Raw genomic sequence first — 60948 nt, forward strand, 5'->3', positions numbered from 1 at the left:
TACTCGGACTCGATTAAATCAATCGAGATAAACCTTACCTTTTTTGTTACACATGACAATATGACACAACTTTCATGTTCTACTATGACAAAATGATTTGATTGCATTTTTGTTACTAAAATATTCAACCTTTAATTGGTTAGAAAGTAAACTATAATTATATACAGGTTTTATGTGAAAGAGTAAAAGAATTAATTTGGTGTATTTAGTTATCTTTAGTTAAATAAATGTAAAAATTGGAATTAAAAAAACATATCTTAACCCTTGGAAAAGAAAATAAATAGAAAACACAAGTTATGCGAGAAGAGAACATAAGAAAATTGACAAATAAAAAAAAGGAGAAAAGAGATATTCAATAAATAATGAGTGATAAGAATATAAAAATAATATTATAGAAAGTAATATATGAGTAATGTGAGAAAAAAGAAAAAAAATATTTAGAAACACGAGCGATTCTATGAAAATTATGTTGAAACGTAAAAATAATATTATAGAAAGTAATATATGAGTACTGTGTATGTACCATCCACCTGAGGCATCTTGAATATTTTGGAACATCTTCTCCTTTACTAAACATGCTTTTACAATCATACACAATTGCTTTTAAAAATTTGTAAAGGAGGGTGATGGGCGAATGAATCAGGTTTACTGGTGGCTAAATGGGCTAAGGTTCATGGACTAGCCTGCGAGGCCCGCGGTCCGTGCGGGTTACAGATCAATTTTTTTAAATGGTCCATGGTTATGTCATATTTTTGGGTCCGTCCCACTTAACCCGCGGACTATGAGGGTTTGGCCCGCAGCCCGCATTAAGTTTGATTTATGTGACTTTGACTCAATTATATTAGGTTTGATTTTCTCTTTTTCACTTTAAACTCATATTGGATAAGATAAAAATTTAAAGATAAAAATAAAAGATTTAAATTAAAAGATGATAAAGATAAGATAAATAAAAGATAATAGAAATAAAAGATTAAGATAAAAAAAGATAAGTGATAACATGTTAAAAATCTTCCTTTTGATATTTTCTCGATCTTTTTCTCTTTTAATTTATCCTTTTCATATCTTCAAGCCATAAATAATAAAAATATCAATTCTTATCATTTAAGTCAAAAATAATTGTTAAATAAATATTTTTAAAGATATTTCAATATATTTTTATTATAAAAAATAGCTCACATTAGAGATGGAGAAGACTCAAACTACTTCAAATATGGAATCATTTGTTGTTGGAGATGCTTAAATTTCATATTTTAGATTTATTGCTTGGATTTTCTTTTGTTAAGACATTATTTATTTTATTGATGTAATTGATTAATTATTGAGATTTTATTTACATTTGTATTGAACTTAATTTCATTGTATTGTATTTTTATTAAAATTGAAATTCTTTTAAAATTAGGCCCGCGGACCGGCCCGTTTGATCCGCGGGGCGGGGGTAGACCAATTTATTTGGTCCGTGTAAGAAGTGGGGCGGATTGGCCCGGTCCGTTGCCAGTGTGGGCTTATGCGGGCGGGCCTTACGCGGGGCGGGCTGACCCGCTTAGCCATCCCTAATCAGGTTGTTATTAGTTTACTAACACATAACAATATGCTTTTCTATTTGTCTAGAGTCCGAGTCCAACGGGTGGGTCAATGTATTTAGAGTTCTAAAAGGAATTTTAAAATGAGTTTTTTTTCTAGTTTAATAATTTTTTTAAAAAAATTAATAAAAAAATTTTTATTGAAAATTTATTTTTCAAACTTTTAAGGATGTAAAGTTATTTATTAATTTATTATAATTAATTTCCTTTAATATTTTTTTTCAATCGATATAAAGTTAATCCATTCAATTTTTTTTGAGATATTGTTGATCTTAAATAAGATTTAATTAATTTTAGTTTTTAAAAAAAATTGTGAAGCAACACTTATCGGAATTGTTGACATTATTCTATAAGCTATAAAAGCATTTGGAAAAAAATCAATTCTTTTTATATAATTAAGTATATCAATCTGTGTATCATTTTCTATTTGTATAATTTCTTTTACAATTTTTAGTTCTATAAATAAATTTAATCTATCAATATCCAAATGATTATTATGTTTTAATGAATGTTCAAGGTTAAGACAATATTATTTTAAATTATTACACTACTACAAAAAACAGATTTAACATCGCCATATTAACATCAATTTTTGACAAAATCGATGTTAAGATAAACGTGGTGGCATAATTGTAAATAATGTGTATACGTTAACATTGGTTTTCTATAAAACCAATGTTAACGAAGTGACTTTAACATCGGTTCTGGAAAAACCGATGTTAACATTAATTAGTTAACATCGGTTTTTGTAGAACCGATGTTAACGTAAGTTCGTTAACATCGGGTTTGCAGAAAACCGATGTTAAGGTATGATCAGTTAGCATCGGTTTGTTGAATAAAACTGATGTTAACGTTAACATGAATTTGTTAACATCAATTTTTTTATTTATTGAAAATCGATGTTGATCTTACAATTTAAATTATAGACGCGACCTATTTTGCTCGCGCTTTATTCTTCTCCGTGTACCCTCTGCATCTAAGGCTTTCTTCTTCTCCTTGTACCCTTTGCATCTAAGGTTGTTCTCCATCGAAGCTTGTTGTTCTCCATTACGCTGAAGACCGTGACAACTCGCTTTTTGGTTGTCCATCAGCAAGTTACCTAGGTACATTTCATCTACGAGTGTTGTTCTATTGAATACCTAGGTTTGTTTCGGGAGCCCGTGGTTAACCCAAGGAGGTTTTTTGGTTTCTGCTACCAGTGTCGTGGTGACCTGAGGTACGTTTCACTGCCAATGTCGCTGCCATTATCGCTGTTGGGTTCGAGGTAAGCTTCATGTCTTCATTGTATAATTAGTCACTATATTTTTCTCTTAATTAGTCACTGGATGTCTTTATTTGTTCACTTGAAACTCTTACTTAGTCACTGGATTTTTCTGCTTTTGCTTCCTATTAGTTTTTTTCTTTGACAAATGGAACTAACGAGTCATTCATGCTGTTTTGATTGAATGTGATTTGTGAGAGGCAATGACGTATAGTTTCGAGTAAGCAGATAGTCATTGTTGGGCTAATGACGCCATAGTGTCTGGTCCTAGGTGCGTTTTGTCTACCTGTGTTGTTTTATTGAATACCTGGGTTTGTTTCGGGAACCCGTGGTTAACCCAAGGAGGTTTTTTTGGTTTCTATTGCCAGTGTCGTGGTGACTAGTTATACAATGTCCTTTTGCTACTTTGATTTGAAATGCAAAATCCTTGATCATTCATTTTCTATTCAGCAGGTCACAAATTAAGTTGATTACAACTCATACAAACCTTGTTGACTCTCAAACTTTTGTTTCAACTTTCAAATCTCCCCCTATTTTTCAATAAATAAGTTAACAGTAATAAAAATGTGCAGTTCTTCACCCCATAATCAGTCACAGTCCATTTCCTTGTCTCATGTGATATTATTAAAAGTCAGTATCTTAAGGGTTGAGTACTTTAGGTATTTGCAATGAATCTGTCTAAGGTAGAGAGTAGCAATGGTCTTTCAGGAATATCAGGTTCTATTTCAGCTGAGTTGGGTAACTTCACTTCTCTTCAAACACTTGATTTGTCTTCAAATTCTCTTTCTGTCTCCATCCCTTCAGAGCTGGGTCAGCTTCAAAATCTAAGAATATTGCAACTATACTCAAATGATCTCAGTGAGAACATTCATTCAGAGATAGGTTACTTGAGGATGTTGCAAGTTCTTAGAATAGGAGACAACATGCTGACAGGTGAAATTCCACCTAGTGTTGCCAATATAAGTGAATTGAAAGTGTTGGCTCTAGGCTACTGCCACTTAAATGGAAGCATACCCTTTGGAATTGGTAAATTGAAGCATGTAATATCTCTTGATGTACAAATGAACAACATTAATGGCCACATACCTGAAGAGATTGAAGGTTGTGAAGAGCTCCAAAACTTTGCAGCATCAAATAACATGCTTGAACGAGACTTACCTTCCTCTATGGGATCTCTTAAATCTTTGAAAATTGTGAATTTGGCCAATAACATGTTGTCTGGATCAATCCCTACAGCTTTGAGTCATCTTTCTAACTTGACATACCTGAATTTGGTTGGAAACAAACTACATGGAGAAATTCCTTTTGAGCTTAATAGTCTGATAATGCTCTGACAGGTAACATTCCATGTAACTTCTGCCTCAGAGGCTCACCATTCTATTTTGAAAGTTCTCTCCACCTTAACTCAGTGTTTCCAGCCGTAGCCTTATCTGGGTCATTAACAAAGGCTATGGCAAATGGCTGTCAATTGATAAAGGTTCAGAAAACAACATTCTTAGCCTTTTGTGTGCCTCCTAAGTGCTTTGTAGCAAGCTGGTGTGGCCTAGAAATTGTTGGCTAGTGTAAAACAAATTCAAACTCAACCCCATCCTTGCTAGTATAAAAAAACACAACTCCAGCACCCACTAAAGCTTATTCCATGTTTGCCCATATCATAAACAAGCACCATATCTGCTAAAAGTTGATTGATTCCATGAGCCTGGTAAGAAGATGTGTGTGACCATAAGGCAGACCCATCAAGCCAACAACATAATATGCATTAACAGCTTCCCTAGTACTCTACTGATTTCTTCCATCTCCAAACTCAGTTAACCCTTCAACCCTTTATTATTATTACAGATTAATAAAACTCTAGTTCTAAATTTAAAAATAACACTAAAACTGCATGTAAGTTTTGTGAACTATAATTGAAGACAAAAAACTAGCAACAATATAGTTTTGACTAAATGAAATTATCAATTTAAGCATATTTTATACACTACTGAAAACACACTTAATATTAATTTGTCCCAACTATGAACTATTTAGATAAGCTTTGCCATTGTTCCATTTAAGTTCCTATGGTATGACATGTTCAATTTTTATTTCCAAGTCATTGTTGTCTTCTTTGTTCAATTTTTATTTCCAAGTCCATCATAGAAATCATCACAACCATTCCCTGCAATAGCAACAAGTTGTTGTTTTTTCTTGTTTAGTCCATGATCCCAAATCAGGAACTGATTTAAATTATATTAGAGCACACTTTTTTCAAAATGTTGTGGTGAAGTGTTGATATCTTGATGCAATCCTACCCCCCAAGGGTTTTGGATAGAAGACTCCAAGAGGATTGGGCTAGAGCTGCTAAAGAAGGCCCTGGGGTTCTCATGAACCTAAGGGTAGATTTTTTGAGCCCATGGGCCAAGGTTAGGTCTACTCTTCTTTGTAAATATTAGAATAGGTTTTTCCTTCTTTTTGGGCTTGTATTTTGTCCATTATAGTAATATAGGGTTTTAGCCTTGTATTTCAGGGTATTTTGAGTAGTCTTTGTAGTAGGGACTTTTTTTGTATTTTCATGTATTTTGGCATGGGGGTGAGCTTAGCTATTATAGGGGTGTGTAGATAAGCTCTAACTTCTCATCTCAAGGAGGTGAGCTTAGCTATTAGAGAGGTGTGTGTAGCTAAGCTCTAGCTTCTCTAGGAATCTTCTCAAGGAAGCTTCTTAAGGAGGTGAGCTTAGTTATTAGAGAAGTGTGTGTAGTTAAGCTCTAGTTTCTCAAGGAAGCTTCTCAAAGAAGCTTCTCAAGGAAGTTTCTCAAGAAAGCTTCTCAAGGAAGTTTCTCAAGGAAGCTACCTAGGCTATAAATAGAAGCATGTGTAACACTTTTTGTAACTTTGATAAATGAGAGTATTGTGAGACATAACTCAAAGTTCAACTTCTCTCCCCCTTTTCCTCCTCCAATTTTGTGTTCCCCCCTCTCTCTTTCTATCTCTCTTTCTTTTCCTCCATTGAAGCATCCTTTCCAAGCTTCTTATCCAAGGCACATTCTTGGTGGCAAAGCTCCTTCTTCCATGACTTATTCCCTAGTGGATGGCGCCTCCTCTCACCTCATCTCCTTTATCTTCCGCTGCATCTCCATGGTGGAAAATTACCATTGAAGGACCTCATTGAAGCTCAAAGATATATCCTCCATAGAAGCATCACAAGCAAGCTTCCATCAAGTGGTAATCAGAGCACAAGAGCTTTAAGTAGGTGCTCCTTAAACCTCCATTAATTTTTTGCTTTACCTTCTCTTCCATTGTTGTTTCTTCATTTTTCTCCATGTATCTCCTCACATGTCTTGGGCTAAATGTTTTTAACATGATTCTTTAGAGTTTCCACCGATTAAACTTGCTATAGAAGCTAGATTTGATTTTCTATGGTTCAAATTTCTTGTTCTTGTTCTTGAACCATGAATTTTGTTGAGTTTAGGTTCCTTTGAGTTTTGTCTTGTTATTTTCTGTGGCTGAAAACTAAACCATAAAATTCTTACAAAAACATTAAGTAGAACAAAACCTCAAAAATCTAGAGTGACTTGTTTACCTATTGTAGTTTTGTCATAGAAGTCATGTTTAGTCATGAAACTTGTCACATAAGATTTCTTATGTTGTGCTGAATTTTATTTTTCTTGTTTCTTTGTCTAACTCATTTGCTCATGAGTGTATGAAATTCTTTTAGCCTATTATTTGATTTGAGTCAAATCTTTGCATGTTAATTAGTCCTTAACATGTTCATGCAAAATTCTTAGAGAGTCTTTGATTGTGATCCTTTTCTTGAACCTTTAGGTTTCCTTATGATTGTGTCTATTGTGAATTTGAGTTTTGGTGAATGAATTGCTAGTTGAAATTTTTATTCTAAGTGAATATTGAACTCCTAAAACTGTGGTAAACAAGCCTAGTGAGTTCAACATACATAGGAAGGTTGAAAGTAAGCCCAAGGCAATCAATATTCCACGCTAAAAAAAAATTGAAGTTTGAAATCACTGGTACTGGCAGCTTGGACATACAAACTTGTAAAAATTATTGAGAATTGGTTACTTCGAATTTTTAGCTGAAAGTTTTACAGAATTTTCTAGACATCTGGAAAAAAGTTATAAAAAAAGAACCAAGTGATTTGGATAAAAGGAAAAAAATACTAAAAATCAGACAAGTTGGCAGAAAAATCAGTATCCAGGAAAAAAAAAGTGAAAGAGAAGTGTGCTTATTGTTTTGGCTCAAAATTTATTCTATAGCTGGTGCCTATTTTATACCAATCTTAGTTCCTAAATTTCAATTGAAAATTAGTGTGAAAACAAGTGCCAAAGCTAGAGGTTTGTTGAGTCTTTTTTTTCTCCAGTTTTTTTACTCTACTCTAGAGCCATTCTAAGTTTCTCTTTGAGTCCTAGCTTGCTTCTATTTCCATTTCATTGCTTTAATTGTTGAATAATCCTTGAAAATTGTCTTGTTAAAACTCCATTGGTTTAGCTTTCATTTAATTTTTTTTTTGTCTTTGATTATTTCTTGTCTCTTTGTTTCCTTGTTTGTGAGTTGCCATATAGGGGAATTGGAAAGGAGGATTAGTGTCATCCCTTGAAGAATTTGGGTCAAGAAGCAAGGGGCCAACCACCTAAAGAGTTATTGGACTAAGAAACACTCCAAATTGAGTGAATCACCAAAGAGAGAAAAAACACCAAAATTGAGGACCTTTTTTCAATTTTGTAATTGGCAATTTACTTACTTTCATTGCTTTCAAATTTTGTAACAAAAAAGACCTTTCATTGGAAGTAAGTTGGGAGCCTTCAATAGGTCACCCTACTTCCCTTTGTGTGTAATAATTTTAGGCAATTTTCCCTTAGGATTGTGAGTGTTTTGTTGGGAACCTTAAATGTGGTCATCCAAACACTCTTAGGATTCGCCTAGTTTACATTTCTTGCTTACTTTCATAGCTTATTTCCTTTACCTTCCATTGTCAAACCACCTAGATAGTTTACCTTTTACCAATTAGATTTTACCTTATCTTTCACACCTCTTTAAGTGTTTATTTTGGCTAGTTTCAACCATAGTTTCTTTTACCTTTTGTTTTCAAACCCCCAACAAGAAAGAACCACAACTTAGAAACTAACATGAGTCTTCATTCTTCATCTAGTATTAATGGTGAGGGTTCTACTCCTAAGGAACCCTTGTATAAGATATTATATGAGTTGAGATCCCTTAAGTTGTGGAAAGAAAAACAAGAGAGAAAAGAAAAAGGAAAAAAAAGAGTGGAAGAAATAAGTCAAGATGAAAAAGAGAAAATAAGGGAAGAAGAAAGAAGGAAAATACTAAAAGAGTTAAGAAAAGAAAAACATGTCTCCTATAGTAGTCATAACTCTTGCAAGAGCCTAAGTGAAGAACTTTGTGACTATTATGAAGGAAGGCATAGGTCACATCTTAGACCTCACTCCCATAGGAGAGAAAAGGAAAGAAAGCCTTAAGAGGCTAACATTAATCTCCCATACTTCTATGGGAAGGACAATGTAGTGGTAACTTAGATTGGGAAATAAGGGTAGAGCAACAACTCAAAAGGAAGTATACTTTAAAATCTTATGGCTCTCACTCTTATCCAAAGAAAGACCAAGGGCAAGGAATCTTAGGGGTGACACCTTCTACGCCCAAAGATGATAAGGGGAAGACAATAGAAAAACAACCCCTTAAGGCTAGTATGCAAGAGAAGACTAACTCCATAAAGTGCTTTAAATGTCTTGGAAGAGGACACATTACTTCTCAATTCCCCACCAAGAAACCCATGATTATAAGAGGCCAAGACATTTATAGTAGCCAAGATGAGGCTACTACTTCACCTTCCTCAAGTGAAAGTGAAGAAGCAAAAGGGGAAGAATCTAGTGAAGAAATCTACCCCCAAGACGAAGGATGACCATTAATGGTTAAGGAGGAGTGTAAGGAGGTAAGTGTCTCCTCCAAGAGGTTAGCTAAGAAGGAAAGTCCTTTTACAATAAAGACAAACATTAAAGAAACTTTCCCTCTTAGACAACCTCCACATTTTCTCTTTTGTAAAAAGACACTTGTTAGCATTGCCACGACTCTTGGTCTTGAGGTTATTCCTCAAGTAAAGAATTTGTTGGATGAGGGTTTGGTTCATAAGAGCTTAAATCCTTGTGCTTTGGTTGTGCCCAAAATGGGTATTATTAGGCACCAAATCCCTAAAATAAGTGATATGATGAATGTGTTGAGTGTTGCAACCCTCTTTTGTAAAATCACTTATGCACCCAACATCTTCATGATTCATGTACATAAGGACTCATTTGGTAGGTTTGTTCTTATTTTTGGTTTTAATACAAACCTAGGTTTTAGCCTAACAAACCTAGGTTTTAATAAGTTTAGTAATATAGGGTGCTAAAACCTAGGTATGCTAAAACCTATTCCTTCTTCCATGGCTTATTCCCTAGTGGATGACGCCTCCTCTCACCTCTTCTCCTTTATCTTCCGATGCATCTCCATGGTGGAAAATTACCATTGAAGGACCTCATTGAAGCTCAAAGATCCAACCTCCATAGAAGCTTCATAAGCAAGCTTCCATCACATCTTGTATATATATGTATGCTTTGGTGAAGAGGGAAACTTGCAGTTACAACAAACGACTTCAATTGTTGGTGCCTATGGCTACAATGAGTTTAATTGTTGCCATCTACCTAAAATTTACATGGGGTCTCATAATTTTTGTGTACTTGTTGTCTGTATTCATTGAATAAAATTAGAGAGAGCGGCAGACAAGCTTCCATTCAATGCATTGTTAGAAAATCTGGTTTAGTTGCCAACTAGTGGTGTAGCTGTCTAGGAACATGTCTTTGTTGGAAGAATTGGACATGAAGTTTGTGTTATTTTTGGTGTTGTTAATCTTGGAGCTGCAAGAGCCTTCCATCTCATAAGCTTTAGGGGCAAATGATGATGGTCTCTGCTCATAGGACCCTTTATCAGTAGCATTGTCCCTGGGGCTGCAACCTCCCTACCACCCAAATCACTGAATTGATGCCCCCGACAATGAAACAGCAGCATTGCCCCTGGGGCTGCAACTTAAAATGTTGTTTGATAGGTCTGTTAGTTAGTTAGTTAGGGGACAATGAATCAAATACTAGGTTACTTACTAAGTCAATTGGCCCATGAACAAAAAGTAGATTAAGAAGGAATAAACTAACAAATATTAAGTTTAGTAAATAGTAGGAAAATTGGCAAGGAGAGTAATTTACCAAATAATAGAAATAGAAGCTGCTAGATGTAATGTAGTTGGTAAATAACTAACTACTTGGCAATTTCTGAGATAAATCATTAAATTTTGTTGACTTCACATTTTGCCAGGTTATCATTTGCTATTGGTAATTCGCGTTGCTCGGGAAGGTCTTTGATTATAGCAATTCCAGGTACGTACGTACGGACTTGTATGTATGTGTGTGTGTGTGTGTGTATATATATATATATATATATTATCAACCGCTGGTTTTAATTACTTAGCTAGTTTCTCTTTTGAGATATAAGACAACACAATAGTTGGGTAGATTACCCTAACCATACAAGAAAGAAATGGCTGCTGTGTTAGGGCAACAGACGGTGGATCTATCCACCCTCGTCACATGCGCTACTAACGATAAGTCTGCCAATATTTTAGCGACACTAACAAATTGGACGACTTATCATTAGCGGCATGTGTGAAGAGAGTGGATAGCTCCACCGTCTGTTGCCCTAACTCCGCAGCCATTGCTTTCTTGTTTGGTTAAGGTGCTTCCCGATCTGTTGTGTTGTGTTATATCTGACTATATTTAATTTGTATGTCATTAATGTGCTTTGCATTAAATTCAACTTTTGTTCATAATGAGTGAACCTTACATTCCCGTTTGAGATTGAATACAATGATTCTTGCGGAAAGTTTGCATTAATCATTGTATTGAATCTTGAATTTTCCGTTTGGACAGTTTGGGCAGACTCACATTTTTATGGTACATTCATGTGTTAAGGTTAACATTATTTTGTTTAATTTGATGAAATTATGGTACAATGCATTTCTAGTTGTTCTCTGAGTGCATACTTGATTATCGGCGAATTAATGTCAACGATTTCATGTTGTGTACTTGGAGACCAATGCGAAATGCTGCCGAAATTTCATCAAATTAAACAAAATAAGATTAACCTTGATGCATGAATGTACCATAAAAATGTGTCTTCCTGAATGGGATAAGACCACACCTTAAATGAAAAAGTGAGATATCATGCATTGAATGAGTTTCAGAGTATGAAAGAGTTATTTTTTAGATGGATCGAAGTTGGATGAATGAAAGTCGCATGAGCTCTGCATATGAGGAAGGCGTCGAACAGTTCTTGCAATATGCCTCCGAAAGAAGTCGACCGGATGAGGACGGAAAATATTATTGTCCTTGCATCAATTGTTTGAACGGATGATGAAAAATAATGGACGACATACGGGAGTATCTATTGTGTGATGGAATTAAGAAGAATTACACCACATGGATATGGCATGGAGAATTAACAGACATGCAGAGTGGGTCCCAATCCGAACCGCTTGATGTAGAAATGGGAGATCGCTTGGAGGATATGATTCGTGACCTTGGACAAGAGTCTTTTCAGCAAGCACATGCTCCTATGTATGAAGGATTTAGATAAAGTCAAACAAAGTAATCCAAAAATGTCAAAGAACTGGGTCTTGAAAAAGCATAACAAGACTTTCTTTGATTGGTTTAAATATACAATCTTTGCTGATGAAAATGCTTCTGAAACATTAAGAAAGCTAGTAGATGGGCCTAAAAGAAATGTTATAACTTGGCAAGGATACGACATAAACAAGTATTCCTTTTATACAAAAGCACAAGACGAGAAAAGTACAATGCAAAACAACGGGGTCACCCAAGGGCTGAATCTCAACACTTTGCAAGTGCACATGATGACAATCCTTGTGTAGCTTCCATCCCTTACTTTGGGTTCATTGATGAAATTTGGGAGCTTAACTATGTCAAATTTACTGTTTATGTTTTCAAATGTAAATGGGTTGACAGCAACACCGGTTTACGGATTGATGATGTAGGATTTACGTTGTTAGACCTAAAGAAACTAGGTTACCGCAATGACCCTTTCATCATGGCAGAACAAGCTAAACAGGTATTTTATGTGCATGACCCTTGTGATGAAAGGTGGTCTGTGGTTCTACACGGGTAAACAATTGGTGTTAATGTAGAAGATGATGATTCATACATTGATACTTATGTTAGTCCTTTGTCTACACAAATGACTCCTAACATCGTCGGAGAAGAATAAGCTGACAACGTTCATGCTAATCGTAATGATCATGATGAAGGAAAATTAATTAAGATTGTCTAATGTAATTTTCTAATTATGTATTTCATTTCAGTACATTCATTTACATAAATAATTCAGTTTTTTTATAATGTTAACTAACTCAAGTTTTTTTATTTACAGGCCCATGGCTACTACACCTGCCTCGCCTCCTCTTCCTCCTCCTGCAGTAGCATCAGCGTCTCCGTCTACCTTGAAGCTGACACACAAAGCCACACAACTACGATCCTTGGCCACTAGACCACCTGAGACAAAGAGACTAGTGGTCCACATCGATCCTGCAACCGGGAAGGCCAACAGTCCCCACAAGAAGAAATTAAGAACATATTTGGGGATTGTCGCTCGTGATAAGGTCGACGTGACATACGAGACTTGGAAGGAAGTCCCTACTGCTCAGAAGGATTTGATATGGGAGGATATTCAAGTATTTTAGTTTTCATCTTTCATTTTCTTTATTAGCCAAAATTTATAATATACTAACAATAAACCCTAATTTATTGTTTGTCAGGCTGAATTTGATATCCCTGAAGCTTCTGATGGTAGGACAAAGAAGTAACTACTTCAGATTGTCGGTGAGTGGTGGAGACAGTTTAAATGATTTGACGAGGAAATGGGCACTTGCAGCCGACAAGGTCAGTGTGGATGACACTGTCTATGAAAAATATGGCATTACCAAGGAGAAATGGGCCCAGATTTGTCAGACCCGCAGAGACCCCTCATGGGAGGTATGTACTTTGTCATTTTAATTGTTTTCCACCAAAATGCAGTTATTATAATACATTGTAATAATGAGTTTCATTAATGTTTGATTTTTGTAGGATGTGCGGAAGAAGGCGCAGGCCATCCAGAAGAAAAACAACGCCCTCCATGTGTTGTATCGTTGGGGTTATGAATATTTAGAACAGAAGCTGATGGCTGAGAAGACAAAGAAAAAACTGGAGGAAGTTGCTCAGTCCAGATCGGCTAGGCTATATATATTCACCCAACAACGAAAACTGCTTGAGCTGATATGCAAACAAGACCGGCTAGGCTTACAGTGCCTATGATGATTGGTAAGTGAACTTGAATGCTTAAAAAAGGGTACCCTTCAGAACTACACCTACTTCATATCAATCGTAGAGGAAGATGCAGCAAATCCCATTAATAATCAATTAATTAGTGGATTTTGAAGAGTAGGCGGGAATGGCAAAGTTCATGTTCAAATAAAAAAAGTTCTCATTCAAATATATATATATATATATATATATATATATATCACCGACAACACTTGCTGGACTAATTACCATGTTGCATGCATGCCTCGATATCAAAGCTATCATGTTAGGAAAATACCACTATGTTCTCTACTTCCTCGTTTTGGCAATGCAGCCAAGAATGTTGTGGATTGTGGATGAGAACTGATGCAATCCTACCCTCCAAGGGCATTGGATAGAAGACTCCAAGAAGATTGAGCCAAAGATGCAAGAGAAGGCCCTAGGGTTCTCATGAGCCTTAGGGTAGATTTCAAGCCCATGGGCTAAGTATGAGCCTACTTATGTTTGTACATATTAGACTAGGATGTCATTATAATTGGTCCTTGTATTTAGGGCTCCATATTGTAGGTAGGGTACCCTAGAAATATAGCATTTTTCAGCCTTTGTATGTTAGGGCATCGAGACTAGTTTTTGTATTAGGGGTAGTTTTGTAATTTTACATGCACTAAATGAATATTTGATGTGTGTGGTTGGAAATAAATTTAATTGTATTTTCTAGTCTTGATGTCACAGCCTATTAGATAGCATTACATCTCATAAGAAAACATAAAATAAATAGATTCTAAATTAAAGTTTAAGTCTCTCAAGAATCATTATCAGCATGGTACCGAGTCTCACTTGCAAATGGCAATCAACCAAACATAAAAAACACAAAAAGATAAGGGAGTAAGATATATCTCACCACATATAATAGAGTAAGTATTTTAAACAATTAAAAATAGTGTATCATCGTGCTAACAAACATTTGTACCATACTCACACAATCATTTCCATTCTCATTGGCACACATACATTATAATACATATTCCACTTAAGACTTTATATTCATGTGGTACCAATAAAACACTTGTGAAAAAGTCCAGGAGGACGTGCAATTGCCAGATTTCCATGCCATGGGAAATCCGACAACACACTCTCACTGAAATGAGACTATTGGTAGTGCATCAACATTATCTTGTCTTGCAAGGATATTCCAAGTCATGGGATTGGCATGAGCCACACGGAGATTCCAAACCAAATAACCCCCAAGGACAAAGCAATATTTCAACTCATTCATGCCCTCCAGGGTTAGCTCAACACATCCCTCAAAAAACACATGATATGAGGCATGAGACATACACGACAATCATGACATTTTTGCATTAACTTAACATGATGGTCCCTGCCTCAGATAGACTTAGGCCTCATACACATTACAATGATATCATTTGATCCACCTCATGTTCATTTATACGTCTTCATAACATTCATAACAGTGTTCATAAGGTACAACATACACATGTACATCAAATCTAACCATAATATTCTCAAACTCCAACACTTGAATAATTTTCAGAATCATACTATAGCAACACTACAATATTATAAACATCATATATATATATATACATATATATATATATATATATATATATATATATATATATATATATATATATATATATATGACTAGCACACATCATACTGGATCATAAATTTCAAAGTAAGCTTTCAATTTACCATACATTTATATATACATGTAACTAACATGAAACAAGGCATAAGAGTAAACAATTCAAATATATAAAAAAAAATGTAGAAAGCAAATCTAATGGACTCAATTATATAAAACAAAATATTGTAAGTAAATATTTATATAGTAACTAAAGTTGTCATTGAAAATACCTTTCCAAACTAACATGCATAATATGATATTATTAACATGAGTTATAATTTAAATCATACATCTGATGCACTCTTTTAACATGTATATTACAATTAGAATCTCATTTGAATACAAAGCATATGTATTATGTGTATTATAATCTCAAATATTTTTAAAACACATATATATTGCAAGGTTATCAATATCGAGAGTTTACGCAGACTCGTAAAAGCTTCGTAGAGTCGACTCGTAGACTTGTAAGAGTCTACTTCGTAAAAAAATAAGGATAATATATGTACAAACATACTGAAATGGAACACAAAGCCTATAATATATATGTACAAACAAATCACAAATGAAATCCAAGCTTTAGGCAGAGCGTATAATATATGTACATAAATGGAACAGAATATATTGTACTGAAATGGAACATAATTAACAACAGCAGAATATAATAGGCAATTCCGCAATTAGAGAATTAGCAGGAACAAAATATAATAGGCAATTAGAGATAACAAGAACATAATATAAGAGGCAATTATGTGGTGGTAAATGCACCTAAATCCTACTTGCAGTTATGTGGTGGTAATAGAGATTAGAGAATTAACAGGAACATAATATAAGAGGCAATTACATAATTAATAGGAATAGCACAACTCTTGCTGATACATTAATACATATATTGTTCTGTGTATTACTAATTTACTATAAGAGGCAGTTATGTGTGTGTACTGTGTATTACTAATTTACTATATATTGTTCTCTAAGAGTACTAACATGAATAACACAACTCTTACTAATACATATATAAATCTGAAATCTCTTACTAACATGAATAAGAGGCAATTATCTTTGTCCCACTACCAGTCTCAAGTGCTTGACATATATAAATATGAAATCTCTTACTGATACAATGATACCAGCTTGAATGCTTTATGTGTATATAAATCTGAAATCTCTTACTGATACAATGATACCAGCTTGAGTGCTTTATGTGTCATACCTATAATTGCATAATGAATAAAATTCGACAAATTTGACAAGGTCACAGGAATCAAATTCTAAAGCCATGGGAATCAAATTCGACAAGGTCACTTCATTTTTTCCCTCTCTGGCTTTTCCTAATTCCTAGTGGCAATTTGTTACTTAAAAACTTCACTTGGAACCATATGTTTGTTCAGATTAACATGTCCTTTAGTTCACAACAAGTCAACAACAGAAAATGAGACTTAGAGCACTAATCTAACAGCCTAACACCATGAAATTTTAGAAATTCTTACCCACCCGAACTCGTGGCTTCTGCTTCTCTCTAGCTCATCGTGGACCTCGTGGGACTCGCAGCTTCCAACTGAACAAGGTAACCACCGCACCATGCACCGCCGTGTCGCATGTTGTCTAGTGTCGCGTGTCGCAGATCGCACTCTAGTGTCGTCTCGTCTAAGACTTTGAGCACTGAACAACTCCTCCAACTCTCCTATGGCCTGAGGCTTTGAGGGAGAAAGACAAAATGCACGAGCAAGCACGAAGCAAATCCCTAAACCAGGCACAGCACACTCGCACAAAAATGACACCGTTTTACAAAAAAAAAATTCCAACTAAATTCATGTGACTCGGTCCAGACTCGCAAGTTTACATGAGTCCACTCTGAGTCCATCGAGTTTGCCCAAAAATGAGTTTGCTTCCGAGTCAACTCGCAGGGTTGAAGTAAACTCTTAAACTCGTAAGAGTCTATGAGTTAACTCTAGAGTTTGACAACCATGTATATACGTATATATAAATGTAAAAAAAAAGTATACATGAATTCATACATATTATCTAAGAATATACCACACAATCTACTAAGAATCTTCGCTCAATTCCAATTCAACTATTTTGATCAATTTCAATCCAGTGTATGCCTAAATACATAATGTGGTTAAAGCTTTAGTCAATTCAAATATCTAATAACAACTACATCTGTGCATTTTATGATAAATCACAAATGTGAAAGAAAAACACAAGCTTGTGAAATAAAAGTGTCAATATATGTGCATATATACAGTGTGGCGTCGAAAATTTTAGAAAGTAAAAAAAAAACCCAATAAGATTGAAAGGCCAATATATCAAGTATGAAAAAATCATTGCCACACAATTTTCATGCATTCACTTTATAAAGTGTAGGAAATTGAGTTATCACGACAATAAAATATATGTGAATTTAAAATCAAAAGGATTCATAAAGGGGGGAAATACAAATTCTACTCAGGTTTATGTAAAGAAGAGAAACTCTTTCACTCCCCCTTATCTTGGAAAAAAGAAAGCGTGGAGAATAGACATTATTCTGACTCCGACTCACAATTCAATGGGGCTTCTTCTGAAAACTCTAAGTAGCAAGGATTCCAATAATATAGAAGAATGTGAAAGAGGTTAGGTTTTGGCTTAGGGACAAAATGAAACTATTCTTTATGGGTGATGACTAAATTTATTAAAACCAAGAATTAGAGAAAACTTATGAGTCATAAGACAAATACCAAAACTTAACTCAAAACAAATTCTAATAAAACTCTTTTATTTTATTTTTTAAAACATAAACTCATTTTATTTTTCTACAATGATAACTTAAAATTATATATTTATTTAATTGTTAAAAAATTGCAAAACATAATATATTTATTTCACAAATAAATATGAAAAACAAATTTTGGGGATGCTCTTCCCCCTTGGGTTCGTGTTTTTAATTATATTTCATTTTTTTAATTTATTGTTTTCGTTGGATTTGTTGTTGTTTTTTGGATCTATTGTTGTGAGTGTGGATTTGTTTTCTTCTTTCACCTCTTTTTCTGTTACTTCCCTCCATAAATTGTTAAGGAGAATGTAAAAAATGATTTTTTTAGAATGATTTAAACCTTCATGGTTCTTATGGAAGAACCCATCCTACACACAGGAGATCTTGATCTAGCTCTAGCAATAGATCTTGCCAAGATCAGATCTTGAGGTCAAAATTCTACTTCAAGATCCACTATTAAATATGTTCTTACCATTAGAAAAAATCTTGTTTATTTAAAGATTTGATTTAATATGAAAGTCTACTCACCTAACCTTATTTATACAAGGCCCATAAGTTTAAGTAAGTATATAAGCGTAAACAGGCATTTAATAAAATATTATTGATAATTAGGGGTGGAAGTAGGTCAGGTCATCCATTGAGGGCCTATGGCTCAACCCGTTTAAGGCTTGGGCCTGACCTAACTCATTTAGCAAATAAGTCAAGCTTAAGCTTTTTAAAAAGCTTATTTAGTTAAATAGGTCAAGTCACAAGCCTTAAGAAAAACCTATTAATCCTGAAGGGCTGACCCGTTTAACAATAATATGTTATAATAAAAATATTATTATTAATATGGCATATAATATTATAATTATTTTATTTAAATTACAAAATTATTTTAGTAGTTTGATGATTTAAATTATTTTAGTTAATGTAGTATAAATGGGTAGTAAGAATATAGACTCTTTCCTTTTGGTGAAACTTAAAAGACTTTGGTAGTATGTCACATGTAATGTTTGTAGGAAAATTTTGCCCATATCTTGTGGTTTAACATTATCTTATTATTTTTTAATGAAAATCTTTGGTTTTGTTTAAAAAATTATTGTTTTTTACACGTTCTAATATGAAATATGTCTTTAAATGAACTGACGAACCTGACAGACTTTTATAAAGGTCGGGCACAAGCCTAAAAATAGGCTTGTAGGAGGTAACAAACCGATGCTTGAACTATAAAAATATAAAAAATATCAGACCAAGCTTAGGTAGGGTCTGACCCAGTCCAACTCATTTCCACCTTATTGATAATTATATAATTTTTTCTTGGAAACTTGTCATTCCCTAGAAGTTTCTATTAGCTGGCTACAGTTGTCATTGACCATGGAATTTAAGGTTGTTTTATATTTAACTATGAATTCTAATGAATAACGACACAAATGAATTTCATAAAACTTTTCTTTTAATTTTTATTTTGTTTCTTCCTTGGAGATTTGAACCAGTCTCGAATTTGGATATCAATAGCTTGATTGCTATCACATACTTTTGCCAAGTGAGTAATTTCTTATAGGTTAAGAAAGTTCACATATGATACTGCTCAATGAACTTTGCCAATATTCATGGATTATTTGGTTGAATTAAATTATGATTAAATATAACCACCCAAGTCACTCATCATATAGCAACATAAGAGATCAAGCAATTAATTATATACACCTAAGCAACTTGATATGTAAAATATTAAGTTGACAAAAAAATGTCTCCTTGAATCTTCTACTAAAGTATTAATCCACCAATTGGTTAATTTTTATGCATAATACATTACTTCATAATTAAATAGGAGATCAACCGTTTAATGAATTGAACACAATGTTAAAAATAGTCATTCCTTGAGTTAAAGTACTTCCAGAACAACCATTCCAAAAGTTTTTTTGGCTTACTGAAAGGCCATTCTAGAAGTTTTCTTTGCTTATGAAAAGCTCATTCCAAAAGGTTTTTTTGCTTATGGAAGGACCACTTTGGAAGCTTTTTTTGCTTCTGGAAGCATTTTTTGGTTACAGAATAAGCATTCTGGAATGCGACCCCATCCACATGAGAACCCAACTCTAACCCCACCAGAACCCAAATCCACACCAAAAAGGAAGAAGCTTACCTTCAATGATGAAAGAGAAAGGGAACAAAGATGTGTGGCTTCGAGACAAAGAAGAAGGGGAGAAACCTTCGCGGAAGAGAGACGTCATGGGTGAGTTGGGGAAGGTGATGTTAATTCATTAAGGGAAATATATGATGCAATCCTCCCAAGGAGGGGACCCATCACTAGAGCCATGTCTAGGAGACTCCAGGAAGATTGGGCTAGGGATGCAGGAGAAGATCCTAGGGTTCTCTTGAGCCTTAGGGTAGATTTTGGGTCCATGAGATAAGTTTGAATCCACTTATCTATGCACATATTAGATTAAGGTTTTATTATTTTTTGGGCCTTTTATTTAAGGCTCCATAGTGTAGGGAGGGTACCCCACAAGTTTAGGGTACCCTAGTAATGTAGGATTTTTCAGCCCTTGTATTTTAGGGCACCTAGACTAGTTTTTGTATTAAGAGTAATTTTGTAATTTCACATGCATTAAGTGTACTATTTGATGTGTGTCTTGGGAGAGAAATTTAATTGAATTGAGAGAAGCTCAATCCAATTAAATTTCATATTAGCCTAAGGGGGAGGTAAACATTTGCTTGCTACACCTCATTGTCACATCATATAGTCACACTTTGTGCATGTCCTTCATGTTTTACATGCTTCATGATACCTAAGCGCACTTATTGGAGAATCCTGGATTTGATCTTAGATTAGTGGGCTGAATCATAGCTAAAATTCACTAATCATAATTAGTGAAATTTTGGCTCCACAAATTCAAATTCAAGTGAAATTTGAATAGAAATTCAAATTTCTCTCCAATTTTGTATGACACTTAGGCTATAAATAGAGACCTTGTGTGTGCATTTTGCAACTTTGATCATTTGAGAAAATTAGACTTCAAAGTTTAGACCTCGTTCTCCCTCTTCTCTCTCTCAAAATTTTGTTCCCCTCTCTCCCTCTCCCACCACTCATATTCTCCTACCTTCAAGCTCTTATCCATGGCTTCCTATGGTGGTGAGCTTGTTCTTGACTCATCTTCTCCTTCAAGTGGCATCTCCAATCACCTTTTCTCCTTCTCCATTCCACTACTATTGATCTTCAAGAAACAAAGGATTTCATTGATGAAGAAGCTCCAAGGCCTACAAGCTCTACATGGAGTCACATTAATATATATGATAATTTCAAATGGAATAAGGGAGTGCAAGATTCAATTCCCCTTGTGGAGGTTTCAATTGGCTTCTTGTTGCAATTGATGGAAACTACTGAATAATATTTATTATAATTGCAGTTAGTTCTTCAAATAATTGATTTTTGGATTAATTGTAAATGACTTAATTTGCTCAAAAGGGTTAAAGACCAGGAATTTCACTACCCAGAAATGTTGAATATTAGGAAGATTGAAGCTGACAAATTCTGCTCAAGCAAGGAGCTTGTAAGTGTAATCACACCCAGGATTTGTAGAAGCAATTAACACCTACCATTTATGTAAAATTTCAATCTTTTTATTGTTTTATTAGTGCACCCACCTTGTAAGTGCTATATATCCATAGGTTTTTTTGGTAGCAATTGATTTCTACCCTTTGTGTACATAGAGTTTCAATTTTTGAGAAAAATTAGTAGCAATTGATAGCAAGAAGGATATTATGATGAATATTATCCCTAAGAGTGACAAGTTTTTAGTGGAGGGAAGTAACCTCACCAAAAACATCCCAAAAAGTTACTCTCTTTATTTCTCCATTGAACCAAGTATAGTGGGTAAGTCTACATATATGGCCCTACATTAATCTCCAAGTTGGAAAGAATGATGCAGACATCTTCAAATGTCTATGACAAATCAAAATTCCTCCTAAATTATCTTTCTTAGTTTGGAGACTTCTATATCATAGGCTCCCTACAAAAGAAAATTTACTTAGAAGGAATATTATTGTGGATGGTAATGATGCTTTGTGTAGTTTTTGTCATGAGTCACATGAGGACGGAAATAAGTGTATCTTTACAATGTGGACTTGGCTAAAGACACTTAATACAAATTTTGTGGCTTCATACCAACTATGGCAAGTGGAATTGGATAAAGACACTTAATACAGAATATATATATATATATATATATATATATATATATATATGTATGTATGTATGTATGTATGTATGTATAGCTGGTAAGTTATACAATTCCAATGCATCCAAAGCATGAATTCAGTGAAAGATAACAGGCAACCAAGTTCTTCAAAGCTTTGGATGACATACTCCTTCTTGCATAGACTTGAACTTTCGTGCTTGCAACTTGCAAGTTTTGGAGAATGAATTGACTCAAAGTCTCATTCTTAACAAACAAAGTCTGATGAGCCTTTAACTCATCATATTTAGTTTATCTTATCAACTCTGGCTTCAATTACCTTATAAACTTCACTGGCTTTCTCAATATTGGAGCAAGGCCTAGGTTGAAATTGTATCAAAGCCATCAAGATTTTCATAATTTATAGTGAATGATTAACTTTTCATGTCAATGATGGTGTCATTGGGGGAAGGGCTAATTGTACAACTGTGTTCAGAGGCTAGCCCATTAAGTAAGTCAGGAACAATGAACTTATCATTCTCAGGCTTAGATGAACCATATTCATGTAGGTCTAATTTAGAAGAACTCTCTAAGGAGGAGAGATAATATATGGAGACTGAGGTTGTTTGGCTTAATCCAATTGTTTGTGGAATGACAACTAAAACTTTCTATGAGTGGTGAACAAACAATTGTGGGAGAAGGCTTATAAATGGTTTTTCTCTTAGCCCTTCTCTTGGATGACCTTGGTGAATCAGTGAATGTGTTGTCCGAGTGTTTAGTGTAAATAAGACAGTTTTATAACTTAACAACTTTGTTTGGTATCAATAAAGATATCAATAAAGAATGGTTGGACGATATTGCATACTAAATCGGTGATGCGATTGGAAAGCTACATGATGGTGGTCTTATTCATGGTGATTTAACAACATCAAACATGTTATCGAAGAGTCATACAAAGCAATTGGTGAGATCATTCATGTCTTCTTAGGTCCTGTCATAACATACTCGATTGTTGATTTCTTGATGGTTTACCACTACTAAAAAATCGTGATTTAGTGACCAAAGAATTCTGTCGCTAAATCGTTAAAGACGGTCGCTATTAGTGTTAGTAACCGAAATAGCGACCGATGAAACCACGTCGCAAAAACCCAAGTCGCTAAGTCCATTGTCACCGAATTTATTTTCGGCTGCTATTTAGCGACCAAAATAGTGACGCACTAAAATATTAATTTCGGTAGCGTAGTATTTGGTTGCTATTTTCCTTGGGACCAATTCTGCAACCGAACCTGTCCGTTACTAATTCAGTCGCTATTATGTAATTAAATTTTATATTTAAAATAAAATCAAAAAATATTCGATTGCTATTTCAGTCGCTACAATATAATTAAAGTTAAATATAAAATAAATTCGTAAGGTGTTCGGTAGCTATTTCGGTCGCTATTGAATAATCAATTTTAATATATAATTTAAAAAATAACCTTCGGTCGCGAATTTGGTGGCTAAATTTGCAATTAAATATATTTCGGTCGCTAGTATATAATTTATTTTAGAATTCATTGTATTTCGGTTGCTAATTCGGTCGCTATTTATTATTAAATTTTTTAATTTATGTTTTGTTTTTCCAGTTACATTTTGACCTGCTTAATAATTATTGACTGTAAACATAAATTTTAATTAAATTGTATAATCAAAATTATAAACAAAAGTGGACATTCATAATGAGTAAATATATCTAATAATAAAGTTCTATTTTAAAGATTGATAAAGTGCAAATTCAAAGTTTTCAAAGTTTAATCAAATGCAACGTAAAAGTTTAATAAAGTTCAAATTCATAACTAACGTGGACTAATCAATGTAAAGTAAACAATAACCAAGAGTCAATGATCATTTCCCATGTCATGAGGACGATCAACCTGAGCATCATTAACATGGTGCTCTGTTTCATCTGTTATGGTAGGTGATAGACTAGGAGCTGGTATGATAGACTGAATATGCAAGTGTTGTAGTATACGCTGCATTTGCTCATTTTGTTGACGAATTTGCTCATTTTGTTGTTGCATCTGTTGTCGCATCTCCTGACTTTGGTGGTCATGATTCTCCATCATCTGCAACATCTTTTCCTCAAGTGTCTTCTCCTTATTTGCCTTTGCCAAAAGCTCAGCATTCAATTTATTAATTGTCTCACGCATTTCCTTTATTTGGTCTTCCACATGAGCAATAGAAGTAGATGGAGCTAATTTTGAGCAACTAAACCTTTTGCTTAAAGTACCTAGGTCGTACACATTCCCCTTGTAATTTGGACCTCCAACAACATTCAAATATATTTCATTATCATTAACAGAAGTAACAGTGTTAGGGGAATCCTGTGTAGATGTGTCTTCCTCTGTCGAACGTTGTAAGATTTCATCTCGACGATGTTGATATTTCTCCTTCAATATAAAGTGAGGTATGAAGATAAATTGTTAAATGTGTAGACATATAAGGATTAATATTCAAGAAAATCATCACTAATACAAGAAAAAAATTGACTTTAATCTACTATAGTAGGCTTCAAAGTTTATACTTTCCAATCCCAAACATTTAACACTAACTAAAGAAAATAAAATCAAGAGGTGTATATAGGTTCAAGAGATATTCATCAAAGGTAAGAGTTCATTTATAATATCAGCCACTATATATCAAATAAAGTGATAAGATTAGAAGAAACAACTTACAGCAAATTCACGGGACTTGTCATTGACCCATTCTCCCGACTTCAAATTTGTTAGTTTTCTCCATCACCTCCCAAGCAGTTGGTGGTCTTTGAAACTCCTTTGACTACATAAATTTAAGAAGTTAAAATTGTAAAACATTTAATTAATTACATTGAATTGAAAATCAATGAGGTATATATATATATATATATATATATATATATATATATATATATATATATAAATTACCAGCTTTTCAAAGTGAGCTGCAATAGATATGGAACCACCACAGAGTATGCTGAGGCTCCTCTATCAACATATCGATTCGCCTTGGCAGTGGAGCTCTTGTTTAGGAAATCTGTAGAACCCCAATGTTCTTCCAAACCTGCTCGAACATTAGTTGTTATCCACTTTCCTTTATCTTAACCATTTCTGATTTTGTTCATTGCACTTTTTAAAATACGTGAACCTTTTGTCTCAAAAACAACTCTAACAGCTCACTCTTCTTGTGGGTGCCACCTACTCTTTCTGCATAAAATATGAAATAAGAACTAAATTAGAAATGATACAAGAAACAATAAATTTTAAATTACACCATAATTCAAGTTACCTTAAACTCTCCAAACCACCTATCGCAAAGGTCAACTGACACCTTCAACCAACTTGGAGCTGGTTCATCAAATTTTGCCCTAATGATATTTGATATGATATTAGAACACCCATATGTTGGTTGAAACCTATGTACAAAGACATTGTCAATACCACATTTAAAAAACATTTCAAGAAAAATTATTATTTAAATCAAATGCACTTACTCTCCTTTATATGCACGAATGAAAGGCCTTTCATCAACAATATGTTCACAATTTGGATCTGGTGGGTACTCAGGTGTAACAGAATCATCTGGTGCTGAAGGTGAAGCATCTCTAACAGGGGTAGTGGGAATTGACTCCCTTACAAAGGTAGGATTTGGTTGGTCTTGAGTTGTAGGAAGTGTGTTTGGAGTCTGTGCAACAACATGAACCATTGACTCTGAGCTTGATATGTGAATGGATGAAGGGGAAGGGTTGGTGGTAATTGGAGCTCCCAAACTAAAACCACGTCTTGTACCACGATTAAATATTCTACGACCACCACCTCTACCTCTGTCTGCCATCTGCATGTTTGATTTTGTATATATATATATATATATATGTATAATGTTTAAGAACAAATAAATTAAAAATGAAGTACCGCTAGTAATACACTTTAGTAAACAAATAAATCCAACTTGTTAATGAAAACTCACAGAAACATGTTTTCTACACCAAAATAGGTCACTTATCTTCTCTTTCATATTCACTACAAGAGTAAAAGTAATAATTATTACAAACCATAGTCATACAAATGTAAAACTACACACACACACTGAACATAAGGCATGAAATATATTTAAGAACAATAAATAAAAAGTGAAGTACCACAAGCAATACATTTTAGTAAACAAATAAATCCAACTTGTTTATGAAAGCTCACATAAAAATGTTTTCTACACCAAAATAGGTCACTTATCTTCATTTTCATATTCACTACAAGAGTAAAAAACATGCAATCAACTTTAATATATCAATTACCTAAGAAGTATTTGTATCATCAAAATCACTCTCAATGTCATTCTCACTTAATATGCATTCATCCTCGTCTGGTTCAACCAAGTCTAGTTGTTTGAGTAAATCTGCATCTATCTCTTCTCCACCTCCATCAACATCTGCAAAAGACTCATTAATGACATCAGCGTCAACTTCCAACACTTGAAGCTCTAGAAGCTCATCATCTTGGTATGGAGCCTCATGCTCAGTTTCACTTACTATATTGTCAGTGATTCTACTGCGAGCTTTTGTCTTCATTACGGCTAACCATCCTCGATGTCCCTCGGGATATGTTGTGTAATAAACTTGTTCTGCTTGTTGTGCAAATATGAATGGGTCATATGCTTTAGTATATCTTTTTGATTGCCTTACTTCAACAAGCTGATACTTTTTATCTACTCGTGTCCCTATATAAGGAGTATTATCAAACCAATCACACTTGAATAGAACTAACTTCATCAATGGGATGCTAGTATACTCCAATTGAATAATATCAGACAACAGACAACATTCCATAAAAATCAGATTCTAGTTGACCATCAGTTCCCCGTACGTGAACACCATAATTAGAAGAATTCATATTTTCATTCCAACTAACTGTTTGAAATTTGTATCCATTTATAATGTAGATAGGTCATGATTCAACTTTTCTCTTAGGTCCCCATGCCAAATTAACCAATATTGAATCTTGAATATTATTTTCTGGATTTAGAACCTAAAAAATTTAACAATTAACATCATATATAACACTATATATTTGAATAATATATAAGGTGTTAACCTACATATTCAGTCGCGAGTTGCAACACTAACTTTGTGGTCGCTAACAGCGACTGAAATTTTTCGATCGCTAATTTGCATTTTTCTAGTAGTGTACCCTCTACAATACTTCACTTGATGACACTTCACTCAACATCTTTGTTAGTAAGAATCCTCCACCAATCAGAATCCTCTGTAGGTAGCCCTTTTCGAGAGCTCAACAATTTGTTTCTTCTACTTTCAGTATCAATGACTATCACAACAAACCAACACGAGACTTGTCAGCGTGTTTTTTCCTTACTCGCACGCTTTTTGGGAAACTTCCCAAAAGGTTACCCATTCCATAACTACTTCAAGCCATGCAAGCCTAACTGTGGAGTTCTTATGTATTAGGCTACCGAAAAGTAGATGCATCTTGTTTATATGAGTAGTACCAATTAAATTTTTTAAGTCATCCTTTATTGTACAATCTCATGCCTACACAACTTATGGATCCCTTTTTTTTCGGTGTGATTCTTTAGGGTGTTACACCTGTAATATCCTATTATCCATTCATGTTATGTATCGTGCGAAATGTTATCAATTTGTGTTACAGAAGTCAAGTGTATTTTGTTTAGGTTCTTATTGATTTTGGTTTGAGCTTCACTTCAACTCTACCAAAAGACAAGCCTGTCCATTTGTATGTAGTAGAAAGAGCTCTTATTTCAATGCATTCATCATGTGGGAATGTGGTAAGCAAACTTTTCATTTTCCCCCAACTTTCATGCCATAGAAAACCAAGGAAATGAAAACAGGGTTTTGTTTTTCTGTTATGAAAATTTGAATTAAAGGGCACTTGTGGTACATTTTACCTATAATGTATGTCCATATATTTTAGTACACCAAGTTTAAACTCTTCTACTACTTTACATCTTAATTTTCATAAGCAAACACTTTGATCAGTATTTTAATTATAGATGACAATGAAGAGGTCTTTTGTCATTTTGGCCAAAAAATACCCGTGGTATAAAATAAAGGCTTTTTCTAATTTGCTGTTTTCTATTGTTTACAATCAGGATTTTATAGTTTGTGCACTAAAATTGATTTAGGCAAAAACATTAGGGGATAAAGTTCAATTATCCCTTTTCACTTAAGTCAAATTTGAATCCTTATGATTATTAGTATTAATACCATAGAGTATGTTACGGCTAAAGAATGAACTCCTTATCCCACTAATGAACTTCTCATTGACCAACAACCACACTTTCCTTTATACCAAAGAGGCTGAGATGTACTTAACCCACCCAAAAATCCATGCCATCTAACTTCATATTCTAGTGAGGAGTGAAGCCTTATTCTTCTATAAGATGCTTTCTACTTTTCTACTTAGACAAACAAAAGTTATGAACAAGTAATCAATTGGCTGACATTTTTTAAATATTGGATTTTGTATGAACTGTTGGACATTTTAGTGTAATTGATCTCTTTATTATGTTAAAATAAGAGTGCATGCTTGTTTTAATGTAATAACGAGATGTTCGGTTTAGGCAAATTTTGGAAGTTACATGGAAGTTACTAAAACTTTCATCAACGGTTGGAAGTTACATGGAAGTTACTAAAACTTCCATCAACGGCAGTTTTTAAAAAAAAAAACTTTCATCAACCACCAAAAACCACCTGTTCTTTGATCATAAATAATCATTCTGGTTCAGAAAGCATAAAGGGTGACAAAACATACAAGACCAAAACAAAACTCTTGAATTATAATCTTTTGATTTTATCCGATTGAACAATTTTGGTTGAACCCCGAAATTTGATTCAATCTGAAAGTGTTATACACGACTTCAGATTTATCCAGTATCATCTCGATTTTCAAATTAACCAACAAAAGATTGAATCAAAATTTTTCGAGATGACGAACGATAGTTCGAAGATGACAAGCAAGTTTGCGAAGTTGGACAAGTTTGAAGGGCAGGATTTCAGAAGATGGCAGAAGAAGATGCATTTTCTCTTGACAACATTGAATGTGGTGTATGTGCTGAGTACACCGATGCCGGTGTATATGGAAGACGAAACTCTGGATCAAACAAGGAAGCGTTCGAAATGGGAGAACGACGATTACATTTGTCGTGGACACATTCTGAACGGTATGTCTGACTCTCTCTTTGATATTTATCAAAATGTTGAGTCTGCTAAGGAATTATGGGACTCTCTTGAATCCAAGTATATGGCAGAAGATGCCTCAAGTAACAAATTCTTAGTTAGTAATTTCTTTAATTACAAAATGATTGATTCGAGGCCTGTTATGGAACAATATAATGAACTGCTGCGAATTTTGGGTCAATTTACTCAACATGATTTGAAAATGGATGAATCCATTGTAGTTTCATCTATAATTGATAAACTGTCTTCTTCTTGGAAAGACTTCAAGCATACCTCGAAACATAAGAAGGAAGAGTTGACTCTGGTTCAACTCGGTAGTCATTTCATGATTGAGGAGTCGCTGAGGGCTCAGGAAATTGACAAAGTCAATGATAAAAACGTAGCAGGTTCCTCTTTCGTTAATATGGTAGAGGAAAGTGGAACAGTTAAGCAAAATTACAATGCTAAAGGTAACAAACGGAAATTTCAAGGAAATAAGAACAAAGGTCCAAACAAACAGACAAAATTGTCATGTTGGAAGTTTGGGAAACCTAGTCATTTAAAGAGGGATTGCCGGGTGTTCAAAGGAAAGAACAAGGCTGGTCCAAGTGGGTCTAATGATCCTGAAAAGCAACAAGGTCAGATTGTAGTGAATAATTTTAATTCGAATACGAATTCAAATTATGTATCACTAATATCTGATGCATTCTATGTGCAGGATGATGACGTTGCTTGGTGGTTTGATTCGGGAGCAACAAGCCATGTGTGCAAAGATCGTCATTGGTTCAAGGAATTTAGACCAATCGATGATGGCTCTATTGTGAAGATGGGCAATGTTGCAACTGAACCAATCCTAGGATTAGGTTGTGTGAATTTAGTTTTTACTTCCGGAAAAAGTTTGTATTTGGATAATGTCTTATTTGTACCTGGTATTCGTAAGAACTTATTGTCTGGTATGGTTTTAAATAATTGTGGTTTCAAGCAAGTACTTGAAAGTGACAAGTACATCTTGTCAAGACATGGTTCGTTTGTTAGATTTGGTTATCGTTGTAATGGAATGTTTAAATTAAACATTGATGTTCCTTTTGTTCATGAATCAGTTTGTATGGCCTCGTGTAATTCTATAACTAATATGACAAAATCAGAAATTTGGCATGCTAGATTAGAACATGTTCATTACAAAAGATTAAAAGATATGTCAAAAACAAGTATGATTCCTCCTTTTGATATGAACATTGAAAAATGCAAAACTTGCATGTTGACCAAGATCACTAGGAAACCTTTTAAGGATGTTAAAAGTGAGACTAAAGTCTTAGACCTTATTCATAGTGATTTGTGTGATTTGCATGCTACTCCATCATTAGGTCATAAAATATATATATATATATATATATATATATATATATATATATATATATTGTTACTTTTATTGATGATGCATCAAGGTATTGTTATGTATATTTATTAAATACAAAAGATGAAGCTCTTGATAAATTTAAAATTTATAAGAAAGAGGTAGAACTTCATCAAAATGGGCTAATCAAAACTCTTCGTATAGATAGGGGAGGTGAGTATTATGATCCGGTTTATTTTCAGTCTATTGGAATAATACATCAAACTACAGTTCCCTATACACCACAACAGAATGGTGTAGCCAAAAGGAAAAATAGAACCTTGAAAGAAATGGTGAATTCCATGTTATCCTATTCGGGTTTAAGTGAAGGATTTTGGGGTGAGGCTATGTTGACAGGCTGTTACTTGTTGAACTGAATTCCTAACAAAAGGAATAAGGTTACCCCATATGAACTTTGGCTAAGGCATATAGTCAAGTGTATAATGGGAAGTCTAGACACTTGGGTGTTAGACACAACATGGTTCGGGAGTTAATCATGCATGGTGTGATATCAGTGGAGTTTGTGAAAACTCAGCATAATTTGGCCGATTATTTAACCAAAGGGTTAAGTAGAGATCTCGTGAAAAGGTCGGCTGTGGGATTAGGATTAAAGTCCATCTGAAATCTCTTATGTTAAGATACCAAATTCCCATCTAATATGACATTAGGTGTTGAATTCAATGTGGAAAGCTTAACATGTAGAGATTGGAACACATCATCGAAAGTATCCCAAAAGGAATGTGTTTGGTTCTGTAAGTTAAGGAGGTTGAAGTATAACTTCTCAATGGTTCTTTTGAAAAATTGCATTTGCAGGTGCAAGAAAGAAAATGACTACCTATATAAGCATGAAGTTTAGCCGCTTCAAGAAGCTGGGACTTGGCTTTGATATGCTTATGAAGGATAGGGACACAGGCTAGTAAACTAGTGTCGAGCAAGAGTAATGTTATAAACTATTGTGCAGATTATCTTCATGTATTCATTATGAATAGAAAGGGTTCAATCCTTAGTGACACCCTGATATTCGAATATTTGAAACGTGTAATTTGCTAAGATGAAATTCAATCGTCACGATATTTCATCTATGCAGTAGTTTGTGGTATGTTATGACTTTGGTGATTTGATCGGTAATTACACTAAAATGGGGGAGGTTTGTTGGACATTTTAGTGTAATTGATCTCTTTATTATGTTAAAATAAGAGTGCACGCTTGTTTTAATGTAATAACGAGATGTTCGATTTAGGCAAATTTTGGAAGTTACATGGAAGTTACTAAAACTTCCATCAACGGTTGGAAGTTATATGGAAGTTACTAAAACTTCCATCAACGGCAGTTTTTAAAAAGAAAAAATTTTCATCTGGTTCAGAAACCATCTGTTCTTTGATCATAAATAATCATTCTGGTTCAAAAAGCATAAAGGGTGACAAAACATACAAGACCAAAACAAAACTCTTGAATTATAATCTTCTGATTTTATCCGATTGAACAATTTTGGTTGAACCCCGAAATTTGATTCAATCTGAAAGTGTTATACACGACTTCAGATTTATCCAGTGTCATCTTGATTTTCAAAGTAACCAACATGAACAGATGGATCAGATACTTGCAGCATACAGGAAGTCATCAAAGCAGTGGTCATCCACATTGAGCAAGCTTGCACAAGGTTATACCCTCCCTCTCATACTTTGTTTGAATTTAACACATTTTCTTCAAGACATAGTACTAACTTCCATACATTTTCACAACTTGTAGTGCGACAAAGATGACGGAAGAGAACCATGGTTGGATGAATCTTCATCAAATTTCATTTCATTATTGAGATGTAAAAAAGAGATGGCAACTAAGGATGCTAATTAATTTATTTTTACATTGTCTCTCTATTTGCGTATTTGTAATATACTTATCTCTTACAGTTTATAAAAAATGCAATGACTTTTGAACTTTTGGTTGACATTTATTCCTACTGAGTGTGCAACTAGCAAACCAAAACTGTTTGAAAATATTCTAACTGCTTATGTTGATATGTCCAAGGCTCAAACGCTGTGCTTCTTAGCTGATACTATATTGGGTGAAGCATCAATAATCATTACGAAATAGAAAACTGCACTCACTATTCAGGAGTCAATTGCTGCACTTTTTTTTTAAAGAAAAATAAGCAATGCTTTAGGAATTCCCCAAATGCACAAACCATAAAAAATGCAAATAACAGTGATGAAATGAATTATTGAGTTAAACATTTCTAGCAATCAGTATATGAGCACCAGAAACAAAAAATTCAGAAGGCCCTCCCTTAGAGTACATATCAGATTACAGAAATTTGAATCCTGCACCTCCTATTGCATTCTGAAATGCTCATACATTCCAGAATCGAATTTCCAGAATACAATGAGAGGTGCTAGATTCAACAGTGGGAGTGCAGGAAACAAATGTCCAATTCCCAGATTACATATATACGCTCGGCCCCCACCACAGTTTTTTTACTATACAACTATATCCCTTCTCATCGAACAGATAAAACACACACGAAACATCTTCATGTTTCCCAAACCATAAGTCATAGCCGTGATCCTGCTGAGCATCGTTGCATAAAAACCACAGCAGCATCATACAGTAAACCAATTGTCCCAATATTCCATCCCATAGTGAATATACTAACCAAAAATTCTGGACCTGTCACAAGTTACCACATAGCTATTTCTGAAGGGAGTCATAAGATAGTATAAGGGTTAAAGTGATAAGGAGATCATGGTTTCAAATTCTTCCACTAACATAACTTACTAATTATTAATATTTTGTCGATAAAAAGAAAATAGTTATTTCTGAATTTGTTGCAGACATAGCAACGGTTGTACTGACCATTCATAAAATTAAAGGACTAAGAAAATACTTTTAACTTGGCCTTCAATCAAGACCACGATCTGAATTTAATTGCATCCATGACTTGCTGAGCATCTTGGTTGTCATTATTAAAGATGGTACCATTCCTATAAATCCATATGGACCAAACAGTTGTTGACTATATGAAAATTAGTTTTTTATTTATCCATATATATTAATTTTTAGTTTATTAGTTTTTGTTAGCAAGGAAATTCTAACTTAAAATTTCTCTTCTTCCCTTCTTCCTTCATCGTCAAACCAACATTATATTTTGTCATATGAAAAATTAGTAATTAATTAGCAAGAGGAAAAGGCCATTATACAATCCCAAATTTGTCTTAAAGATAAATCTAATCTAAAATAAATAAATAAAAATTCTATTATCGAATGTCTCGAATACACTTTATCAAATATTTTTAATAATTTTAAAATAATTAATTTTTAGTTTAATTAAAATAATTGACAATGTAATTTTACATTAAAAAAAAAACCATCATCATTTTTTCCGCGTAACGACCATCAGCGTTAAATACGGATTGACAATGATAGGCACTTCCATAACAATAACACCTGTTGTCTGTTGACAAGCTACCCTCCCTTTGTTTGTCACTCCACCTTTGCAAACAACATTGTTACGCTAGTATATATTTTCTTAATCTCATAATAACAATATGAAATGATGACAAAGTCATTATATTGCATTTATTTATTAATCATAAAAGAAAAATGTCAACAAAATTATAATATATATATATATATATATATATATAAAGTTTATCATACAATATATAAGATTGTTTTACTTTTCATTCTTATCTTTCCTTGACATACTTGTATTTGTTTATGGCCAAATGAGAGCACATATGAGATGAGTTAACCCTTCATCATCATTCATTCAATTATATATTATAAAGATTATTTCTCTTATACTCTATAGTCTCTTACAAAATACCATATAGTATTTACACGCACATATGCCTGTCTTCCACGAAGCACACCGTATGTGTCTTGCTTGCACTAGAATCATTCATCAAGTACCAATGTCAAGTTATTCAAAAAAGCATTCTATTATGACTTCATATAGTGCGTACATGTTCTTGTACACTACTATATATATCATCCTCTCACAAAAACCGTTTGAGATTATGAATTCAAGTGTACAAATTAAATATTCGTGTGATTTCTGGGTGTGAATTGAAACCTGCACCAATATAACTTTTATTTAGTGCGATCCAGGATTTATCTGCTCACATACACGTATCTTGAATCTCCACTCACCACGGAAAATATATATTATCCAACTACTATATTACTGTTCTCATGTGTCCCCAGCATTGAATCGTTATTTCTGAACTTCCAACAAGTATATCTCTCTAGTGTTAACAGAAGATATGATGATGATAAAACCACATTGCTGTGAACACAGAAACAATTTGACTATTTGAGTAATCATTTCACTTGCATAAAAATGATACTTAGCAACCACAGGCAACCATTCATAACTTATTTTATAGTAAGTTCCACACATATAATCTTCATTAGTTTTAGCGAACAAAATTCTTTCAAATTTCTGCATGTTACAAGAGTAACAAAGTTGGTAGTTTAATTGTAAGCTACACTTTCAAATCCCGTTTTTCCCTCCTAATCAAGGTGCCACTTTCCTATTCCATAAGTGCGAGTGTCAAATTCTTCAATCAATCCCACTTCCTGAGTTGGGAGTGTAATGATTCCAATCTCAAAATGGATGGATAAGACCAAAGGAGAGTTACACAATCAATTCTATCTATATATACATATGAAGCAGATCCATCTCATATATCTCACTTAATAGTTAATACATATATATTCTCATATCCTCGCATATCTGTTTTTTACGCATTAAATTCTATGGCAAACCTAAAGACACCCCTTGTCCTTAATATGAAGGATGTTGTGATAGTTAAACCCTCTAAGCCAACACCACCTGAACTTCTTGCACTGTCCACCATTGACAGTGGTCAAACCATTTATGTCTACGAAGGAAATCTTGATTCACCAAATGGCCAACTAGACCCTTCTCATGTGATAAAAGAAGCCCTCTCGAAGGCCTTTGTTTACTATTATCCACTTGCTGGGAAGATAGTGACATTTGATGATGGAAAACTTGGAATCAACTGCAATGCTGATGGAATTCCATTTTTGGAGGTAACTGCAAACTGTGAGCTCTCTTCTCTTCACTACCTTGAAGGGATTGATGCTCCAACTGCACAGAAACTAGTGTTTGCTGATGATAAACCTAATAATTCTCATGATCACCCTTTGGTTTTCAAGGTGACCAAGTTTCTCTGTGGGGCTTTCACCCTTGGAATGGGCTTGTCACACAGTGTTTGTGATGGGTTTGGTGCATCTAAATTCTTCAGAGCCTTGGCTGAACTTGCATGTGGAAAAAGTGAGCCCTCAGTGAAACCTGTGTGGGAGAGGGAGAGACTAATGGGGACACTACTTCTTAATATGGAGCCAGTCCAATTTCCCATAGATGAGACTTCAAGGGCAGTTTCGCCATTTTGGCCAACCAAGGAGATTTCACATTAATGCTTTAACTTAAACGGTAAGAGCATAAAAAGACTCAAAATGGACTGATGAAGGAAAGTGATGATATTGTGAAAGAAAGCTTCACAACTGTTGAAGCACTTGGTGCATATGTTTGGAGGTCAAGGGCTAGAGCTTTGGAACTGAGCTGTAATGGGAAAACCATGCTGTGTTTAGCAGTTGGAGTGCGGCACCTATTGGATCAACCTTTGCCAGAAGGGTATTATGGGAATGCTTTTGTGGGTTCAAATGTAGTGCTAACAGTAAAAGAACTTGATGAAAAACCACTCTCAGAGGTTGTGAAGCTCATCAAAGAGAGCAAAAAGCTTCCTTCTAAAAATGAGTACATCAGAAACACAATAAACATGTTGGAGACAATGAGACAAAGGAACATTAGGGTTGAAGGAACATGTGCATCTGTGGTGTTAACAGATTGGAGGCAGCTGAGTTTGATGGAAGAAGTAGATTTTGGATGGAAGGCTTCAGTGAATATAGTACCAGTTCCATGGAACATGTTGGGTATGTGGACTTGTGCCTTTTCTTGCCTCCTAGTAACTTGAATCCTTCAGTGAAAGGAGGAGTTAGGGTCTTTGTTTCCCTCCCCAAAGTTCCATGTCAAAGTGCAGGGAGGAGATGGAGGCCCTCAAAAAGCTTATGAGAGGTGATGAGGGTAGCACCTAGCAATAAGAATATGTCATATCAAATGGCAAATTTCTTTCTGCTTTTTGAACCTAGTCTCTTTCTTCTTCTTTTTTTTTTTCCTTCCACTCCAAGACTTGTGTTCTTGTATTATGCTAATTACTTATCCTTTTTATGAACCATGTTACACAGGAGTGTTTGTAGATTGAATTAATCAAATTTTGAAGAAATAAAATTATATAATCCAATTACTTCAATGTTCTTAATTAATCATTCAATTATAAGTTGGTTTAAAATTTAAATTTAATATAATTTAAAGTTATTTAAATTGAATTGATTTTTTGTTTTATTTTTTTTCTTTGGAAAAACTATTTAAAATCGTTTTTTTTTTTAGAAAGGCTAAATCAATGTTAAGATATACAATAAATATAATAAAACATAATTTAAAATATTAAATATCTCCTTTATATAATTCAATAAAGAACTAATAGTAAAATAACCATTTAAATATATACTATTACAAGTAAATTTACACAACTTAATAATTAAGTTTATGTACCTTTAATCAAATAATTATTAAAAAAATCAATTAAATATAGTTTTCATAACTAAAATATAAACATGAGTAGTATATAAATTTATAAATAGAAATGTATACCTATAAATAACTTTGGTTTGGATTAGATTTCAAAATCAAATCAAAAATTCAATCCAATTCAATAGAAAAATTGATTATTTCAATTTTCTAGGTTTATTTAGTAAATCGATTTATGAACACTCCTCATCTTCCTTGCAATCTTTTCTTTGTAATTTAAACGTTCAATAGTAACTATGAATGCTCGATTATATGACATTATCATGTATGTTTTAACGGTGTTTATTTTTTTTTAGGTACACGAAAGGGAGGAGGGAGATTATACCCTAGTCTAAGCACAAAACACTTACAAGAGTAGTACATTTACCTCCCCTTAAAAAGATTAGTGTTTAACTGTGTATGATAAAAAATGCAAAATATCCTTGAATGTGTGCTTCTACGAGTGTCATTAGTTTACGAATAATGTTATTTAAGTATAAGTTAAGAAAATTATTACTGATTCTAAAACTATAAGATGCAAGTTAATATACATAATAGTACATTGCCTTTGAGAATAATTGTTAGTGCTACTTAATAGGATTGAAGTGGATCACGCAAATAGCAATCCATCTGTATCCTATGTTGAAGGAAATGGATGGCAAAAATAAATATTATTAAAAACAACAATCAGAACACAACTCATTGGTGAAAAAATAGTGCATCTGTTGTCTGTCATCGCATGAAAGGAACCAACCCCCTAATTTCTGTTCCATTTCCATTGGATAAAAAGTAAATTTTCTTCCAATTTTCTTCTGAGAATGCTTCACGACGAATTAGCCTTTGTCTGTCAAAAATGAAAACATAACTTCAATAAACTGAAACACAACTGTCAAGCAGAGGAATTTATTTGCATTAGTAACAAACCAAAACAAGATAAAGGCTAGAGACAAGAATTAGAAGACACAAGTAATCAAGAGATGATTGAGATTAATACTCCTGCTTAAGGACTATAAAAGATATTATAAATATAAAGGTCATTACTTCATTCATAATTTGCTGAAGAACCAGTTAAATATCCAGAATGTATCTTTTTATTTTGAAGAAATTATTGATGTACCTTGGATATTGGAAATGCACAAATAATTATACATTTCAAATAGGAAAACTTACAAAATTGAATGAAGGAAAAAATTATGGGATACAAAAGTAGACTAGGTGTTTTAGACTGATTGTTTTATTAACAAATGATTTCCTACCTGCTATAAACAAGAAATTGTTACCAGGATATCATAACCAATGTTATCAACCAGGAAACTAGAGACTATGACTGTGTAAGCATACCTTAAATAATAATGGCAAACAGTCTCGGCTTCATCTAAACTGTATCGAGGAAACATAACACGAGCATCTACTGGAACATCTGGTAAGTCTTTACGAAGTTTTCCTACCGCTGTTGAATGAGAAAAGGCACCTACCATCATATCATCATGCACCATTGATCTAAAAGCCTTCACCTGCAATAGTAAGAAAGAGGTATCTAATCATTTGCACGAAAGCCTAATTGTTGACCCAAGTAATTTTAAGGAGATAAATACAAATACCAGAAATTAAAGCTCTCTCCCATCCCTTGCTATATATTGTTAACTATGGTTTAAAGTAACAAGAAGCAATGTACCAACCATTGCAAGTTCCCTAGCATGTATTGGCCGGCAAGAACGGATAGTGACTGGCTCCTCATATTCACTGAATGTAAACCAGTTATTATACTGGAGAAAGACAACCACAGAAATAACGACAATCAAAATATAGCATAGCCCAATTTTGAGAACAAATAATTTCAAAGAATGAGCATCATTTACTCATTTAGCATCAAGGAATATGTTTCTCACTTGATCTACTGCAATAAGAACAGGCCTGTCTTTAACAAGTGATAACTCTTTCCTCAAACGAACAACTACTCCAATGGCTGCATGTGTCTGCTCAATGCCAGTCTTCACCAGCTCGTATAAATTTGTGCCTTCAGGTATTGCCAAGGAATCAACATCTTTCAACCATCCAACACCAGCACCCTCACCTAATAGGATTGGATCAAATATTTGGCATGGCATTTCCTTTAGGTAGGACTCATTGTACTTCAAAAAATCCTGGAAATAAATGACCAATACATAACATTCAAAATAACTCAGGGTAATGAATCCAAGAAGCCAAAAACAAAACAGTAGAAATGGGTGAAGTACCCAACATTATTATCACGGGATATGAGGATAATGTAGATATTCACTCCTCTGGCCTTCATGGATACAATATTATAAAAAGATAAATACAACAACATAGGGCAAGTTAAAACAACTACACTCTCAAAATATTCATGAAAAGGAAGATAGAGCAAGAATATGGTTAAAAAATAAACAAAATGAAAGAAAGGCATACTAATCCTTTCCTTTACTTATTCACTAAAAATTGCTAAATATAAATATATCCCTCTAAGAATTTGCAACATGCTACTTATACTTATGGATAAACTGCAAGGTCAACTAGGTGAATACAAATAGTTGCATAGGTTCCCAATTGACACAGGAATAGAGAACCATTTGAGCCATAAGGACAGTTCAATACCATACCATCCTAGGCAACTATACAGGCGTTAATAAACTGACTTATTGATGGTAAAGTAGTAATCAAGAAATGGCTTTAGCATATCCTACCCCCAACTTAAAGAGCAAACACAAAACACAGGTAAAACTTAAAAACATTAAAATTCAATCTTGCCTTGAGGACATCCTCAGCCTGGACAGGTGTGTCCCATAAACCAGTTTGTGGGTGCTTATAGAAAAATCCTCCATGAGTCCAATCCTTGCCTTTAGGAACATAGAGAACCAGCCAACCTTCTTCTCGAGCCCACTGAACAAGCATTGCAAGCGCAATGCTCTTCCCACAGCTAACGGGACCATCTAACACAACTTGCTTCCTAACTTTAACTCCTGAAAAAAAAAAAAAGTTTTCAGGCAATGAAAAATTTTACATTCAACTTTTAAGGTAATTATTATAAAAATTAATAAACTTACGATAGATGACAATGGGTCTGTTTGGATAATCTTATCTACAAGAGGTTATCTAAAAGCTCTATTGTGAAAAGCTCCTTTTAGGTAAGATAATATTGTGTTCCGATAAATGACTCAGGACTGTCCCAAATTTTATTTTTCCTAAGCTTACTTGATAATGAAAATTAAAACTAAGGATTTGAGCCTCAAAAATGCATTACCAAACACCCAAAAAAAAAAAATCAAGCATTTCGAAAGGATCAACCATCTGGGGCTACAAAAACCGCACCTTTACCATTAGAGGACCACATTGGGGGATCAACCACGCGCCTGAAGTTATCACGAAGATCCAAGAAGCTCTGGCGAACAAGCAAAGCCGTTCGCAGGGAGTCCTGAAACTCGTTGACCATACCCACTGGCAATCCCTCTGGCAAAACCTTGTTCAGGGCATCCTTCCTGCAAAACCAAACCGACTCAGGAACGCAGAGTCCGGAAGAAACGTCAAACTAAAAGACGCACACAAGGTGTTCTACAAAATGCCACAACGAAAAACAAAACAAACAAAGTGAGTAAAGGAGAGTACGTGAGCTTGAAGTAGGTGCAGACGTCGTTGCGGGAGAGGTGGGAGAAGGAAGGGGCGGCGGAGAAGAGAGGGCGGCCGTTGGACCCCACATCGAGAGAAGGATTTTTATCGTCGGCGTCGAGCTGCCGGCGACGTTCCTGCTCGTCGATGAGTGCGGCGGCGGCGGCGGCGTTGGGGGCGGATTTTTTGGGATCGGGTTTGAAGGGTGGTGTGGGCTTTGGGGGCCTAGAAGAGTGACTGAGAGATGAGAACGTGGCGTGATTGTGATGCCATCGATGATTGGTCGCTACGGCTCTCGCAAGTGACCGCAACATTTCGTTTGCTCTTTTATTTTCTTAAGTGATAAGTGATTCACAGAAAAGAGCAGAGGTGAGTGAGGTTTTTGTTTTGGGTTTTGGAAGAGAGAACTCTAAATGGAAAGGGGGAGTGAGTGAGTGGGTTGGGGCCTGGTGGTATTATGGTACTTTTGGAATTTTCTTATTCATACTTCATGAGCCAGTAATAGGGATTTGCTTCCAGGACTCCGGTTTTAATTGTATGACAAAATTACTCATTGGATAAATAATTATTTTTGTTCTTAAATATGTAGAGTGTTGATAAATTCATTTTTAATAGATGAAAATTCAAATTTTAGTTTCCGGGAGTGATAAAAGTGCGATAAATATATTCATCGGTTAACTTTTATCCGTTATGTTGATAAAAGAGTCTACTTGACACATTCAGGAATGAATTTGTCCGTGCTCTATACATTCAGGGACGAAAATGATTATTTATCCAAAATATAATTTAATCTTTTTTTTCATTTTTAAATTGTTACAAGTATAACATTAGAATAAACACTTAAAAATAAGAAAACAAGCATAAATTAGAACAAATATAATAATAAACATAATATTAATTAATAAGCATAATTTATTTGTTGCTCTATAATTTATATTGTGACAATATTAGGTAGTAACAAAATCAAATTGGATCTCTTTTTTTTTTGTAAGGATTATCTTAATGGTTGTGCATTTTTGTTTGAGTCTCATATTTTGGATAAGGTATTGTCACTTTAAAAATTTCAGAGCAATAGATAGATATTAATCAATATTATGCTTTATTACTATGTTTGTTCTAACTTATGCTTGCTTTCTTATTTTTTTAATTGTTTTATTGTAATGTTATGCTTGCAACGATTAAAAAAAGATGAAGATTAAATTATATTTTGGATAAATAGTCACTAAATGTGTGGAGCGCTTAATGTATCACATAATCTCTTTTATTAAAAGTAACATACGGAAGTTAATAGATGAGTGGATTAGTCACACTTTTTTCACTTTCGCGAACTAAAATTTGAATTTTCATCTTTTGGAAATGAATTTATCAACGTTCTACACATTTAAAGACGAAAATGACTATTTATCTTAATAAGTTTGAGTCTCAACACTTCCTTTTTCCAAATGTCTTTACGATAGTCATCGAATTGGATTGAGATACCAAATCACTAGGTCAAAAGTTAACCAATGAGTCAATAGTTGCTATCATTTTACCAACTAATCAACTTTGCCTAGTTGTAATGGTACTTTCCTATAACCATAGGGTGCTGGGTTCGAAACCCAGAAATGCTAGAGTTAACATGTTTTATTTTCGGACAACATTCTCAAACAAGCATTTTGGAATACATGCCTAAACCTGATAATATGCTCCGAACACAACAATGTGGGTTGACTTAAGTTTTGACAATTGATATTTGCAGTCTTCCTCTTTATTTATACATTTTACTTTTCGATTTTTTAAATTTATTTTCTTATTCTGAAAATTAAGCTCTAAAATTTATTTTGGAAATGAGTAAATATTCTAAAAATTATATTTTGCATATATTAATACATTCCAAAAATTATTTTCTAAAATTATTTTCTTACACTAATTAATATTTTGGAATCTAATTATGCAAGCTAATTAAGTAGTTAGCGTAATATGTGTTGTGTGTGAGAGATGTGATATTTTCGATCACGTTTGAAGTGGTCTCAACATAATGGTCAAGGTAAGAAGGCTTTGGATTATTGCGGAGCTTCATGATGTGGTTTTTCATGTTGTTTATAATCTCTTGTGGGTTTAGCTAGAAATATACAGTAGTACCACCAAATTCAAGCAATTATTCCTAATTTTTAGTGTAGGCTAGAGATATTATGCATATGCACTCACCAACCTTGTCATAAGTTATTAATTGGTCTTATTTGAAGCCAAGAAGAAACCTGTGAAAACATTTGTGGGGCTTTAAGTTTATTGTTAATTATATATCTTTGTCTTATGTACTGTAAAATTACTTATCTCATGTATTATTGGATCCTATTTCATCAATATGTGACCATAACATATCTAAGACTAATTTGTTGCAAAAAAATGGAAGGAACTATGTCAAAACATATGGTATGAAATTTGGTTAAATATAAACGATTATGTTCATTTTTTTTTCTTGCATAGTCTAATGTCCATTCTGTCGTGTTTTCATTACTTCTTGTTCTATTTTTTTCCCAATAAAACTATTTCCTGGGAAAGGTTTGCAAATGCATAGTTATATTGCGCTACAAGATGCTGACATTGTTCTAAAAATTGAAACATAGGAATATGTGGAGTCATATTCCTGACATAGCTGTTTGGAGGAGGTCACTAACCGCTCTTAGCCATCTCTAGTGCACTTCGTCACTCTAGTCATCTACCCACTCTGTTTGTAACTTGTAGTTTGTTGATAGTGTGTCTCCCTCGTGTTGCACCTCCGTCCGTTGTCTGCGGTTATTGGTATTTCTGTAAAGGGTAACATAAAAAGTTGTAAAATTAAAATTTAGAACTTGAGTGATTTTAAAATTTAGAAGATCAAATTTCTGTAAAGGGTAACATAAAAAGTTGTAAAATTAAAATTTAGAACTTGAGTGATTTTAAAATTTAGAAAATTGTGATCTTGAATAATTTTCAAGACTTGGCTTTTATACCAATTGACAAAAGATGATGGAACTCAATAAATCAAGAGGGGGTAAATTAGTTTTCAAAACAATTTGTACTTTTAAAAACAGTTATAAAAAAAAAGTTAAAAAAACTTTTGTATGAATCGTATCACAAAACATATATAAACCGAACGTAATCAACCCTTAATCAATCCTTCCTTGAATATGATCCTTCATTGACATTCTTTCTTTCATAATCATAAAACTTGAATCTTTATGAAAAACTTGATTACTACTTGAATGAGAGAAAAAGGTCAGAACAAGATAAGAAAGACACAATTTTTTATACTGGTTCACTCTCTATTTCTAGAGAAGTTAATATAGTTATATAATCCACAACCTGAATTAGATCTTCACTATGCATTAAAAATCCTTACAAGCAATCACAACCAATCTACAAGATGGTTATTTATAGAGAAAACAATTATAACCGTATATAATCGATAAAATCTATAAGCTAATCGATTATTTCAACAAAATAATCTATTAGATTATCTAAGTAATCAATTAAAGTGTTCTTGTTCACCTCTAAACAACTATCCGAGAGAGAAGTAATTGATTAATCCACTAGGTAATCGATTAAAGCATAGACTCCTGAATAAATCAGTTATTGTCTCAAACAACAGAGTAATCAATTATGAGATAACGGTAATCGATTAAACCGATATGAGACTTAACTCTTTATGCTTTAAACAGCTTGTTGTAATCGATTACGGTGAGGTGAGGTTGTAATCGATTAATACAAAGAGTTTTTGCCTCTGAAGAAACTTTTCTTCACACTAACCATGGTGATGCATGATGCAATACATGTATCAAATGTACTAAGGTGCAATAACCAAGATAACAACCAATACAAATGTCACTCAAGGGAGTTAGGCATGTAAAAGCCAAAACATCTTCAAAACTTCTTCAAGCTTTTCCTTGAGCTTCAACCTTTAGCCTTAGGTTAATCATCATGTTGCTCCTTCTATCTCTAATAAGTTTTGCATGATTCAACCAAAGGTGTTAGCTAGAGATTGTAGTTCATTTTTCAACACATTTTATCTTATTGATTAAAATCCACACGAGTCCAACTAGTTTGGAAATATGATATATCAAATAGGGAATAAGACCAACATATTTAGTGAAACTCATATAGGTTTCATCAAATAAGAGATAGTATTGGGGATAAATATGTATGTCCAAGATCCAATCCATCATGTTATCAATTTTAGTAAAAAAATTGTTCTTTATTTTATTATCATATTTATTGTTTTATTAAATTGTTAATTTGACAAGTCCTTGATTAAAATTTGAGGTTTGTTATCATGATAGAGATTATCATAATGAGAAACAAGTTCTTTATAATTTTAATCTAAATTGTTCTTGATCATAGGATTATTGTGAATAGGACATCAATAATATAAATAGATCAATATATATGTAATGATCTTTATTAGATAAAGATTAATAGATCTCATTTATTAAATTACATATATAAATGATATATATGTGGAAGTCATCATTGAACTGACTTAATTGAGAATTTCTAATAATTAATATTACCGTCAATGGGAAGTTCTCAAGAAGAAATAGAATATTTTTCCTTGATCTTAGATTATCATAGTAATTAACAAGTTTTTTTTTTTGTTATATTTTAATTTCTGGCCTTTAATGCCTTAGGGCACTAATTGAATGAATATTGGATATGATTAAATGTAAAATTAATGATTAATCAAGAAGGGATCCATCAACTTTAGGTAATGAGCTTGATCTCTATGATAAAATTAAAACCTTGGCCAGGGCAAATGAAAGAAGAAAAGAATTTCTTAAGTTATTCATTGATTAAATGTGTTAGCTTATTAGAGTTTCACAATAATAATATACTCTAGAGTTAACTTGAGCTATAAAAGATGGAAGGAAATATTACATTATTTTTCTATTGGTTCTTGAATATAAAATATGTTACTTCGTGTTATCCGGACGTTAAGGGGGGTGTTGTTAGACACCTACCTTGATTAGTAAATTAATTATTATTAATTTACTACCCGTTTAATATTGAACCTATGAGATAACACAGAGTGTTCTAATCTTTGCAAAAGAAAATAATTTATTTGATAATTAAATTAGAGAATTTAATTTATAAATATTTTAGTGAAATATTATTATATTTTATGCTAACACCAAGAATATAATTAATATAAATAAGGGAGTATTATTTTATAAATGTGGATGTTGTACATAAAATAAGAACAATATTTTATTGTTACATATCAGAAGTAGATCATGTGATTAATTATGGTAATTAGTTATGCGATTAATTGTGAATTATCTTTGTCTTATATCAAAAAACTTCTTACAATGAAAGATATGAGGTAATTTTTATTTTTATAAAGATAAAGAGATATGAAATTATTTTAAATAAATTCTTTCCTTTTTTTCTTTGAAAAAAGGCTTAAATCCATATCAGTATAAATAGAAGCATCTACCTGAGGTAAAGTGCACCAGAAGGTAGAAAGAAATTTTGCTCTTTAGAGTTCCACTCATCAAAGAGTTGACAATAGAGATTAGTCTGGATGTGGATACACATATAGTCTTCACACTATTGGGAAAAAAATTGTTGCTTCAAGAACGTGCACCCGGATATACAAATCTATTTTTCTTTATTTATTATCGTTGTATATTTTGAATGAAAAATAGATTCTAATTTTTTCACTCCAAGTGTTGGGAACACTTTTGTGTAATTATGAGATAGTGCATTGAAAAAATATTATCAAAGAATGTATAACTAGTATTCTTTTTTAGATGATTAACTAGTATTTATATGAAAGTAACTAATGAAAATGTGACAATGTTTGCATGAAATATTCATCTTATATTCTTACCAACCCACTGGCCAACTCAAGGACGAAAAGGGTAGTCCCAATCTCTGTCTCAATAGAGGCAAAAATTAGAGATGCATTGCACCTAATTGTAGCCTTTAAAACCTTCTGTCTAAGAAGTTTGTTCTCACAACTTTGTTAATATTATCATTTTGATTCTTTGACTTTTGTTCAAAGAATTGAAATAGTCCAATGCCTATTTGGACAATCCATGATGTTGAAATCCCAAGCATGTACCATGTACACAAATATTAGTACATTATAGTAGCTCAAGTCAATACTTCAATCAACCTTATAATGAACATAAAAATGATTAATTGTTTTGACCTTTGAAAGTTGTTTTGGTCATAGAAGTAAACTAAAGTAGGCATTTTCCTTTCAGCTTTGTGAGCAGCTAATTCAGGAACATCTGTTCAAAAGATCATATAAATATAATTTCTGTGAGATTTTAAGAAAATGATATTGAATGATCATAATTAATATTTTTTATTGTGTTTATTCTCAAGTCATCTAATCCAAGTAATTTGGAATTTATAAATAATTTGGGGAAACAAACAATGCACCTTTAAGTAGTTTCCATGACATTCATCATGAAACATAATGGATAACAATTCTTTCTAAAACACGTCACCACAATAACCTATGAAGAATTTGAAACAAATCAACCTAAGTAGCTATCTTCCAAATACTGTTAAATAAAAGTAGAGAGAAAAACAATAATGTGATAAAGAACAAATATCATATTATTTTTCTCTCTACTTTTATGTTACTTGTTTTTTTTCCCACAAAATAAAAATTCAATGACCAATATAATGATTAATCGATTACTGGCATAAAGTTCCCTTTAGAATAAAAAAAACATATATAAAAAATTGATGTCGATAAAATTAAATAAATTGGTGTTATCTATAATTGATTCAACTTGAATGAATTTGATAGGGACTTAGGTATTAATGGTGTCTAATTAGTCTCTCATTGAATAGTATGGGATGCTTAACGAAGTATGAAGTATTTAAGTGTTTGGCTCTCTCCACTTAAACTATAGCTTTTCTTAAGGAAGAATTCTTTAAGTGATTGGTTGCTTATCATAATTAAACTAGCTTCTTTGGTGTTTTTTCTGCATTACAATTGAAGATTAAGAAAAAGAAACAGATACGTCTACATACATATAAGAGCCATATTTTATGAAAATTTATTTTGATAGTTTAGGAAGATTTTGTAATATATTTACATACAATATCTCATCATCAATGATTCTAAGTTTCTAGCACTAAATCACAAATTAATGGCAATTGTACATTATAGTTGAACCAACAATGAGAGGCATAAAATAAGTCTCACCTCACGGATGATTTGATGTAACGACTTTTTGGAGGGAACACTCAAATTGCCAGGAAGACTGTCCTATTTTTCTTGTAGAAATTCATCATGCTCGTGTTCCATCTTTGCATGAGGCTCCATAAGAGGAAAATAGAACATAAAAATGACTTCAATGTAACAATTGCAAATGACTTTAATTCAAAAGCAGAAAATAGTGATTTAGGCTCAATGTTGTAGTGTTTGGTACTATATTTTAGAGAATCATGGTAAAAATATTTCCCAGGTACACTTCCTATACTTGGAATGAAATCTTCAGACATTGTTGCTCCAACATCACAATAAGCAATTTGTTGGTCTGAAACTAAAGTTTTGTCGCTAGATTGTTATTATAAACTCAATATTGACCAAAGAAATGTAAAAAATGTAGGGGGAAAAGTAAGAAAAAATTCATAATTCAAACGAGAAATAATTTCAACATTCTTTTTTCATACTCCTTATATCTTTGTCAACATTGCATATTTTGTAAACTTTGTAAAGCAAAGTTTAGGGATGCATCCTTAAAATTTAAACTACAAAAATCACTAGATACATTATAACTACGTGTTCCATCTCCCACAACATTCACTGTAACATCAACAATTCAACATTATAGTGAATATAAATTTGCATACATGACCATTTTTTGAAAGAATACAAAAAAAAAAATAAAAAAATGATGCAGAGAAAGGATAAAAACATTTACTACTTACCATCCAAACCAAATAATTTTTATTATACTTAAATTCCATTTGATGTTGTTACATTTGTAATTTGGGATTGTCAAGTGGTACAACTCCTTATGGAGCCACATAAGCATTTTTATAATTGATGGACTAAAGAGGACAAGTTTAAATATTACATAATCATAAACACATAAATTATAGACTAAAAACAAAAAGTAATATATTTGCATGATAAAAAAGATATTTAAATATCCAAATTAACTCCATGTAAAACACATAAATGATTAAAATAAATGTTAATATTATGCTAGATTAAATTTTGTAGAGAAAAACTAGTGAAAAATCATACCCAAAGAAGTCCTCTGAGGCAAAAGAGGTGGCAGCACCAAAAGAGACAATGGTGGCCATTGTAGAAAAAAAAGGTAGAAGATTGATAGGTTCGTCCTGTGTAATGATATTCCATAGATCAGATAGTAATGATATTCCAACCATTATAGGACCTTACAAGTTACAACACTAATCATCAACTGAAAGTATCAATTTCCTCAAACATCAATCATGACATTGATTATTTCAAAATAAAAAAATCTACGAAAGAAAAGACTAAAATGGTTGCAATGAAAAAACTAATGACATTTCAAATTTCTATAGGTTTGATTCGATTTTGGTGAATAAATTCATTTGACTTTCACATGCATCGAAATGATATTCACATTTTAGAATTATAAATATTTTATACAATCCCAACTCACCATGAGGTCTAAATTATGTAAACAAATTCAATAATATGATACCTTGGTGTAGGGTTTGAGACACAAATGAGGTAACACTAACACCAAACTTAAAATGGGAGAGGCTAACACCAAGAGAAAGTTGGAACTCCTAAAAGTTGAGGCAAAAGAGGAGTTAAAAAAGAGATAAGTGATAATAGCTAACAAATGTGTTTGGAATGATTGAGGGATTATTTTTGTGGCAATTCAGATCTGCGATTTGTCTCTCTTCGCACAGGGTCTTATACTTTGTTACTTTTTATTGGCAATTAGTTTTTTTACACATGCAATTTAACAAAAACTTATAACCAAAATACAACGTAGAAGAATGTCAAGTTTTCACAATTATAAATATGCACTTCATTTCACAATTTAAATGTAGTCACTAAAATGATATTTTAAACAAGATTAGAATTTTTGTTGGCATAGAACGAAAACAATTGCGTTCAAATCACGTAGAACTATCGGAGTGACAAAATTTTCCATCAAAATATTTCATGCGACTGAATGTTCATAAATTAGAGAATTTGTTTTCATAATCTATATTATTCTTTAATGCAAATTTTTAATACACAAATTATTAAGACTAAACTCTAATATTAATTAGAAAACAACACAAAAATAAACCTAAAAATTTGCATACAATTTTTCTCTATTATTATGTTACCTTAGAGAGAGATAACCTTTTTTCTTAAAAAAAGTTGACAATTACTATTTATACTTCCCCTTTTACTTCTAATTTTTTTGTAAATTTTTTCCTCATGAGATCCCAATATGCACAAAGCTGGAAGAAAAATGTCTACTTTAGTTTACTTCTGCTCTATGACCAAAACAACTTTCAAAGGTCAAAACAATTAATTATTTTTATGTTCATTATAAGGTTGATTGAGGTATTGACTTGAGCTACTATAATGTGCTAATATTTGTGTACACGATACATGCTTGATACTTTTATGTTCAAGGAAAAATTGATTAAGTGTTGATTACGTTCAATTCATATATGTTTTGTAATACAATCCATACAAAAGAAATTTTCAAGTTTCTTTTATGTAACTGTTTTTAAAAGTACAAATTGTTTTGAAAACCAATTCACCACTCTTCTTGATTTATTGAGTTTCATCATCTTTTTTCAATTGGTATTAGAACTAAGTCTTGAAAGTTACTCAAGATCACAGTTTTCTAACAAGATGGGCTCAAAACAAATCACTTTCAAAGAGAATGCATCTTTGAATCGAGCTTCATTGTTTGAGGGTGAACATTTTTCTTTTTTGGCAAAAGAGAATGGAAATCTTTATTCAATCAATTGATCCTGGTGCATGGAATGCCATCATTAAAGGTCCTTTCATTTCTACTAAAGAAGTGAATGGTGAATTAATACCTAAAGGATAGGATGGAAAGAGAAATGATAAGAAAAGAAAAGTGCAAAAAGAAAATTGGAATATGCTTGAAGTCACTCATGAAGGTACATCGAATGTGAGAAGAGCAAGAAAGAATACTCTTATATCCGAATATGAAGAATGGGGAAACCATTTCAAAACTTCAAACAAGATTCACTCAAATTGTGAACCATCCCTTGGTCTAAAAAAATGGTTGAAGATGAAGAGTTGAACATCAAGATCTTAAATTGTCTCAGAAGAACTTAGGAACCAAAAGATTACAGCAATTAAGGAATCCAAAAATCTAGCTACAATGATGATGGAAGCTCTCTTCAGTAAATTGCTAGTCTATGAACATGAATTGACTCAATAATCTTATGCAGAAGAAACAAAAAAGAAAAGGAAAGGGGTTGCACTAAAAGTCAACTCCTCAAGGGAGGAATATCAAGATAGTTTTAGCAGTGAGGAAGATGCAGAAAATTTCAATTTAATGGTAAGAAAATTTGGAAAATTTCTCAGGAAATCCAAGGACAGAAAATTCTCCAAATCCTCCAAGAAGATTGACAACAACAACAACAACAACAACAACAACTATACATGCTTTGAATGTGGTAAGCAAGGCCATATTAAATCCGAGTGTCCTATCTACCTTAGAAAACATGTTGGTGAAAAGAAAGCGAAGAAGGATAGAAAACAAAAGAAAACCTACATAGTATGGGAAGATAGTGCATCAACAACTTCCAACTCTTCAAGCGAAGAAGAAATTGCTAACATATGCTTAATGTCAAAGTCCATGAATGATCCGTCATCAAGTGAAGAAACTAAGGTAAATCCTGATTATGAAGAACTTTTAGAAGCATTTAATGAGATGCATGAGGAAGCTCAAAGGCTTGTTGTTTTAATCAAAAAGTTGAAAAGAAAACTGAAAATTGTTTCAAGATGTAAAGTCACTGCTTGTGATGATACCTTTACTTCCTTTAACATGGATGATTACAAGTTTTTGCAAACTAAGCTTGAAATTTTCAAAAAGGATCACCATGCTGAATGTATGAAAATGCAAACTAAGCTTTCCTACCTTAAATATTTGTTTTGGAAAATTGAATAAAGAAAAGAGTGATCTTAATCACATGCTCAATGTGCAAAAGCATACTATAGACAAGACTGACTTGGGGTATAACAAGCAAACCTCATTTTCAAAGAAAACTCAATTTGTATCCTCAAAAGGGGTGAACCCAACCAAGGTCTCAAAAAAGAGGAACATGGTGTATTCTAAGATAAATGCAAAAACATGTCATTATTGAATGAAAAAGGGTTATACATCATATAATTGCTATGTTAGAAGGTTTGACATTCAGAGAGGACAATGCACGTGGATTCCAAAAGATTTATTTGTGAAGATTAACCCCATTAGACCCAACTTAAATTGGGTACCACCTCTCTCTAATTGATTTTGTCTTGTAGGTATGCCTAAAAGCCAGAGATTCACTACGATACTTGGATAGTGGCTGCTCTAGGCACATGATGGGTGACAAGTCCAAACTCTCCGACTTTGTGTCAAAAGATGGAGGATACGTCACAAAACTCAGATAAAGAATGTGTTATATGTGGATAGTCTAAAGCATAACCTCCTAAGCATTAGTCAACTTTGTGATAAAGGCTTCAAGATTGAATTCAACAGAAATTGTTGTCTTATAAGTGAAGCCATATTTGGTAAAGTTGTCCACATTGATAAGAAAATAGGTAATATCTATATGTTGAATGTTGAGCATGCATCTTTTCATAAGCTAAGTTTCTTGGTGAGTAAAATAGATTATTCTTGGTTGTGGCATCGTAGGGCTACACACATTAACATGCATAATTTAAATCATCTAGTTAGGAAAGACTTAGTAATTGGTCATCCAAAACTCAAGTTTGAGAAAAATAAACTATGTGAAGCTTGTCAAAAAGGGAAGCGAGTTAAAAAATCCTTTCAAAGCAAAAACGTTGTTTCTACTTCAAAATCCCTTGAACTACTTCACATTGATTTATTTAGTCCCTCAAGAACAATGAGTTTAGGTGGAAATTACTATGGCTTAGTAATAGTGGATGACTACTCAAGGTTCACTTGGACCTTGTTTTTGAAAACCAAAAATGAAGCTCTTAATGCTTTTCGCAAACTTGCCAAGGTGATTCAAAATGAAAAAGGTCTCAACATTGTTTCAAAATAAGTCTTTTGAAATTTTTTTTTGAAGAAAATGGAATTCACCACAATTTTTCTGCCCTAAGAACACCTCAATAGAATGATGTTGTGGAGAGGAAAAATAGATCCCTCGAAGAAGGTGCAAGAACCCTTATAAATGAAACAAGGTTACCTAAGTACTTTTGGGCAGATGTTGTACATACTATATTTGGTACATCTTGAAAAGAGTACTTATTAGACTATTTTGAAGAAAACTCCTTATGAACTGTACAAAGGAAGAAAATTGAACATTTCACACCTAAGAGTTTTTGGTTATAAGTGTTTCGTTTCAAACAATGGTAAAGACTCTTTTGGCAAATTTGATGCAAAGGCTGATGAGACTATTTTTCTTGGTTATTCATTGTATAGTAAGGCATATAGAATATTCAATAAAATAACTTTAATTATAGAAGAATTTGTACATGTGGTTTGTGATGAAACTAACTCTATTATTCAAGAAAATTCTTTAGAAGAGGATGTATGTTTTCAGGAAAATGATTCTACTCTTGAAGATGACATCAAGGTTGAAGAACTTGAGCAAAACAAAGAGATCTCTATGACAATGCCTAAAGAATTTCCTAGAGAGTGGAGAACTCAGAAAGATCTCTCCTTAGATAACAATCGGAGAAATCTCAAAGGGTGTTTCTACGCGCTCTAGACTTAGAATTATGTGTAACAACATGGATTTTGTTTCTCATGTTGAACCAAGAACCATTGGTGAAGCTTTATGTGATGAACATTGGTTAATGGCAATGCATGAAGAGCTAGATCAGTTTAAGAGAAATGAAGTATGAGATTTAGTTCCTAAACCAACCTCTCACAAGTCAATCGGAAATAAATGGTTGTTTCGAAAAAAACTTGATGAATCCGGCATCATAGTGAGGAATAAAGCAAGATTGGTTGCAAAAGGATACAACCAAGAAGAAGGAATTGACTATGATGAAACCTACGCTTCGATTGCAAGGTTAGAAGCTATAAGATTGCTACTTGCATTTGCATGTATTATGAATTTCAATTTTTTTTCATATGGATGTAAAAAGTGTCTTCCTCAATGGACGCATTGAAGAAGAAGTGTATGTAGACCAACCACCTGGTTTATTGGATTATGAACATCCTAACTATGTCTACAAATTGAAAAAGGCTCTATATGGTTTAAACCAAACACTAAAGTCATGGTATGAATGTATGATAGACTAAGCAGTTTTTGTAATTGAACAATCTTTCACTAGAGGTCAAGTTGACAAAACTTTGTTAATTATGAAAGTAAACAATGATTTGTTAATTGTTCAAATATATGTTGATGATATTATATTTGGCTCTACTAATGAAACCTTATGCAAGGAATTTTCATGTTGTATGCAAAAAAGAATTTGAGACATCTATGATGGGAGAATTAAATTTCTTTCTAGGACTCCAAGTCAAGAAAATGAAACATGGAACCTTCCTCGGTCAAAAGAAATACTGCATAGAACTAATAAAAAAATTTGGTATGGAAAAATGCAAAGAAGCGTCCACTCCTATGGCTACATCAACCTACCTTGACTTAAATGAGAAAGGTAAATCAGTGGATGAATCAAGATCCAGAGATTCTAATTTTGTGGGATGCAAATTAGATAAAAAAAAGTACAAGTGGGACATGTCATATACTTGTAAGTTCTCTAGTGTCTTGGAATTGTAACAAGCAAGCTTGTGTCGCACTTTCAACTGTTGAAGTTGTATATAGCTGCAGGAAGTTGTTGTGCTCAAAGTCTCTAGATGAAGCAACAACTTAAAGACTTTGGAGTAAATCTTAATCACATTCCTCTAAATTGTGACAACACAAGTGCTATTAATCTAACCAAGAACCATGTGATGCATTCTAGGACTAAGCACATATACATAAGACATCATTTTCTTAGAGATCATGTGTCTAAAGGTGACTGCTGCATTGAGTTCATTGATAGTAAGCATCAACTAGCAGACATTTTCACTAAACCTCTTTCTAGAGATAAGTTATTTTACATTAGAAATGAACTAGGCATATTGGATACATCTAGCATAGAATAACATCTTGTTTGCATAGTGTGTGATTCATATTGTCACTCATATCATTTATGTTTGTTTAGTGTGTGTCCTAGCTTATTGGTTCATGCAAATACCTAGTTTGTTTGAAGATCACATGTTTTTCTTAGTTATTTCATTATTTATTTCTATTTTAATTGATTATGCCATGATTTAATCGATTACCATTGCTTGATATGTATTTCCTGTTTTGAAAACTTGTTGTTTTAATTAGTTTCCTTGTGTTTTAATCGATTGTCGTTTTTGTGTTTCTGGTATTTCTGTTTAAAAGTTTATGTTTAAATCGATTACATGTCTATTTAATTGATTACATGCTTGTATGATTGTATTTGATGTGGATTTCATTTTGTTTTAATCGATTACAATGGCATTAGGGGGAGTTTTTCTGGCATATTATTTGATTACGCTTGCATTTCAATCGATTACTTATAGCAACTTTTGGTTTTAAGTGAAAACGAGGGTCAGTTTAATCGATTACTTGTATGTTTGTTGCATATAATCCGTTACATTTCTTCATCTTCACCTCATCAAAACCTCAATTACTCCAGTATTTACTCCTTTCACTTACCATAGTCAACCAGAACGTCACTTTCCCTCTATAAAAGGCAAATCAAACCTTCACTTCAGTCACACCTTCAACTATTTAATAGTTACCACTTCTAAACCCTAGGCTTTCTTCTACCTTCGAGCCTCCTTCTGAAAAATGGCCAGCAACCCCTCCAAAGCTCAAAAGAAAGCCAAGTTCTCGAAAAGGAAGCAAAGAGAGTGCTCTCAAGCAGTTGTCAAAAAGTTGGATACGTGGTTCACGGACGAAAATTAGAAAATTGATTTCAAGATGATCTATGTCATGAAGAATGTGAGAATCCCCAAGTTTCTGAACTTAGAATGGTTCTCTCAGCAAGGATTCAACTTTCCCAACTTGCTCAAGCCATATGGTCTATCAAAGTTCGTGCAGATGAAAGGAACCTTTTACCCAGAATTGGTAAAGTCTTCTATACATGTGCTCGTGCTAACATGGAAGGAATTTATACTCTACTGTCAATGGTGTAGAGATGGTTATTGACGTTGCAGTTTGGAAAGCAGTTGTAGGGATAGATGTGGTTGGAGCTTGCAAATTTGAGGAATCAATGGATGGCTACAACAAGATGGGGACATACAGAGGTATGCTTCTTGACCCATCAAGGATTTTGAGAAACCGACTAGGTCTTGGTGGTTTCACAATTGAGGATAGAATGTTAGTATATATCATTACATACATTATGGCACCTAGTCCAACAATCTTGCTCAAGTTACTGACAACGACTTGCAGATCGTATATGGGCTAAAATCAGGTATTCAAGTGAATTGGGTACTCCTGATTGAAGATATCATGTTGAAAAGTCATCGACTAGTGGATTATGAATTTCCATATGCTATCTTAGCCACTAGATTCATTGATTACTTTAATATTGATGTTTTTAACGAGATAGTAGACTTCACCAAAGCCTCGAATGAGATAACCAAAAGGCATCTCAAGAAGCTTGGCATGACATATGTTGATCATGAATGGATTATGGCTAGCGAGCCACCAACAACAGAAAACATCAATCAGATGGAAGAAGAAGCTCAACAAGAGCCATCTCAACAATGGAACCCTTTTAAGTCTTTTAGAAGTTGGATGCTATCCTTCATCTCCTTCAAGAACACCAAGTTGAAGTTCATAGTTCCTTAGAGAACATTACAACTAGGCTTGAGAACATATAAACTAGGTTATCTCTTAGTAACCTCTTGAACTTGGATGAGGATGAAGTGTAGTTATGTTCATGTGTTTGTTTTTGTTGTTTGATGGTCTGTCTGTTATGTCAAGTTATGTTTGTCTTAGTTTTAAGACGATGATTAAGTTTGTTTGTCTTTATTTAATGATTATGTAATGCTTTATGCTTAATGAAATATGATTTTATTTCTCTTTTTACTTGTATGTTCTGTTTTGTGTATAATCACCCTTTTTGGCCTTGTTAATGCCAAAAGGGGGAGAAGAATATACACTATTGTATATTGAATGCATTGCATAGCATTGAGCATTGCATTGTTATTTATATATATGATACAGAATAATGAATTGACATATATGATGATGATAATGATGAATTAATCTCTTCTTAAGTGTTAAGAATTTTTTAGGATAAGACTAAGGATCAAGTCTCCAATCCAATCTCAAGATTGACTCTCCAAATGCACTCAATGTTGTATTTATGTTTGGCATCATCAAAGCCAAAAAAAAAGGGAGATCGTTAGAGATGAGGGGAGCAACATGAGCAATACAATGAACAACCTAAGGCTAAATCTTGAAGCTCAAGGAAAAGCTTGAAGAAGTTTTGGCTTTTACATGCCTAACTTCCTTGAATGACATTTGTATTGGTTGTTATCTTGGTTGTTGTATCCTAGTACATTCGATATATGTATTGCATCATCATGGTTAGAATGAAGAAAAGTTTCTAAGTTATAAAAGTTTCTTCAAAGGCAAAAACTCTTTGTTTTAATTGATTACAACAAGCTGTATGAAGCTTAAAGAGTTAAGTCTCGTATCGATTTAATCGATTACAACTATCTCATAATCGATTACTCTATTGTTTGAGACAATGACTAATTTATTTAGGAGTCTCTGCTTTAATCAATCATCAAGTGGATTAATCGATTACTTCTCTCTCGATTAGTTGTTCAAGGGTGAACAAGAACACTTTAATCGATTACTTAGAGCATCTAATCAATTACATTTTTCTTGAGTTACTTTCCAGATGTTGAATCAACACTTTAATCGATTACTTAGATAATCTAAACGATTACTTTGTTGAAATAATCAATTACCTTATAGATTTAATCGATTACATACGGTTATAATTGTTTTCCCTATAAATAACCAGATTGTGTTCACATCTACACATTAAGAGATCAATAGAGGATACTCAATACATCTCGAAAATAACATCTTACCTTCATAATGAGCAAGATTTTGTGTTGTAATTAGTGAATAAGAGAAGAAAAGAAAAGAACTATATAGTAACTCACAACTTCTTAATTGTTTGATTTTGAAGATCTTTTCTTGGAAGTGAGTTGTGTCTTTTGAGTAGAAGAAGATCACTTTCTCAATCCAGCAAGATTTTTGTGGAAAGATTGACCATGTTGTATCTCTCTTACTTGGTTTTTCTTGTGTATGGTTTTTACACGGTCTTTTTGTCTATGCATGAATCGCTTAAAGCATGCTAGAATAAGGTTTTCTAGTTTGGGCAAAAAGTAGGGTTCTCTTAGGCTTATATTCACAAAAGACCCTAGTGTTGGGTGCCTTGGTCTCTTTTTCTGGGGTGGAAATTGTAGATTGGTTGTGATTGCTTGTAAGAATTTTTAATGCATAGTGGGAATCTAATTCAGGTTGTAGATCAAATATCTAGATTAACTTCTCTAGAAATAGAGAGTGGACTAGTATAAAAGATTATGTCTTTCTTATCTTGTCCTGATCTTTCTCTCTCATTCAAGTATTAATAAAGTCATTCAAGTATCAATCAGGTTTTTCATACAAATTCAAGTTTTATGATTGCGAAAGAAAGGATGTTAATGAAAGATCATGTTCAAGGAAGGATTGATTACATGTTGATTATGTTCGATTCATATATATTTTGTGATATGATCCATACAAAAAGTTTTTTTAAAAGTTATTTTTGTAACTCGGTTTTTAAAAATACAAATTGTTTTTAAAACTAATCTTTTTTGGCTTTCCATATTTTATTTGCCTATTTTGTAGGTTGTGTTGTTGGCGATTTGGCTGGTCTAGTTATTGTAGCAGTTTGTGCTGACAAAGTATTTCACTTGAACCTCTAGTGATGTTTATGATTGTTCAAATTGTTTTCCCATTTCAAATAAGACTGGTGTATTAAGAAACTTTGTAGTATTTGCATGCCATTTCTGATTTGAATACTTCCAAAGAGTTGCTAGACCTTGCGGGTGCAAAAAGCACTTCCGCATTAATGGAAATGAGAGCTTGTCAATTATTGCTTCAACAGATTTGAGTTGTTGTTCTTTGAGTTATTGTTATACCGTATTTTTATGATTCTTTTTAGCCCATTTACCTTGAGTACGTAACTGTTCCTCTCTTTGCAACTTTGAGGAGTAGATGGTAACTTTGCATTAAGGGCATAAACAATTCATGTTCAATAAAGTGCAAACTCAGCTTGTGAAAATAATTATAAACCAAGTTTTTGACCAAACGATCATTAGTTAAAATATATGCTACTAAATTATTTTATAATATATTTTCAGTAATAAATTCTTTCTCCATCAAATATCATTTTTTACTGTATGTATTATTTAGACATTTTGTTACTATCAGCATTTAATTTTGTAGCAACTCCTTACAAAGATAAGCATCATTGATGCGAAAGCAGAAAGCAATGTTAGGATATCGAAAGAGAGAAGGAAATTAAAACTTGATAAGGTAAAACTATTTCAATATAATTTAATCAAAAAATATTTTAAATCTTTTAAAGAATATTATATAATAATGTTAGTTAGATGAACTAAACTTTTATAAGAACATAAGAAGGAAGGGCAATCTAATACTCAAATCTCTCAGGGAGAAAAGTGCAATTTACTTTAATCATGCTAAAGTTAATAGACTATAAATTGTAAATATTTCAACACAAGAAAGTAAGGTAGCATAATACTCACATCCTTTCACGGTAGAGAAGCATAATTTACTTTAATAATATTAACTTACATGGATTAAATTGTATATTTCAACATAAGAGATTAAGAGGGTAAAATAATTTTTGCATATTTTAGGAGAGGAGAGTGTAATCTACCCAATAAAACTATATAAAAATATGTTAATATATTTTTAAATAAATTAAAATTTTATTTTATAGATAAAATTATCTTTGTAGATAAGTATAATTTTTTATTTTCTAATTAATTTTTATCAATTGTATTTTTAAATTGAAGATTGGATTTTTTTTAAATAAAGATAAATAATGTTAATAGTATAATAATAAAATAAAGAATAAACCACCAATTTAATCTCTAAAGTATTACTCCCTCTCCTAAAATAGTCCTTAAAATAAACAATTTATATAAGTAAAAATTCCTTAAATATTAGAAATAATACTATATAATTCCTAAGTATTGAAAAATAATTCAAATTAGCCTCTCAATATAATATTAGTAAAATATATTAATATAGAAATTAAATTGATGACTAATACTTTATGGGCTAATTATATAATTTTATTATTTTAATGACTCTTTAAAATAATATTATCGAATGATTCTTTAAATTGATAATAATTTATATAAGTAATAGTAGTTTGTGTCTTGTTAAACAAATAATTGAGAATTCAAAATTAACCCTTCTTATAAAATAAATCGTGTTGTAACTTTCTTTAACGAATTTGAATACAGTATTTAACATCCTTTTAATTACATTATCTCCAAACATACCTAGGGGCGGTGATATTGGTGCAAAGTGCAAACTATAAATTCGAGCCACACAAGATGGGAATGACGTACGTATAAGACACCACAGATGCATGTTCAATAGTGGGGATTTGGTTTTGCATTAAAATTTGTTTTGATTTGGAAATGACAATTTGTCAAGTGCCAAAACTTGGATATTTGAATAAGAAAATAATATAGGTTGGTTAAAAGCTTGGTTTCTAACCACATCACGCTGCTACTGGCTAGCTATATGTATATTTTGCAGAAGCTAAAGAAAAATATTAACGCCACATTTTTAACACAAGAAATTACTGTATAATCTTAGGTTATATAGTTTTTAAATTCATGCTCACAATTTTTTATAAACTTATAAAAAAGAATTAATAATTAATATGCCACATCAAAATGAGTTAAAAATATATAGTACAAAATTATGTATCAACTGCATCTAATTAATTAGTGAAATAAACGTTAAGAATTAATAAGGAAAATGCTGTACGAAAAAATA

At 32.9% G+C, this 60948-nt stretch overlaps 1 protein-coding gene and 2 pseudogenes across 2 annotated transcripts; 2 read left to right on the top strand and 1 right to left on the bottom strand.

Moving 5' to 3' along the window:
• The first annotated feature begins 12319 nt into the window (after positions 1 to 12319).
• On the top strand, positions 12320 to 32173 carry LOC114373043 (annotated as a pseudogene).
• Positions 32174 to 35090: 2917 nt separating this feature from the next.
• Positions 35091 to 36654, top strand: LOC114373833 (annotated as a pseudogene).
• Positions 36655 to 37538: 884 nt separating this feature from the next.
• Positions 37539 to 41138, bottom strand: LOC114373587 (28S ribosomal protein S29, mitochondrial-like). Of its 2 annotated transcripts, XM_028331079.1 has the most exons (7): positions 40666 to 41138; positions 40372 to 40538; positions 39811 to 40022; positions 38931 to 39185; positions 38721 to 38807; positions 38383 to 38555; positions 37539 to 37885 (listed from the first exon to the last, which is right to left on the bottom strand). In XM_028331079.1, exons 1-7 carry the CDS (start codon positions 40977 to 40979, stop codon positions 37774 to 37776), a joined length of 1320 nt encoding a protein of 439 aa, XP_028186880.1. In that variant the 5' UTR covers positions 40980 to 41138; the 3' UTR covers positions 37539 to 37773. The 2 variants fall into 2 exon arrangements, with proteins under 2 accessions (XP_028186880.1, XP_028186881.1); XM_028331080.1 differs by lacking the exon at positions 37539 to 37885 and having other exon boundaries at positions 38422 to 38555; positions 38643 to 38807; positions 40666 to 41137.
• Between the last annotated feature and the right edge of the window lie 19810 nt (positions 41139 to 60948).

The sequence above is a fragment of the Glycine soja genome, chromosome 11 (genome assembly GCF_004193775.1).
Source record: "Glycine soja cultivar W05 chromosome 11, ASM419377v2, whole genome shotgun sequence".
Classification (NCBI taxonomy): Eukaryota; Viridiplantae; Streptophyta; class Magnoliopsida; order Fabales; family Fabaceae; genus Glycine; species Glycine soja.

What these genes read in the sequence shown, in the direction of transcription:
- LOC114373587 (XM_028331079.1), bottom strand. Translation starts at nt 40,979, where the DNA reads ATGTTGCGGTCACTTGCGAGAGCCGTAGCGACCAATCATCGATGGCAT. An exon ending in ATGCTAGGGAACTTGCAATG is followed by an intron (nt 38,556 to 38,720) that starts GTTGGTACATTG and finishes TTACTATTGCAG; the next exon opens with GTGAAGGCTTTTAGATCAAT. An exon ending in GTTTGCCATTATTATTTAAG is followed by an intron (nt 37,886 to 38,382) that starts GTATGCTTACAC and finishes CATTTTTGACAG; the next exon opens with ACAAAGGCTAATTCGTCGTG.